The following is a 72,089-nucleotide window of genomic DNA, read 5'->3' on the forward strand; positions in this document are numbered from 1 at the left end:
ATGAAGGTCAATGTTCTTAGAGATTTTACTCTAAACTGAAGTCTGTGTTTCTAATGTATTGTTTGGTCACAGCAATCATGGATGTCCATGTTGAAACCTTGGTGTATTTACTGAAATTTTTCTTAGTGAATAATGACATATTCATTAAAAAATGCAAATATCTGTAGTCATTATCTTCAAGGAGTCCCCGGGACTATATTGCTTACGGAAAGTCATGAGTTGCTATTAATCTTCATGTTTCTGTCACAGTGCCTGGCTCATGGTTGATGCTCAGTAAATACTGTTGCATGATGTGATATGCCTGGTTGTGGAAGGGAATGGTGGTGCAGCCATTATGAAATAATACCTGGGAATCAAGCACACTGAGTCCAAAATAATACTCAAAATGATCCTTTACCTTTAAGTTGAACTGAGATCCTAGGTAAAAGCAGGTTTTGAAATAGATCCCATTTTGTCTTCAGCTTTTGCAAACTCCCAAATCCTCAGAGCTCTTAGGTTTTTCAAGTCTTTTTGAGGGGGTATCCCTCACGTCCAGTCCCCACCCTTCCTCTTAGTGTGTGCCCTTTCTCTCTTCTTCCTTTCATACCTTCTCTGCCCACATTTTCTCTTCTTCCTAGGGAAATTGTCTATACTTTGTAGGAAAGATAGAGTGGCTCAGGCTTTTTTTTTTTAAAGATTTATTTATTTGTGCATACACAACTGAGGTACAGGCCAGAGGTACGGAGGGTGAAAGGATTCACCAGAGACAGAGTGGGGAACAGAACAGGCAGACTGGCTGAAATACACTGTTGAGGGGAGCAGTGGGTAAGACAGGAGAGGTCTGCTGTGCCAATTGGGTAGCTCCCTGGCAAGCCAGGAATAGAACTCATGCTGCAGAGGCTGCAGATAGCTTCACAGTGCTGTGGCTATCACCTGTGGCCTCGATCGTGTTAATGCAGAAGGTGCTCAGGAGTGTGGGTGTGGGGCACGTGTGTCTGATTGTGGACACCTGGAGTATGGGTGTGTGTGTAAGTGTAAGTGTGCATACCTGTGCCTAGAGGCAGGGATAAAGGTGGTGGCAGTGGCTGCAGTGAGAGGACGAGCAGTGTGACTGCAGAAGAGTCAAGACTACTAAATGACATGAAAGAAAGAATGCAGAAAGAGCCTAGAGAAAAGACGTAAAGATTTGTGGGGGCTTGGGGGACTTGGTTGCTGCCAGCCTACAAGCCCCTTGGCCTCCATGCCTTGACAGCTTGCTACTACAACCTGGTTCCCTGCTTCAGCATTAAAGGCCTGTCAAATCTATGGAGCATTCCAAGATTCCTTACACATCTGCTTAAATCCACAATGAACCTGCCTCGTCTGGAATGCTTGCCACTACAACTTCTTGGTGTCCGCAGAAACTTGCCAACTGTCTGGCTCTATGTGGTTCTACTCCAGGATAAGTGATGGTGGTGGTGGCAGCATTGACACTGTTTGATCCTCATGACTAGGCTTTTTTTTTTCTATTATTATTATTTTTTATTTATTTTTTAATTGTTTTTATATATTTTTTAAAATAAATTTTATTTTTATATTCCCCATACAATTGCAACCCCCTTATTTTGACCCCAATCCCTCCCCTCCCTGCCCCCTACCCCCCATAGAGTGTCTCTGGTTCATAGTTTTTTGTTGATTTTGATTTTCACTTTCTTATAGTTATTCATTTTCCTGGTTCCTTATTTAAGTTTTCTAGATTCCTGCTATGAGTGAGACCATCCGGTATTTTTCTTTATCTTTCTGGCTTATTTCGCTGAGCATGATCCCTTCCAGCACCATCCATGTTGCTGCAAATTGCATGTGTTTCTCTTTTTTGAATGCTGAGTAATATTCCATGGTGTATATGTACCACATCTTCTTGATCCAGTCATCTATTTTTGGGCATTTGGTTAGTTTCCAAAGCTTAGCTATTATAAACAGTGCTGCTATAAACATAGGGTGCAGGTGCTCTTTGGAATTGATGTTTCTGTGTCCTTTGAGTAAATACCTAGGAGTGGAATTGCTGGATCATATGGAAGCTCTATGTTTAGTAGGTCCAGAAATCTCCACACAGCTCTCCATAGTGGTTGGACCAGTTTGCACTCCCACCAACAGTGCAGGAGAGTTCCTTTTTCTCCACAACCTCGCCAACATTTGTTGTTGCTAGTTTTTTTAATATGTGCCATTCTCACTGGTGTAAGATGGTATCTCATGGTAGTTTTGATTTGCATTTCCCTGATTACAAGTGATGTTGAACATTTTTTCATATGCCTGTTGGCCATTTGCATTTCCTCTTCAGAGAAGTTTCTTTTTAGCTCTTCTGCCCATTTTTTCACTGGATTATTTTCTTTGTTGTTGCTGAGTCTCATCAGCTCTTTGCAAATTTTTGTGATCAGTCCTTTATCATTAGTGTTGTGTGCAAAAATGTTCTCCCAGTTGGTGGGGTTTCTCTTTGTTTTTGTTATTGTCTCTTTTGCTGTGCAGAAGCTCTTTAATTTGATGCAGTCCCAGCTGTTTATCTTTGCCTTCACTATCACTGCTTTGGGTGATGTGTCTGTAAAGATGTCTTTGATGTGCATATCATGTAGTGTTTCGCCTATATTTCCTTCTATATATTTTATGGTTTCAGGTCTTGTGTCTAGTTCTTTAATCCATTTTGAGTTGATTTTTGTGTATGGTGTGAGGTAGTGGTCAAGCTTCATTCTTTTGCATGTAGCGGCCCAGTTTTCCCAGCACCATTTATTGAACAAACTTTCTTTGCTCCAATGCATATTCTTTGCTCCTTTGTCAAAGGTTAGTTGACCATAACTAGGCTTTTTATATTGCCAACACTGACCTCTTCAAGGCACCACTTGAAGAGACACTGTTTGTCATGGTGCTTATAGAGTCTCTGACTTCTTCACATTAAGTCATTTCACCAAATTCCCTGTGGTACCTAGGCTGCATAATATGCCATGCCCTAGAAGAAAGGTGAGCTTGGATTGAGGCTGAGGAGAAGAAAGACCATTCTGTCACACATGAATGCACATGCCAACATTTCCACACAGAATATTCCATTAAGATCTAAATTTTTGTTCCCCCACATACCACACCAGAACTCTGATTATTCTCAGTGGAGGATGAAGTTGCCAGCACTATTGAGTTTGGAAATGGCATCTTTTCAGGCAGCTAAAAGTAAAGAATTAGCTGTAGCACCTGAGAATGAGTTGTGTATGAAAGCAGGCAGAGTCCCAGGCTCATTGGCAGGTAATTTAACGGTCAGAGAGCACTGCCCAATGGGAGAAACAAAACAAATAGCCAGTCCTGATGATTGGCAGCTGAATTCCTTGACAGGCTTCTTTCTCAAGAGCCTTCCAATGACTCAACACAAAAACCACCACTTCATGACTGTGGAATCTCGGGCAAGATGCTTGAGACTTGCTGATTTTGAATTTCACCATATAATGGTGTAACAATAATTGACAATATCTGCTCTGCCTATTTTATAGGATTGTTGCAAGTCTAAAAAAGAACAAAAGCAATTGACCCAAGGAATTAATCAAGTACTTATTTTAGATGGTCCACTAGAACCCACATAGAAATTATGTGCCCCAAAAAAGAATTACCACTCACTTGAAGGTCCCTGCATACACACACACACACACACACACACACACATACACACATACATATATATATTTACCTATATTTGATATGAAATCATTGTGTTTAAGTATAACACATTGCAAGTCCCTTCAAACTAGAATTGAGCCAATATATTTTATAATTTATATAGCTACAAAGCAAAATTGGATCTTCAAAACTTCAAATTGATTTATTGAATTGATACTGCTTTTAACTTGGATCTGAGACATTGGCTTGTGATGAAGCATCCTTTTTAGACACTTGCTGTCATCTTTGTCAGTCTTTTTAATAATCTCTTACAAGTGCAGCCAGGGACGCTCATCTCTCAAGATGCATGCAAGCACTGTTCAGCACGGGCCCTAGTCATTATGCTCAGGAAGGATGGATATGACGCAGTTATAGGCTCCCTTACCACTGCTGTCCTTGCCTGTCTACATTCTGACAGTGAGGGTTGTTCACTGTATGAGCTGGCTCCTTAACTTGACATTTAGCCTCTGTGGTTTATACTAGACTCCAGACGCCTAGAATTTGGCAAATTGGCAAGGTTTCTCTCCACACCTACCAGGAGCTTCCCCCCAAAGGCAACATGCTGGCCCCATTCACAGAAGTAACATTGTAAATTGTGGTTGGGAATGCTCAGGTATTTCATGGGATTAGGTGCTCAGGGAAAGCTTCTCTAAAGTGCTAACATTTAATTCATGATCTGAAAGAAAAGTTAAAAGTTAAAACCCACCTGTGTTTCCAGACAGAGGGTACAGAGATCATAGAGCCTATGCTGGGAATAAGCATGGCATATCTGAGGAATTGTCTGGTTGCTATGGTGGGAATACTTGGCCAGGGTTGGGGGAGGGAGAGGGTGTCAGATAATGGTCAAAGATGTAGGTAGGGCTCAGGTTATGGTGGGCAGGGCTTCTCAAATGTAATGTCCATAGGTTTCTTTCTGTTGTGCAACTATCCAGGTAGGTTCATTGTCGATTTTCACAGATGAAGAGAATTTTGGAGCCCTCGGTATCATTTTACATGACTTTAATGATGAATCGGGGCAGACCAGTTGATCAAGGAGAGAGAAACTGAGCCCTTGTAGGATAAGTGAAGATTGCTCAGGCTTTTGCGCCGTTGGCCTCTGTGGCTATTATCTGTGGTTTTGAATGCAGTAGGCGCTTGGGAGCGTGAGCTTGGGGTACACATGCCTGATGGTGGACACCTGGAGTATGGTGTGGGCATATGTAAGTGGGCACACCTGAGCTGAGACACTAAGCATATAAGGGCAGCATCACAGAGGGTGGGTTGCAGCAGAAGACAGTGCGACGGAGTGCAGTGGAGAGTGGCGGAGAACAGCTATGAGAGGAAAGAGTGTATAGTGATTTGCAGGGGGGCCCAGTCTCCTGGCTGGCTTATTTTCCCTGAATACTATTAAAAAAATCTGTGGGGATGATGTCAAGGGCTCCAGGTTTCTCTTTTAAGCTGCCTGAATCAACGATGAACCTACCTGGCATAGGATGATTACAGAACAGCCCACTAGATGTAGTGAAGCCACTGCCCATGCCAGAACTGTGGAGCCCCTTTTATTCCTCCCTTCTCAGCCCAACTGTCTGTATTTACATATGTGCATTGTCCTGTGTTCCCTACTCAACTTCTATCTCCATGGCCTTGGGACCATGTACTCTTACTTCTCTCCAAAGTCTTGGCTTCCTATTGTGATCCAAATTGTGCAGATAATGTTTAGGTTTGCTCTCTATCCATTATTTCCCTCCTGCATACCAAGATCTTGAGATCAGTTGAGGGATATTCTCTGTTATGGTCAGCACTTAGATCTGCAGATGAAGCCCTATTCCCCAAAACAATCCACCCAAATTATTTGGGATCCATTGTGGGAGTCTCATATTTTCTAGACTCCTCAAATATTCCTGCGAGGTCTGATGTGCTATGTTTCCCTTCTGACAATGAAGTGCCTCAGATTTTTGGTGTCATCAGGGTTGTCCTCCCAACCTGCTAAGTGGCCTTTCTGCTTGGCAGTCTCAGAAAATTCTTCCTGGGAGTTAGTTGTTGCTCCTCAGCTCTCTGCTGCCCTCTGCTGGTTTCCAGTAGCCAGAGGTCCTCATGCTTGCTCTGTTGTGGAGTTCCTTTGTTCTGAGTTCTTAGCACCCACCAAGATGTTTCACTTTTCCCACCTCAAAAATACTTATTAAGAATATTCTGTGTTCCAGGATATATAGAAGCCCTGGGGTACACAACTGGGAGAAAATTTTTGCACACAACACTAATGATAAAGGACTGATCACAAAAATCTACAAAGAGCTGAGGAGACTCAATAAAAACAAAGAAAATAATCCAGTCAAAAATGGGCAGAAGAGCTAAAAAGAAACTTCTCCAAAGAGGAAATGCAAATGGACAGGAGGCGTATGAAAAAATGTTCAACATCACTTGTAATCAGGGAAATGCAAATCAAAACTACAATGAGATGCTATCTTACACCAGTGAGAATGGCACATATTAAAAAAACTAGCAACAACAAATGTTGGCGAGGTTGTGGAGAAAAAGGAACTCTTCTGCACTGCTGGTGGGAGTGCAAACTGGTCCAACCACTATGGAGAGCTGTGTGGAGATTTCTTGACCTACTAAAGATAGCGCTTCCGTATGATCCAGCAATTCCACTCCTAGGTAACTACCCAGAGGACACAGAAACATCAATTCCAAAGGGCACCTGCACCCCTATATTTACAGCAGCACTATTTACAATAGCTAAGTTATGGAAACAACCCAAATGCCCAAAAATAGATGACTGGACCAAGAAGATGTGGTACATATACACCATGGAATATTACTCAGCAATCAAAAAAGATAAACACACACAGTTTGTTTGCAGCAACATGGATGGCGCTGGAAGGGATCATGCTCAGTGAAATAAGTCATAAAGAAAAAGAAAAATACTGGATGGTCTCACTCATAGCAGGAATTTAGAAAACCTAAATAAGGGACCAGGAAAAAGACTAATTAATACAAAGTAAAAGTCAAAATCAACAAGCAACTATAAACCAGAGGCACACTACCGGGGTGCGGGGGGGAGAGGAGGGACTAGGGTCAAAATAAAGGGGAGGGGCAATTGTATGGGGAATATAACCAAAATGAAAATGCATACATTGTGCAAAAATGAAAAATGATGTAAGAATTATATGAAATAAAATATTTTAAAAAAAGAAACCCTGGGGTACAAAGATGAAAAACTTAGTCTCCTAAGACACTGGCCTAGCAAGAGATGGAAGACAGAAAGGTGAACAATTAGAATCCTACTATGGAAGGTCCAGGTACTAGTAAGGCAGAGGGTGACTGGAGCTGAAAGAAAAGAGACGTTGGCACCGCTGGGTCGTGGGGAATGCTTCAGTGGGCTTTTGGCATTAAGTCATATCTTAAAACATGGTCAGGAGTAGGCAGGGTGTTGGGGTCTTAGATTTACAGACTAGGAGGGATGGAAAGGATACTAAAAAGTACATTTTGTTTCACTTACTAGGGAGCTATTTAGAATTTTAGAGGACAACATTATAGATCAAATTCATAACATCTTTGCCTTGAGGCTTAAGCACTGGGGTATTTTTATAGTCCTGTATTTAAATAAACAAACGCCCAAGAAAAATTAGACCAGGGTTTTCTGTTTAAAATCAGGTCCAAATATTCATAAAAAACAAAGTAGGGTTCCAAGAATTTCTCTATTTTTTTTGAAATCTGAGAGATTGCAGACTTTGCCTCCCCTAAAAGTTAAGGAATTTGATATTTTCACTCTTGGATTATTTGGGATTTCTGTTACATTCTAAATAAATATAGTAAATACATTATCCCCAGAAAAAAAAATTTTTTCTATTGCTAGTGAAAAAAGTTATCTCACTAAAACTCACCTCCTCTCCCCAACCCCCAATTATGTTGTTCTTTCACTGGTGTGCTGCTCATCAAGATAACTGACAGTTTCAATTGTTATTTGTAAAAAGTTGACTTCCAGACTGGGCATCTTGCCTGCAGGTTGGTTGGCATAGCCTGAGAATGAACGGAGCCTACCGACCTTTACTTCTTCATCCCCTTTCCCAACACAGTGTGAGATACAGTAAACAGCATCTGGCTGAATAATACAAATGGAGAGACATTCTTCCAGGGAAGAAGATAAAATAACTGGGGTTATTTTATAATAAAATAATAAAATCCCAGTTATTTTATCCCTACCTGAATAAAAAGTGAAACTGGCGAATTCTCAGCTTATTGGTAAAAGAGCATATGCCTCATCATAGAACATGGACCTCACGTTCCCCCTGCTTATTTCCTTGGGTCTTCTCATAGGATCTGGCCTGTTATAGGCACTTCCAAAATGTTAGAGTTGAATTTTATTGCCCTTTGGGTAGAAATTCCATATTTAGTCTTCCTAGTTGGTAGAGCTTCTAGAAAAGGGTTTGCTTAGATGAGTTTTCCCTGGCACATGTAGACTTACCACAGGAACTATGGAGGGGTCCTGTTTCTTTATATTTATCCATTGTGTTCCCTTTTCTGAATCTTCAGTTTGCCCTGGATTCTTGACATAATTTTTTTAGTGTGATTCAGAAAACCACTCAGAACCTTTGCCATATGATTCATTATTTTCCTGAAATAATTCGTTGATAACTGAGATGCAACATCAAAGAGACAGAGAGGAGATGTTATGACACACCATAGATGAAAGTCTTTCTACTGGAGTGTGAATGTCCACAGAGAGAAGTGTGGCAAAAAATCAAAGAGAAGATTTCCGTGGAAGCTCTATGACCCAAGGAGAAGGATGAAGCAAGTAGGTCTGAGAGACAGAGCTTACCACTCATAGCCTCTTAGATGTCTACAATTGCAAAATGTGGGAATGGAAGTCTTTATGACTCATGTATACAAAATTTGTTTTTTGAATCATGTATTTGTGTTTGGCTAGCCACAAGAAATAGACATCTTGACTTATAATGGTTAAAAGAGAAGAGGATTTTGTTTTTCTTACACAAATAAGTGGTCGTATTGGTTTAGTGATTTGAAAATATTAAGACCCATTGTCACTGAAACATTCTTGGTCTTTCTCTGGTCTCATGGTTGCAAAAAGGTTGCAATAGCTTTAGACCTTGTGGTTATATTCAAGGCAAGGAGAGGGTGCAGACATGGTTTTGTCCATCTATGTTCCATTTAATGAAAAGTAAAAAAATTACAGAAGTTCTCTAAAGGATCCCTCTTATATCTTTTTTTAGCCAAAACTGGATTCAGAGGGCCACACCTAAGAATAAAGGGAGTAGATTAAGTGGGGCTGAATCTAGTACTGCATGGACAACAGTAAAAGGGAGGTTAGTAAGAAAAAAGTGGAGGATGGAGAATGCAGGCAGTGAACAATGTTTACCACAGATGGAGAGTCATAGCAGTACTCAACACTAGTGAACAGAATATTTTTAACAATAGCTCAGTGTTCAAATGCTGCAAAGAAGTTAATGCTAGATTGTTAGGCCAGTTATTATGTCCAGTGCCCTAGCAGAATGTAAAAGAGAGGTGGGTTACCTGGTTTTGACCACTTGGTACACCTGTAACTGGCTCCCATAGTACAGTGAGGATACCCTAGTGAGATTTAGTTGTATTATGAGAGGTAATATATATTTTTGCATCTTTTAATTCTAAGCCTAATGGTATTGAGTTGTACAACAGACTCTAGGCATTTTCCAAGACTTTCAAGAACCTCCCAGATTCATGAAGAATATTAGTGAGCAACAAACTAACATCAAAATGCAGGTACTGGCTCATCCACCACCTAAAGACTAATTTCCCACACAACAGCTCACAGTGGGGTTGATTCAAATGAATGCCTAACAAAATTACGAATTATTACATGTCCTTGTCCTATTCCTGTAGGATCTCTCACAAATCATCAAAACCATGAATGTTAAATTTTCAAATGCAAAAATGCCTACTGTGCATTCTTCAAAATCCTTTCATCAGTGAAATATTGGAGCAAAATGTCAATGATAGTTTTCAGGATTTATTTAAGAAAATATTGAAATAGCCACATTTTTACTGTTTTATTTTATTAAGAAATGATGAGGCCATTGTATTCTACTTGTGTCCTCAAACATTGTTTTAACCTGGGAGATGATCAGACTGAGCTTCATTTGTCTCAAATATCTCTAACTAGGTTAGTTGGGAAGCAGAGTGCTGTATAAAATAAATGAGTAAATTAATAGAACGGTAGCTGGCTTCAGATCTCAGTGGAAGGATAGTGGCCTGGAGGTTAAAGAAAACCAGAGTAAGTAGGGTGACCTGAAGAAAGAATGTTCAACATCAAAGAGAGGGCTGGAATTGGGCCTTACCCTTTACCCATTTTCATACTTATACCCATGTCCTTGCCTATCCCTATATCTCTCAGTGTCTTTTGATATTAAGCCAACAAAATTACCAATATGCCTGTACCTACAAAAATGGAAAGGTCTGTCTAAGTAGATCAGTATTGCAATAGCAGGTTTTATTGTCTGATGTGAGATATACAACAATTTTAAAAAATATTTTATTTTATATAATTCTTACATCATTTTTCATTTTTGCACAATGTATGCATTTTTATTTTGGTTATATTCCCCATACAATTGCCCCCCCCCCTTATTTTGACCCTAGTCCCTCCTCTTCCCACTCCTCTCCCCCTCCCCATAGTGTGTCTCTGGTTTATAGTTGCTTGTTGATTTTGATTTTTACTTTGTATTAATTAGTCTTTTTCCTGGTCCCTTATTTATGTTTTCTAAATTCCTGCTATGAGTGAGACCATCCGGTATTTTTCTTTTTCTTTCTGACTTATTTCGCTGAGCATGATCCCTTCTAGCTCCATTCATGTTGCTGCAAACTGTGTGTGTTTATCTTTTTTGATTGCTGAGTAATATTCCATTGTGGAGATATACAACAATTTTATAAGAGTATGCATCAAATTAGGAATTTCCCTGATTTTGCACATAATGTCCTCTTGAAAACTTGTGAAAAAAATCAAACATATAAACCTTATACAAGATTACAGGTGGGTTGTGTTACCAGAGAGCTGAATAATGTTCTAGCACCCTAATTACATCTTGCCTTTTAGGCATTGTCCTTGATGAGTCATATATTTCATACATGTTCTTTCATTTTGTTCTTTCCCTTCAGAAGGCAGCACAAAGTTGACCAGCTTGAAGTCAATGAGCATTTGATTGAGGCTAATGACTTACCACTTTCCACAGGCCTAATGATTTCTTTGTCTCAATTGTATTGAGTTAATGAGAACTCTGCTTCTTAGCACAGTATCAGCACTTTCATTTTTCTTTTTTTCCACTCATTTTTATAGGCTAATAAGGAAAAATGCTGTAAAATATTGATACAATTACACAAACATTGCTTTACCTTTGAAGGTAGGGCTGTATCTGGCTAGCAGTACTACTCTAAAATAGCCAACAATGTAGAGATGTAAAAAAACTCTTATTTATGGAATTAAATCTATAAAGTGTTAATGTGTGGATTGCTCAGAAGGTGAATACATGGAAGCTGTTACAGGTGGCTCTTACTCATATACCAGGGATCAGTACTATTAACTCCTACAGCATTTTAATTCTTTCAACAAATATTTGTTGAACAACTACTCTTATGTGCAAGACGCTATCCTAGGTGGTATCATTTTGTTTTTTGTTTTTTTTTTTTTTCTTTTCACAAGTTTTATTGGTTTTTCATGTTTTTTATATAATTTATTTATTTATATGTATATACTACATCATTGTTCTGTTTTTTAATATTGACTTTTTTATTTATACAAGCACTGGGCACAGTCAGAAGCACGGGAGGGTGAGAGAATTCACCAGAGCCAGAGCGGGGAACAGAACAGGCAGATTGACGAAATACACTGCTGAGGGGAGCAGCGGGCGCTACAGGAGAGGTCTGTCGTGCCATGTGGGACACTCGCCAGCGGGCCAGGGATCGCAGCCCAGCGCTCAACTGCCTAGGTGGTATCATTTTGTTTTATGTAATCCTGCACTAGAGTCTCCAGGGGCAGCCCTCTGACGGATTCCACATTGACTTTCATACTTTAGGCCCTCTGATTATCACTGTGGCTTTGCTTTGTGTCTGCAGATTTCTGCAGTGGTATTGCTTTGGAAGTGGCTTTCTGACTGTACATATGCCCGCTTGGACTTCTCCTTTGTCTAGGGGTAGTAGCTGGGTCATTTCAGAGTCCAAGCATCTCTGTGAATGGGGCTGCACTACCTAGCTATGTAGACAAAGACTCTTGAGTGATAATAATAAATACCTACATATTCTTCAGCCAGGCATCAAAATTTAGCACTCTCAAGTGATGATCAAATGGCAAGATAAAGTCTTTCTTTTTGTTCTCTCTGTATTCCCAAAGGTTTTTTGTTTGTTTGCTTTTTTTGTGAATGACCCTGTGGTAGGAAAAACAAATCCAGCCTATCTTTCATGAAGTGGCTTGGAAACTGTGTTTGTTCATTTCATGTGGGGAGTCACAGGTTGCGTTCTTGGAAGTAGGCACACTTAAGAGTTGGGCGTACAGGATATTTATTAGAAATCAGAACTTATTGGAAGGGAGAAAGAAGTAGTAGTTGAACAGTGATGTAAGCTAGACAAAGCTTTGCCTGATTCCAAGGGAAATTCTGTTTAAAAAACAAATGTCACTCACTGGGTAATAATGGGTACCTCACTGGAGTGAAATGACTGGGGTATTTACACCACATTTCTATGGTCACTGAATGTGGGTTGCCCCAGGAAGAATGTGTCCTTGAGTAAGGTGGCCCTCAGGACCTGAGGCATACCCTGATGGGGCAACAAATCATCCCTTGAAGGCTGGTGCTACATCTCTGTTTCAACAAACTGGGATCGGAAGGAAACCACCTTAATTTGATAAAGAATATCTATAAAACCTTACAAATAGTTAGAAATTGAATATTTTCTCCATAAGTTTAGGAACAAGGCAAGGAAGCCTTTTCTCATTTTATTTTTCAGAGTTATCCAGAGAAATAGAACAAGTAGGAGATATATATATATATATATATATATATATATATATATATATCATATATTAGGAACTGTTATTTTAAGGAATTGCCATAGGGAATTGTTTCATGCTATTACTGAGGCTAAGACATACCGTGATCTGTTGTCTGCAGGCTGGATCCCCAAGAAGGCCAGTGGTATAATTCAGTCCAAAGGCCTGATACCAAGGGAAGTATGGTATAAATTGTGGTCTAAGAGTTGGGGAAGTTGAAATATATCCCAGAGCAACCGTGAGATAGGAAGAAAAGAGTGACTTCCTTCTTCCTTTGCCTTTTGTTTTATTTGGGCCCGGGTTGATTAGGTGATGTCCACCTACATTGGGGAAAGAATCTACTTTACTGAGCCCATCTACTCAAATGTTAATCTAATCTGGAAACAGCATCACAGAAATATCCAGAAATAATGTTTATTCTGGGCACTCTGGCACTCTGTGGCCAATGAAGATGACACATAAAGTTAACCATCACACTCACCACCTCTATTTAACATTACATTGAAAGTCCTTGATAACACAGTAAGATAAGAAAAGGAAACAAAAAGTATGTAGATTAAGGAGGAAGAAATGATACTATCCTTATTTTCAGATGACATAATTCTCTATCCAGAAAATCATCAATAATCTGCAAAAAGTTCCTTAACTAATAAGCAAGGTCACAGGATATAAGATAATATATAAAAATTAATTTCCTATATACAAGATATGAAGAATTGAAATTTGGAATAAAAAGTAATACTTAGAATAGAACGCCCAAAATGAAATACTTAGGCATAAATATGTGTACAATCTGTATGTGGAAAACCCCAAAACTCTGATTTAGGAAATCAAAGATCTAAATGAATGGATAGATAGTCCGTGTTCATAGATTAAAATACTCAATTTTTTTTTTTTGGTAAAGATTTATTTATGTATGCATACAGGAATTGGGGTACAGGCCAGAGGTGTGGGGGGTGAGAGGAGTCACCAGAGACAGAAAGTGGGGAACAGAACAGGCAGATCTACTGAAATACACTGCTGAGGAGAGCAGCGGGCGAGTCAGGAGAGGTCTGCTGTGCCATGTGGGTGGCTCCCTAGCCGGGGAGTGAACTTGTGCTGCAGTGGCTGTGGATAGCTTTGTAGGTTGAGTCTTAACCCCTTGCACCACCAGGGAGGCCCTAAAATACTCAATATTGTTGATGTCAATTATTCCTATTTGATCTATTGATTCAATGAAATCTCCAATCAAAATTTCAATTTTATGGATATTGACAACCTTGTGCTAAAGTTTACATGAAAAAGCAAAATACCCAGAATAGCTAATGTAATATTGAGAGAGAAGAACAAAGTTGGACTGTCACAACCCAACCTCAAGACATTCTATAAAGCTATAGTAATCAAGATAGTGTGGTAATGGAGGGTAAAAAAGACTAATTATCAATGGAACATAATAGACAGCCCAGAAACAGACCCATATAAATATAGTTAACTAATCATTGACAGAGGAGCAAAGACAACTTAATGGAAAAGAATAATCTTTCAATAAATGGTGCTGGAACATCCATTTCTCATTGGACATCCATGTGTAAAATGAAAAACACACAAAAAAACTAAGGATACACCTGAATGTAAACCACAAAACTATAAAGCTTCTAGTAGATAACATAGGAGAATATCCAGATGACCTTTGAATTGGCAATGATTTTTAGCTACAATAGCAAAGGCATAACCCCTGAAAGAAAAAAATATTATGTCAGATGTGACAAATTTGTTTAAATTAACAAAGTGTGCAAAAAGACTTAAGAAAATGAAAAGGTAAGCCACAGGATAACAGAAAAATTTATAAAACACTTATTTGATAAAGACTTGTATCCAAAATATATAGATCATTCTTAAAAACTCAACAATAAAAAAAAACAACCAAGTTAAAAGATGAGCAAAAGATCTGAACATTTACCTCACTAAAGAGGATAAGTTGGTGGCAGAGTGATGACACCAGGCATGCCTCCTTCATGTAGTCACAACTAAATTGTAACAGAACAAAGTTAATAACCCCTGAAAGACAAATAGAGGACTACAGTATATACTAGGAGCAATAGTCCAGTGGGAAGAACAGTAGGTAAGAGAAACTTTAATTGAACTGATTTTATAGTGATACTGTGGCAGTACAACTCATGGATGGGGAGAGATAATATAATCAAAGTTACTATCCTACTGAAAGTGATATATAAATTTAATGTAATTGCTATAAAAATACCAACTATATTATTTAAAGAAATGGAACAAAAATATTGAAGTTTATATGAAACCATAAAAGGCCTTGAATAACAAAAGCAATCCTGAGGAAAAAGGAGAGAAATGGAAGCATCATGTCACCTGACTTTAAACTATGCTGTAAAGAAGCAGCTGTACTAAAAACCATATGGTATAGGCATGAAAATAGACACATGGATCAATGGAATGGAACTGAAGCCTAGAAAATAAATCCATATACATGTCAAGTCTTAATTTATGGTAAAGCAGTCACAACCATAAAATGGGGAAAGGAGAATCTCTTTAATAAATGGTGCTGGGAAAACTGGATGACTCCTTGTAAAAGAATGAAATTGGATAACTCTTAGCTCCATTCACCCAGACAAATTGTAAACATATTAAAGATCTAGATATAAGACGTGACACAATAAAATACATAGAATAAAACATTGGCAATATGTTCCATGAGATCAATGATAAATACATCTCTGGAGATTCAACTCTTATGACAAGGAAAGTAAAAGCAAAAATAAACAATTGGAATTACTTCTTAACTAAATAGTATATATGTAGTGAAATAAAATATAAGTAGATTAAGAAACATCTACATAAATGGAAGAAAATATTTAAATGTTACATAACTGGCAAGACCTATAAAATAACCGAGACATAAAAAATACCCTCGGCATATAAAAAACTTTCAGGATTCAATAATAGAAAAAACAACACAATAAATGGGCAACAGATCTGAACAGATAATTCCCAATAGAGGTTATCCAAGAGCCAATAGATAACTTGGAAAAATGTTTATCACATTGCCAATTGGAGAGATTCAGATTGAAACCACAGTGAGATATCATCTCATACCTGTGAAAATGGCACACATTAAAAAGACCCCTAATTACAAGTTCTGGAAAGGGTGCAGAAAAGGAGGAATCTTATTACACTGTTGGTAGGAATGTAAACTGGTACAGCCATTGTGGAAGACAATCTGGATTTACCTTTAAAAATAAAAAATGGAAATACCGTATCATCCAGCAACCCCTCTCCTGAGAATCTATCCAAGGAATGTGAAACCATCAGTCAAAAAAAAAAATATGTTCTGCAATGTGTAATGCACATTATTTTGAATGGCTGGAACATGGTAAAAGCCTAAGTGCTCACTGACAGTGGATTGGATCAAGAAGATGTGGTATATCCACACTTTAGAATATCATTCAGCCATAGGGAAAGATGAAATGCTGCCATTTACAGTAAAATGAAAGGAGTTTGAAGGAATTATGTGTAGTGAGGCAAGCCAGAATGATATAGACAGCTATTGGACATTTACATAGCAGACAATTTGAAAATTAAAATACTTATAAAAGTGAGTGTACGTTAATAAATGAAGTGGAGTTTCTGAAGCTAAGGGGGGGGGGAGGCCAAGGGGATATTAGGGATGGTGGTGGGAAAAATTAAATTTAAAAAAGTTATAGTGATAAAAAGGAGATATAAAGATACCAAGTAAGCATAGGAGAAGCTACTCAATATCATTTGTCATTAGAGAATTACAAATTGAAACAACGATGAGATATCACTACACACATAGTAAGATGGTTAAAATAAAAAAAATTCTGATATTATCAATTGCTGGCAAGGATTCAGAGAAAGAGCAACAAGAACCCACATTCTTCGCCCCCCATAATGTATAAATTTTATTTAAATCCTGATTCAAACACTGTATAAAAATTATGACAAATGGAAAAAATATGAAACAGTGAATGAATAGTTAATAATTAAGGAATTATTGATATTTCTAAGATGAGACATAGTGGTAAATAAAATATTTTAAAATTTTAATTTCCCCCTCAATTATGTTTATTAAGGTAAATTTGGTCTATGTAATTGTATTTGTTTTAGGGCTTATAAGTTCAAACCTCTATAAATGTATGTTCTCACCACCATTCCCACCACCAGTGCCCCAATAATTCTCTACCATGCTCTATGGCCCCCCGCCTCCCCATTTTGTTGCCCCAATTTTTCAGTCAGATGTCAAGGATTTCTTATTGGTTTGGTTTTGTTTGACCCTTTGTTTTTGTTTGTCTGTATTCCACATATTAAGTGAAACCTTCCAGTATTTGTCTTTATTCTTCTGACTTATTTTGCTTAGCATTATCTTCTCCAGTTCCTTCTATGTTGTCACAAAAGGCAAGAGTTCATCTGTTTATAGCTGAGTAGTATTCTATTTTGTGTGTATGTGTACATACATACACATTTTTTTTTTATTCACTCCTCTGTACTTGGGTACATAGGTTGTTTCCACAGCTTGACTATTGTAAATAATGCTGCAATGAACATAGGAGTGTATATATCCTTTCAAATTAGTATTTTTGCATTCTTCAGATAGACACCTAGGAGTGGAATTTCTGGGTTGATCTATTTTTTTTAATATTTTGAGAAACTTCCATATTGTTTTCTATAGGAGCTGGACCCATCTACATTCACACCAAAGAGAATAAGGCTTCCTTTTCCACATTCTTGCCAACACTTAAGGTTTTTTAAATTTGGCCATTCTCATGGCCATTCTCATGGGTATTGTTTTGATTTGCAGTTCCCTGACGAGTGATGATGAACATTTTTTTCATGTGCCTGTTGGCCATCAATATGTCTTCCTTGGAGAAGTACCTGTTTTGTTCTGCCCATTTTTTTTTTAAAGATTTATTTATTTATACAAGCACTGGGTACAGTCAGAAGCACAGGAGGGTGAGAGAATTCACCAGAGCCAGAGCGGAGAGCAGACAGACTGATGAAGTGCTGAGAGGAGCAGCGTGTGCAGCAGGAGAGGTCTGCACACCATGTGGGACCCTCGCAGGCGGCCAGGGATGGAACCAGCGCTGCAGAAGCTGCGGGCAGCTTCGCAGCCCAGCGCTCAACTGCTGCACCACCAGGGAGGCCCTGTTCTGCCCATTTTTAGATTGGGTTAATTGTTTTCATTTTGTGAGCTTCATGAGTTCTTTATATATTTCAAATATCCTCCCTTTGTCAGATGTATCATATGCATTAATTTTCTCCCATTCAATAGGGGTTTTACTGATAGCTTTTTTTTGATGTACAGAAACTTTCTTGTTTTACTGATAGTTTCTTTTGATGTGCAAAAACTTTAGTTGGATGTTGTTCCATTTGTTTATATTTGCTTTTGCTTCTCTTGCTGTTGGAGATAAATCCCCAGAGACATCTCTGAAGTCAATGACTTTTATTTTTTTTTTTATTTTTTATTTTTCAATTATTTTTTTTATTTTTTTCTTTTATTTTTCAATATATTTTATAGTTTCGGATCTTACATCCATGTCTTTGGCCCATTTTGAAATACTTGACCAGCATTCCTTAAAACTCACAGTCATCAGAAGTGAGGAAATTCTGAGAAACTGTCATAGTCAAGAAGAGCCTACAGAGATATAATGGCTAATTGTAATGTACTCCTCCGAATGGGATCCTAGAATAGTAAAAGGACATTAGGTTAAAAACTAAGGTAATATGAATAAAGTATGACTTCAGTTAATAATAATGTATGTAGAGCGGTTCATTAATTGTGATTATGGTGCCATAGTAATGGAGGATGTTAATAGGAAAACTATTATTAGTGAGTTTGATGGGACCTATACCTCCTTTGCATTTTTTAAATAATCTAAAACTGTTCTAAAAAATGAACTTTATTATCAGTTTAAAATAAATGGATGTCATATATTGTGCCAAGTACTGGGGTAAGACATTACCCTATCCTCAAAGCGCTCAAGTTTGTGAGTCCATGTGCATGTATATATGAAGTCTAGCATTTGAGTCAGGTCATAGAGATATTGGCAGAGGAATTTGGAAACCTGAGATTTTAGATTAATTGTCTGAAGGCAGTTGCATTCCACATCCCATTTAAAAGTTCTCCCTAAAATTTGGATGGGGTTATCTTATTTGTAGATATAAGTTTCTGTTACTAATAAACTCATTTCCTTTCATCTCTCACCACTCTCCTCTTTGCTCATATGCTTTGATACTTAGCCTGTTTCCTTCTTTGTCCATCCATGTGCGTTGTCAGACTTTATTAAAGATTGAAGATATGGAAGGTGTTTCAAGTCTAAAGTACAAAACATTTTAAAGTATAGACTTGCCAGCCAGTTTTTAGAACTTCCTTGGCCATTCCACCACAGGAAACCCTTAGTATGTAGGCTCCAGCTTCCTGCCATGGTGTCTAGTGCCCTCTCTTTCCTCTCTGCATACTTCCAATATTCTGGATCATTTCTTTTGCAGAAATGTTTACCTCTCTTTATTTCTTGCTCTCTGTATAACACAGTTTGGAATCTACTTTATTTACCCCCAAATACACTCATAAGATATGTTTCTTAATGATGGTAATTTCTTCTAAAAAACAAACAAATAAAATAATAAATAAAACCTCAGGTGCCAACTGTTAAAACAGTAATTTGTTTATATTGCTATGACAGGTCAGAGAACAGAATGTTTCTAATAAAAAGGGAGGTTGTTAGGCAGATGTAAGAGGATATCATCTATCTCAATTGCATGACATAAATTGGGGCAGTTGTACCTGGACGCTGGAAACGGGAGTCCTTGTCTTCACTCTCTACAAGGAAGTGCCCATTTCATGCTTCTCTCCTCATAGTTCTTGGACAGCTCATCTGCTTTCATCTGCAACACCCCAGAATGGCAACTTCACACTCCAGTACTGCAGCGCACTCTTCCTTGCAATTTGACTCAGTTTAGTCAAACCTTTGCTCGTGTCTCATGAATCACCTTTGGCCAGGAGGATAGAGTCAACTTTGCTCTGACCCTGGAGAGTGGTGCTCAAAAATGCTAGTTGTTATTGTTATTATTTTACTGTTCCCTTGGTTAGTCTACAGTGATTACAGTTTGCCATTTCATGCATTTTTTTAAAGCTATTTATTTTCTTACATTGTTGTTTATTTTTTAGTTTCATGCAGTCTTCTTCCTTCTTTTCTCCTTTACTCTGAGAAGATTGAGAGGGGCCCCATTTCCTCAAGTGTTTATCTCAGTTGGCAGGAAAGTCAGGAAGTGTACTAATCCTGATTCTTTCTGTCATAAGCTGTAAAAACCCAACTTCAACTGGCTTCAACAAAGGGGTGACTGATAGTTGAGTAACTTGCAAAATCGAGGGAAATACTAAAGGAATCAGAGCACCTTGGTAATAAGATTTGTATATAGCGTCTCAATTTTTTCTGTAATCTTCTTTTTCCTTGTTTGGATTCTCTCTAGAAGACTTACATTCATTCCCAGATTTCCATTCTCCTAGTTCTACCACCCCACAGAAAAAAAAACCCTGTTTTTATTGTAATATCTCTATCATGATAGTGTCAAGGAAGAGCTGTAGGCAGCCCACCTATGGTCATAGGCTCTCTCCTTAGATCATGATTAGTATGGTTTGGGACACTTTCCACCTTGAAGGACAGCGGTTTAGGGGGAAATGACTGACAGCATCAGAATGACAAAGGATGGATGGAAACAGGACAGATAAATTAATATGTGTGGTCTGCCAAAATTATTCTATTTTTTCATGATAGCATAATGGCTGCAACATACTGGGAAATATACTGGGAAATATACTGCAATATACTGGAAATATACTGGGGACAGTGTGTGGTAAGTGGATCTTACAGATAGAACTCTTCTCTCCGTGGGACAACTTAGCCTTTACCCCTTTCCTAGAAGGAGGAGACTGAAACTCACCTGAAAATGATGGATCATGTGATTTGGAAAGCATGAGTTTTAGATCAGCTGATTTGTCAACACTTTTCAGGCTCATCAGAGGCCCTCCCTGAGGTTTGGAGTCTTGGCTGGACCTGGAACCTCAGTAGGGAGTATGGTATTTTCTTTGTACCTCTACTTTTACCCAGTGAAGCCTCTGTGCAGTAGGCTTCTCTGTCTGAATGGGTTTGGACTCTTGCTGCTGAATGTGAATGGTAGTACTCTCACTCTGGGCTTCCACAGACCTCAAAAAAAAAAAAAAAAAAAAAAAAAGGTTTGTAAAGGTCTTTATTTTCTCTTGCCTGAGAGGTTGGAGGCCCCATCTCCTGGGGGTCACTTCTAGTTCTGAATAAAAAAGTGGTTAAAGTGGTAGTATATGAGAATTTTTTTCTTATTAATGGCTGCAGAGGATTATAAAATGGAACCCAGCAGGCATGGAAGGACTTGCACATATTTCAAAAGTACCAGTACATTCAGAGGCCAGAAAAAATCTTTTGAGAGTGCACTGTGAAGCGTGTTGTCAGTAGTTTTTGTCCTCTAAGACCTGGTGAGGATTCTGGAGCAAATGGCTGCCATTTCATTTTTAGTTCCAATCACAGTGTAGTCAAGTGCCCACCTAGTCTCTTTTTAGCTACTCATTCAGAGTAGCTAAAACATTTGTGGGGACTTTCTCCTTGTGTGCAGTATGACTCCTGTCTTCACCTCCCTGCCTTCAGGGCACCTACAGTGAAAACAATAGACACACAATCACATACATGCGACTGAACAGGTACAGAACCCTGAGGGAGGGAAAAACCAATATTTTGTCTTGGAGTTAACAGATATTTTCTTTGACTAGATAAGGATGAAGGGCAGATAGTAGAATGGGGAGTAGAGAGGGGGGTATCTCATAACTCCAAGGAGTCCTAAGAGAAATAGCAGAAAGAGGTATCAGGGATCTGGTTTGCCAAACCTTAGAACATTTTAGTTATTTCATGATATCCCCTGAACAGAAAAAGAAATATCAACATTGACATAAAGGAAAGAATTTTGAAATAGTTGTTTGCAAATTTCTCCTTTTTGTAGTATTCCGTAACCTCCTCCAAACCTAGACTTCGTTCTCCCTTCTTCATAAGTCTCATTTACTCTAGAAATGAGAGAAGAAGTGAAAAGGTGAACCTGCCAATAAAATCCCTACCCCCCGTTAGGAGGTAGCAAGCAGAGATCTCGTCCAATAAACTTACCTTCGTGTAACATATAGAGCCCACTCATAAGAACTGAAAAGTTTCCAGATACAATCAGTCTACAGTTATCAGACAAAAATACAGGACATCCAGTTAGATTTGAATTTCAGATAAACAGATGAACAGTGAGTAATTTGTTTGCATAAATATGTCCTAACATCCTTAATCCAGACTTGCTTGGCACTAAGTGGATAGATTGGTTTCTTCCCCATGTCTAGCTCAAATTATTATTAATGCCATGTGCCGGGCAAAACAAGCCCACTGCCCCTTTCCTATCCTAGCTCCCCATAGTAAAAAAGGAAAACTCAGGGCAAACGAGAGGAAGGATTACAAGGTAACCCCAATAGGAAATGGGGTGATCTGGGTGTTAGTCCTCACCTGTGAGCTTAGGAACTCAAGACAAGAGAAGAGCAGGCACACACAAAAAAAGTTAATATGAGGTTTATTTACAAGGGAAATGAGAAGAGGGAGAACACAGAGAGAAAGATTAATTGGTCAATATGTCCTGCCAGTAAGGCCTTCTGAGCGGGGGCACCAGGTGCATGCTGAAGGCAAAGCCAAGAGAGCACAAGCCTACACGTGTTCAGTTTATACCAACATGGCTGCTTAATTCCATCCTTAGCTCCTAGAAACCCTCCTTTCAGGAAGTTGAGAATCATGGCAGATTCATGACATGATGGGAGTTGTACTCCTTGGTGCTTGAGATCTCTTTGGCATGGAGGTAGGCGTGGAGTTCATAAAATATCAGTGTGTGAAGTTCATTCATGACATATTGTTCCTCCAAAAGAAGGACACTGACTGAGGATATATACTAATAAGTTAACTTTGTAAAGGTAAAATGAGGCTAAAGGTCTCATAGCCTTTTTAACATCCATCCTGAGCAAAAAGCTTCATCAGGGCCACACACCCTGCACTCTTTCACCATCCTCAGGTTTTAAAGAATACCCTATACCTATACCTATACCTATGCAACTGGGGATAGCAGAATGATTGAGTGAACTCATGATGGAGAGGCAGGGCACAAAGCAGTGAATCTTCTCAGTTAGTTGTGAGTAGTTGGCTCTATAGGGGTGCCCTGAAATTCTAGAATTAGACTGTAAGGAACATGGAGTAAAGGAAAGAAGCACTGGAAGAAGGTTTCTAGTTTCTGCACTCTAAATCCTGTAGTCTTCTCTTTCCACATCTCCCTTTGACCCACAAGGAAGAAAACCATTGGCTTTCATTTAAAAAAATTCACACTGAGATTTTAAATAGAGAATTTAGAAATGCCATGATTAAAAATCATAGACTCCGAAAAGGAAAAGAATGATGTGATAAATATAATTAATGAAAATGAGTCTTTAAAAAGGAAATGAAGGAAATGCAGGATATTAAAAGATTAATGGAGGAGCTAAAGAACTCTGGGAAAAGTAACAAATACATAATTGAACAAATGGAAGAATGAATCCGTACTCTTGAAGATACAGAAAAGAAAAAGGAAAAAGAATGAAGAAACACTCTGAGAACTATCTGACACCATGAGGAAAGGAAATATGAGTTATAGGAATCTCAGAAGGTAAGGAGAGAGACAAAGGAACCAAGTAACTATTCAAGGAGATAATTGAAAAGAACTTCCTAAGCATGAAGAAGGAGATGAAAATAGACTTAACAGGAAGCTAGAACACCAAATTGCCACAAAGAAAGGAGAACTACAGCAAGACACTTAATAGTAAAGCTTCTAAGAGTCCAAGGCAAGGAAAAAATAATGAAGCCTGCCAGGGGGAAGAAACAGTTTCCTATAAAGGAAAACCAATCAGGCTGACATCAGACTTCTCTGAAGAAACACTAAAGGCAAGAAGAGAATGGAGGGCCTCCCCGGTGGAGCAGCAGGTTGAGTGCAGCACTGTGAAGCTGTCTGCAGCCTCTGCAGTGCCGGTTCGATCCTGGCCAGCTGGCGAGAATCCCACATGGTGTGCAGACCTCTCCTGTCATGCCACTATTCCCTCAGCGGTGTATTTCTGTCCATCTGCCTGTTCTGCTCCCTACTCTGTCTCTGGTGAGTCCTCTCACACTCCCATGCCTCTGGCCTGTACCCCAGCTTTTGTGTAGAAATGGATGAATCTTTAAAAAAAAAAAAAAGAAGAGAATGGAGTGACATTTTCAACAAACTCCAATTCAACAAATGCCTGACAAGTATACCTTACCCCACAAAGCTCTCCTTCCTCTATGAAGGAAAAGTAAGGACCTTCTCAGACAAACAGAATCTCCAGAAATTCATCACTACTAAACCCCCACTCCAAAATTTACTATAAGAATTCCTAAAGCCAAAACCAACAGAGGAATGAATAGGAAGAACAGAATAAGGTAAGGAATAAAATGACAAAAAGACAAACAAAATGGCAAATACAGACTCCAAAGTATCAATATTAACCCTAAATGAAATGGACTAAACTCATCAATAAAAAGACACAGAGTAGCAGGCTGGATTAAAAACAAAATCCAGGAAAATACAGCTCTCTCCAGGAAACACATTTAACTACAAAAGATAAGCATATACTGAAAGTAAAAGATTGGAAAACAATCCTATAAACAAATGGACCAAAAAAGAAGGCAGGAACAACTATATTTATATCAGATGAAATAGACTTCAAACTGAAAAAGGTAAAAAGAGACATAGATGGAAACCACATTATGATTAAGGGGACAATACATCAGGAAGATATAACACTCATCAACATATGCTCACCAAATGAAGGAGCGACAAAATATATCAGACAATTATTATCAGCTCTGAAAACAGACATTAGAGAGAATACATATATAGTGGAGACTTCAACACCCCACTCTCACCAATGGACAAATCAACAAGACAAAAAATAAACAAGGACACTAGACCCTAAATATAGACCTAGACTTCATGGGCTTAACAGACATTTATAGAACACCCAAAAAAAACCCCCGAGTACACATTTTTCTTAAGTGAGCGTGGATCATTCTCCAGGATTGGTCACATGTTGGGCCACAAGACAAACATTAGCAGATACATTAAGATCAAAATCATACCAACTCTCTTATCTGATCATAAAGGCATCAAACCGGAAATAAAACATGAAAAGAAAGCAAGAAATCCTCCCACTTCATGGATATTGAAACCCACACTACCGGAAGATCATTGGATTAAAGAGGAGATCGAAGAAGAAATTAAAAATACTTTGAGATGAATGACAAGGAGGATACAACTTTCCAGAATGTATGGGACATAACAAAAGCAGTAATAAGAGGAAAGTATATAGCAATACAGGCTCACATTAAGAAACAAGAAGGAACTCAAAAAAAACCTAATCTCCCATCTCAAACAATAGCCAAAAAAACCCAAAAACCAGTAGAAGAAAGGAAATAATAAAAATCAAAGCAGAAATAAATGAAATAGAAATAAAAAATTCAGTTGTGAGGCAGCCCGCAGCCTCTGCAGTGCCGGTTCGCTCCTGGCCGCTGGGCGAGGGTCCCACATAGAGTGCAAACCTCTCCTGCTGCCTGCTGCTCCCCTCAGCAGTTCTGTTCCCCACTCTGGCTCTGGTGAATCCTGTCACCCTCCCACACTTCTGACTGTACCCAGTGCTTATATAACTAAATAAATAAATCTTAAAAAAAAGAAATAAAAAAATCCAAAAGAGCAACAAAATCAAAAGTTTGTTCTTTGAAAAAATAAACAAAATAGACAAACCTCTAGTCAGGCTCACAAAGGGAAAAAAAAAAAAAACAGGAAAAAGCACAAATAAATAGGGTCATAAACAAAAGAGGAGAAATTACAAACAGGCTCAGTAGAAATTGAATAATCAGAGACTACTGTGAATATTTATATGCAAACATTCAACAATGTAGAAGAAATGGACAAATTCCTACAGCAATATGATCATCCAAAACCAGATAAAAAAGCAATAGAACATATAACAGACCAATTACAAGCAGTGAAATTGAAATAATAATCAAAACTCTCCCCCAAAATAAAAGCCCAGGACCAGATGGTTTCACAAATGAATTCTACCAAAAGTTCAGAAATGACCTAGTGCCTATCCTACACAAACTCTTTCAAAAAAATTGAGAAAGAAGGAATATTACCAAATACATTTTATGAAGCCAGCATTACACTAATACCAAAACCAAACAAAGACAACATAAAAAAGAAAACTACAGGCCAATCTCCCTAATGAACACTGATGCAAAAATCCTCAATAAAATCCTTGCCAACAGAATCCAACAATGCACCAAAAGGATAGTATACCATGACCAAATGGGATTTATTCCAGGGACACAAGGATGGTTCAACATCTACAAATCAATTAATGTAATCCAACATATCAACAAAAAGAAAAATAAAAACTATATGATCATACCAATAGATGTTGAGAAAGCATTTGACAAAGTTAAGTATTCCTTTATGATGAAGACCCTTGAAATTCTCAGGATTGAAGGAGCATACCTTAACATGATAAAAGCCATATATGAAAAACCCACAGTCAGTATTATTCTCAATGGTGAAAAGCTGAAAGCCTTTCCTTTAAGATCAGGAACAAGACAAAGATGTCCACTTTCACCACTGCTTTTCAATATAACACTGGAAGTCTTAGCCAGAACAAAAATATAAGAGATAGACATAAAAGGAATTCAAATAGGGAAAGAAGTGAAACTATCACTATTTGCAGAAGCTATGATAATATACATGGAGACCCTAAAAACTCCACAGAAAAATGATTTAAAATAATAAACCAGTTTAGTAAAGTAGCAGGACACAAAACCAACACAAAATTAGTAGCTTTCCTATATGTAAACAATCAGTCTGAAGAAGAAGAAATTAAGAAAACTATCCCCTTTATAATTGAAACAAAAAAAAAAAATCAAATACCTGGGAATAAACTTAACCAAGGAGGTGAAGGACCTATACACAGAAAATTATAAAACATTTTAAAAAGAAATAGAAGACACAAGGAAATGGAAGACATCCCTGCTCATGGATTGGAAGAATTAACATTAATAAAGTGGCCATCCTACTGAAAGCAATTTACAGATTCAATGTAATCCTGATAAAAATCTCAATGACATTCTTCAAAGAAATAGAACAAATAATGATGAAATTCATATGGAGCCATAACAAACCTTGAATAGCCAAAGCTTTTCTGACAAAAAGAAGGTGAATGGAGCTATCACACTCCCAGACTTCAAACTGTACTACAAAGCCATAATAATTAAAACTGTATGGAACAGTATGGAATAAAAAAAAACACACAGTCCAATGGAATTGAATAGAAAACCCAAAAATAAAGTCACATGTATATGGACAACTAATCTTTGACAAAGGAGCAAAAAATATGCAATGGAACAAGACCAGTTTGTTCAAACTAGAAATAAACCATGAAAAGAAGGCAAGGAACTCTCCTGCCTCATGGAGATTGAAAACCACACAACTGGAAGAGCACTGGACTAACGAGGAAAACAAAGAAGAAATTAAAAAATTCCTTGAATTGAATGACAAGGAGGACACCAATTTCCTAAATGTATGGGATGCAGCAAAAGCAGTAATAAGAGGAAAATATATAGCAATAGAGGCTCACATCAAGAAACAAGAAAGAACTCAAAGAAAAAAACCTAATCTCGAAGCTCGAAGATCTAGAAAAAGAACAACAAAAAACCCCAAAACCAGTAGAAGAAAAGAAATAATAAAAGCCAAAGCAGAAATAAATGAAATAGAAACTAAAGAAAAAAACAAAACAAACAAACAAAAAAACAATCCAAAAGATCAATGAAACCAAGAGCTGGTTCTTTGAAAAAATAAATAAAATAGACAAAACCCTAGCCAGGCTCACAAAGGAAAAAAGGGAGAAAGCACAAATAAACAGAATCATAAATGAAAGAGGAGAAATCACAACAGACACAGCAGAAATCAAAAGAATAATCAGTAACTACTATGAACAGTTATATGGAAACAAGTTCAACAATCTAGAGGAGATGGACAAATTCCTGCAACTCTACAATCACCCAAAGCTAGATAAAGAAGAAATAGAACACCTAAACAGACCAATTACAAGCAGTAAAATTGAAGTGGTAATCAAAAACCTCGGCAAAAACAAAAGCCCAGGACCTGATGGATTTACAAATGAATTCTACCAAACATTCAGAAACAAATTAACACCTATCCTTCACAAACTCTTCCAAAAAATTGAGAAGGAAGGGATAATACCAAGCACATTCTATGAAGCCAACATTACAGTAATACCAAAACCGAACAAGGATAACACCAAAAAAGAAAACTACAGGCCAATCTCCCTAATGAACACTGATGCAAAAATCCTCAATAAAATTCTAGCTATCAGAATCCAACAATGTATCCATAAGATAATTCACCACGACCAAGTAGGATTCATTCCAGGGACACAAGAATGGTTCAACATCTGAAAATCAATCAATGTTATCCAACACATCAACAAAAAGAAATATAAAAACCATATGATAATATCAATAGATGCCGAGAAAGCTTTCAACAAAGTGCAACACCCATTTATGATAAAAGCCCTTGAAATTCTCGGGATACAAGGAACATACCTCAACATCATAAAGGCCATCTATGACAAGCCAACAGCCAGTATCATTCTCAATGGCGAAAAGCTGAAAGCATTTCCATTAAGATCTGGAACAAGACAAGGATGTCCACTCTCACCACTGCTTTTCAATATAATACTGGAAGTCCTAGCCAGAGCAATAAGACAAGAGAAAGACATCCAAGGAATCCAAATAGGAAAAGAAGAAGTCAAACTATCACTATTTGCAGATGATATGATAATATGTATAGAACCACAAAAACACATAAAAACTAATTCAACTAATCAATCAGTTCAGTAAAGTGGTAGGATACAAAGTCAACATGTAAAAGTCAGTAGCCTTCCACACAAACAATAAATCTGAAGAAGAAAAAAATTTAAAAAAATCCCTTTTATTATTGAAACAAAAATATCAAATACTTGGGAATAAATCTAACAAAAGAGGTAAAGGACCTATACAAAGAAAACTATAAAATACTGTTAAAAGAAATAGAAGAAGACACAAAGAAATGGAAAGACATCCCCTGCTCATGGATTGGAAGAATAAACATTATTAAAATGGCCATCCTACCAAAAGCAATATACAGATTCAATGCTATTCCAATCAAAATCTCAATGGCATTCTTCAAAGAAATAGAACAATTATTGATGAAATTCATATGGAATCACCAAAAACCCCGAATAGCCAAAGCTCTACTGAAAAAAAAAGAAGGAAATGGAGGCATCACACTCCCAGACTTCAAACTATACTACAAAGCCATAATCATCAAAACTGCATGGTATTGGAACAAGAACAGACATACAGACCAATGGAATCGAATAGAAAATCCAGAAATAAACCCACAGATTTATGGTCAACTAATCTTTGACAAAGGAGCAAAGACTATGCATTGGAGCAAAGAAAGTCTGTTTAATAAATGGTGCTGGGAAAACTGGGTCGCTACATGCAAAAGAATGAAGCTTGACCACTACCTCACACCATACACAAAAATCAACTCAAAATGGATTAAAGAACTAGACATAAGACCTGAAACCATAAAATACATAGAAGGAAATATAGGCGAAACACTACGGGATTTGCACATCAAAGACATCTTTACAGACACATCACCCAAAGCAGTGATAGTGAAGAGAAAGATAAACAGCTGGGACTACATCAAATTAAAGAGCTTCTGCACAGCAAAAGAGACAATAACAAAAACAAAGAGAAACCCCACCAACTGGGAGAACATTTTTGCACCCAACACTAATGATAAAGGACTGATCACAAAAATCTGCAAAGAGCTGATGAGACTCAGCAACAACAAAGAAAATAATCCAGTCAAAAAATGGGCAGAAGAGCTAAAAAGAAACTTCTCTGAAGAGGAAATGCAAATGGCCAACAGACATATGAAAAAATGTTCAACATCACTTGTCATCAGGGAAATGCAAATCAAAACTACCATGAGATACCATCTCACACCAGTGAGAATGGCACATATTAAAAAAACTAGCAACAACAAATGTTGGCGAGGATGTGGAGAAAAAGGAACTCTTGTGCACTGTTGGTGGGAGTGCAAACTGGTCCAACCACTATGGAGAGCTGTGTGGAGATTTCTGGACCTACTAAACATAGAGCTTCCATATGATCCAGCAATTCCACTCCTAGGTATTTACCCAAAGGACACAGAAACATCAATTCCAAAGAGCACCTGCACTCCTATGTTTATAGCAGCACTGTTTACAATAGCTAAGCTTTGGAAACAACCCAAATGCCCAAAATAGATGACTGGATCAAGAAGATGTGGTACATATATACCATGGAATATTACTCAGCATTCAAAAAAGATAAACACATGCAATTTGCAGCAACATGGATGGCAGTGGAAGGGATCATGCTCAGCGAAATAAGCCAAAAAGAAAAAGAAAAATACCGGATGGTCTCACTCATAGCAGGAATCTAGAAAACTTAAATAAGGGACCAGGAAAATGAATATAAGAAAGTGAAAATCAAAATCAACAAAAAAACTATGAACCAGAGACACTTTTTGGGGGGTGGGGGGCGGGAGGGGAAGGATTGGGGTCAGAATGGGGCGTTTGCAATTGTATGGGGAATATAAAAATAAAATTTAATATTTAAAAAAAAAAAAAAAAAAAAAAAACAAAAATCAACTCAAAGTGGTTAAAAGAATTGAACATAAGAACTGAAACCATAAAATATATAGAAAAAAATAGGTAAAACACTACATGACATAAACTTCAGTAACGTCTTTAAAGACTCATCTCCCAAAGCAAATAAAGTGAAGGTAAAGATGAATAGCTGGGCTTAAATCAAACTATAAAGCTTCTGTACAGCAAAAGAGACATTAACCAAAAGAAAAAGACACACTACTGATTGGGAGAAAATTTTTGCACTCGATACAATTGATAAGGGACGGATCACAAAGATCTACAAAGAACTCACACATCTCAACAAAAAGAAACAATCCAGTCAAAAAATGGGCAGAAAAGCTGAAAAGACACTTCTCCAAAGAGGCAATGCAAATGGCCAACAGGTAACATGTATATGAAAAAAATGCTCAACATAACTTATAATCAGAGAAATGCAAATCAAAACCACAATGAGATATACCACCTTACACCAGTGAGAATGGCTCATATTAAAAAAACAAAAAAACAAAAAAACAAAAAACAGGAAACAACAAATGTTGGCAAGGATGTGAAGAAAAAGGATCTCTCCTGCACTGCTGGTGGGAATGCAAACTGGTCCAACCACTGTGGAAGGCTGTTGGAGGTCCCTCGAACTACTAAAAATGGAGCTACCATATGACCCTGCAATTCTACTCCTAGGAATCTACCCAAAGGACACAAAAACATTAATTCAACCCCTATGTTTATTGCAGCACTATTTACAATAGGTAAGCTATGGAAACAACCCAAATGCCGAAAAAAAGATGGCTGAATCAAGAAGATGTGGTACATATACACAATGGAATACTATTCAGCAATCAAAAAGATAAACTCATGTCATTTGCAGCAACATGGATGGAGCTAGAAGAGATTATGCTCAGTGAAATAAGTCAGAAGGAAAATGAAAAATATTGGATTGTTTGACTTATAGGAGGAATATAGGGGAATGAAATAAGGAATCAGGGAAAATAAAAACAATAAATAAAAAAATTAACAAGCATCTATAAATCAGAAACATTCTGCAGGGGTGGGGGAGGGAGAGGTATCAAAACAGAGGAGGGAAAAGCACCAGGGACTATGGTGATGTGCACAGGTGAACTGGTGATGGGAATTCTGTAGGGACTATACCTGATAGGAGAATGTAAACATTGTACAAAAATGAACAATGATGAACAAATGAACAAAATATATATAAACAAACAAATTATATATATATAAATGCAGATTAGTAAAGGTTACAGTGAAAACAGTAACCTTACAGTGTCTCCTTACCACCATCAACCTCTTTTCAGAATAGTACCTACTTTTAACCAGGTTCTTATGTTTTCTTCCAAAATCTATTCTCTGCAAATATAAGTATATAAGTACATATATCTTTATTTGTATACATTTGTTTGTAAATGTTTATTTTTACACAAATGGTAATCTATTTCTCCATCTTTCTCTCTGTTGTTAACTGCATACTTAGCAATTATTTCATATTGGCAACATTGAATCTTCATTCTCTGTCACAGCTATACAATATTCTGTTGCACATCATTGCATACTAACTATAATTTGTCAAACCTTTCCTCTATGATGGATATTTAGTTTATTTCCAGAGACTGGTTTCTTCAAGTTATTCTTGGAGTAAACTCCTTGTGCATCCTTGTATCTGTGCAAATATATATCATGAAATCTTAGAAGCGGGGTGTCTGGGTCCAACCATATGGACCTTTACATTTTAGTATAAATCATCAAATTGCCCCCTGGGGAAATGTCAACAATTTACATTTGCACTAATAGAGCTTTTCAATGTACCTCCACTGATACTCTGTATGGATATCTATAACTAATTTGAATGTGTAATGCTATCACATTGACAGTTTGGTTTTGTATTGCTGTCATTTTGAGTGAGCTTGAAGCAGTTATTTCTTTAAATGTTTAAAAACCACATATCTGTGGATAGCTTGCACATGCTCTTTTTCCATCTGAAAAAGCACGTATTAAGTGGGTTGGCCCAAATTGGCCCAGCTCAGCAGAGTCACTGTCCCCAGGGCTTATTTGGGGCTCCCTCTCTGCTCTCTCAGCTCCTGTCTTTCTGTTTTTGGTGTGTGGGTGCTGCTCTGGCAGTCATAGAAGCCCTTGGCCATGTATCTGTGCCAGTTTACCCATCCATTTGCCTCATAAGTGAAAGCTGATTGCAACAGCTACAGGAAATATTTTACTCCTCCAATCCCTGAGAGCTAATGTAAAACGAATATATCTTCTTGATTTTATAGTATAGCAAATGGAGTGCAAGGACATCTAACTGGCTGGTTGAACATCTAGCAAGACACTCAGAGTCTATGTGTGTGATATGTGTGACTGTGCCATTGAGTGGAGCACTGTATTAGGAGCTACATGCATTCTACTTCCTGCTTTAGTATGTATCTGCTGAGATTGGGCAGGGACACTAATATTCAGATGCATTTTTCACATACCTCATTTCTTTCTAACTGTGTATGCATACCTCTGAAGTAGATGCTTACCACTATTATTCCCACTTCACAGAAGAAACTGGAGATCAGAAAATTTAGTAAACCAGAGCCCACTTCACTTTTTTCTCTCCTGAACAATCAACACAACCCACGAAGGCACCATCCTCTGGCCTCCTCCCAAAGCAGGTCTGGAGACATAATTGCTCTAGGATAAAGGAACGTTGTACTCCTTTCCTTTTGAAATATCTTCATTTAGTAAGTAATTAAAATTGTTTACTGTAAATAAACAATTGTGGAGTATTAAAAATATATTTCCTCTATCATGTATGGAATCTTTATAATTGGGTATTCATGAGGGAGGGGCCAGCTACCGAAACAACCTTGATAAATCCCTTGTTCTTAGGTATATATGGGAAGTAGGCACAAGAAGCCCAGATATCATGAGGTGATACAGGCATGTGGCAACTCTTCTTCTTCAAGTTTTCCCAGGACAGGACCCCAAAGGCCCACAAAACAGACACTTTTGGTGCCCCATATCTCATGTCCACTTTCAGGTTCAGCCATAGTTGTGAAGGACAGTTCTATGGAAGCTCAGATTCACCTGGAAGCATCCTTCCTGAAGCACAAAGGTTAAGAGTTCCTTTTTACCCTTAGGCCTTATCTGGGATGCCAGAGTCTATGTGTCTCCTCTCCTGCAAAGGCTCTCTGGAAATATCAGGTTGTTGATGTGTCTGAGGTCAGTCTCAAACAACAGAGGGTGAAGGTCTGTGGACTAACACCACAGCCCCTCATCCTTCAAGTGGGCAGGAGGCACTCTACTCATCTCTGGAGCTCTGAGTCAAATAGAGCCCTTTTGGCCATTAGCTGGAGCCCCAGATATGTAACCTTATTTTATCCGTTCTTTCCTGTCTATCATACTTTTCCTGTTTCTTCACTTCCTCAATTACTTTGTCCCAAAACAAATACCTGTGCCCATCTTGTCTCAAGCTTTGTTTTCAAGGAAACTAAAACAGGGTTCACATGTCACAAACCCCTAAAAAGTAATCTTAATGACTTAGGTGACTATGAAGACCTGTCCATGAACTATTAGTGAAGAGGTGGGGGACTTCCCTCCTCTCTGCTAATGCATTCTCCAGATCTGTTAAATAATATGTAGGTTCCTTGTTGGAATGTGGCCAAAATCACCAACCTTCGGGTTGTTGGAACAAAAAAACAAAGAGAAATTTTGACAAAAACCTGTAATTCTCAGATGATCACTACCTTTTGGGTGATACTGTTGTTTCCCTATAGCTAAACTAGTATTCTTTCCACTTAGGTTTTGTTTAGCAAGAACCAGCCTGGGGCCATTTCCTCCTCAAAGGATTTCACATAAGCCATGGAGTCTGAACCAGGTTATGCTGTTCCTAATAATTCTTTGGGAACCCTAAGATCTCCTTGTTTATACTTGTGATTATTCTTAATTTAGGCTTTTACTATATTTCCCCAATTTTATCTTCAACAAGTCCAATTAAGGCTTAATCTAATAAAATTTTAAATTAAATATGTGTGATAAAATATATATTACTTAAAGTTTACCTTTTTAACCATTTTTAAGTGTACAAAGCTCTTTTCATCTTGTCCAACTGTATCTCTGTCCCCATTGAACAACAGCTCCTCATTTGTCCCTCCCACCAGTCCCCAACACCATTTTACTTTTTGTCTCTTTGAATTTGATTCCTCTATAAGTGGAATCAAACAGTATTTGTCTTTTTGTGATATTGCTGTCTTGACTTAGCCATGCGATGTGACTGGTTCCCTTAGAAGTAGATGCATTTTCAAGCTGAATTAATGGAAATTCAGTGTTTGGAGCAAGTGGGATAATAGTCCATTGAATTCTGGAATATTATATGCCATCATGGGCTCTCAGTTTTAAGAGGGATATTCATAACTTGAACTGTGAACAGAGAGCAATCAGAGGGTGGATGCCCTGAGTTCCTTGCCCCTTGAGGGCTAACGAAAGAAACCAGGGTTGCATTTAGCTCAAACAAGTAAGATGGAGGCAGCGACTTGCTAACATTTGAAAGGTTTTCACTGCTGCCCCACCAGGGCTGAACTCCGTTCAGTACTAATGTATCCCTAGTACTCAAAAGATACATCAACATCAGTACAAATTTGATGTTAAATAAATGAAGGGCTAGATCGTGTAAAGGTTGTTGTGGTTGATTCCTTGGATTGCAGGAACTTGAGGCTCTTACAATGCACTTACATTGTGCAAGGCAAGGGAGCTTGACTGTAAAGATGAGGGCAGTGATAGGAATAGTTTCCATCTGCATTGTCCAGTATGGAGGCCATTAGTCACATACACCTACTGAAAACTTGAAATGTGGCTAGCGCACCTCTAAATTTTTAATTCTAATTAATGTAAATTTACATTTAAATAGTTAATGGCTACCATATGAACAGTGCACATATAGATTTGAAGGACAAAACCTGAAGGTTTTTAGGTGTCTGGAATTTAGGTGTCACTAAGAGAAAGCTCCTCTCAGACTTACTTTCTTTGCCTTGCCTCTCTTCATCTGTTTCTCTCTGTGTCTGTGTGCCCTCCCTTCTCTCAGCTTCTCCATAACTTCAGCTTGTCCTTAGTCATCTTGAACACTCCAGTTCAGAGCACTTCTGTTCTGCTCACCCCAGAATTCTTCTTTACATAATATTCTTTGCACACTATCCACCATCAATTGCAGTTTTCTTCTGTATATCTTCTTTTTTTAAGATTTATTTATTTATACAAGAACTGGGGTACAGGTCAGAGGCGTGGGAGGGTGAGAGAATTCACCAGAGACAGAGTGGGGAGCAGAACAGTCAGATGGACCAAAGACGCTGCTCAAGGGAGCAGCAGGCGAGTTGGGGAGGTCTGCCGCACCATGTGGGTTTCTCCCTGGCTGGCTGGGAATTGAACCCACGCTGCTCTATATATATATATATATATATAGAGAGAGAGAGAGAGAGAGAGAGTATATGTATATATGTATATATGTGTGTATATATATATATATATATTCTCCAAAGGGAGACAATAGGAATTAACTAACATGGATATGGAGGTTGATAAAACTCATGATCTACAATCTGTAAACTGGAGAACTAGGAAACTGGTGGTATAATTAAGACCTAGTCTAAAGGTCTGAGAATCAGTAGACTCATTGTGAATCTGAAAGTAAGAAAACCAGGAGAACAGATGTTGGAGGGCAGGTGAAGATGGATGTCCCAGCTCCATCAAGAAAGAGATCAAATTCATCCCCCCCCCCCGTTCTCTCTCTCTCTCCCCATCTCTCGGTTCTATTGGGGTTGATACTCACCCACATGATGAGGGCCATTTGCTTTACTCAGTTGACCATTTCAAATGCTAATCTCTTCCGGAAATACCTTCATACACATACCCAGAAAAAGTATTTTAAGAGTGATCTGGGAATCCCTTAGCCCAGTCAAGTTTAGACATAAAATTAATCATCACAATTACCTAATTCATGAATTATCAAGAAAAGCAGAAGTAAAGTAGGTGACAAGAATAAAGAATGTCAGATGCCCTGGTAATGGCTTAGTGGATGTCTAGTGAAGATAGAGCCAGGGATCCTAAGGCAATTTGGAGAGTCTAGGAAAGACTTCAAGAAAACATGACATAAGAGTTTGACAGATAAAAGGAAGGAGGGGAAAGAATAGGCGGAGGCCTAGAAGGGAGAAAATACAGGTTTTATAAAAAAGAACTAAGTTCTGTGATGTCACATAACATGTTATGAGAGTATGTGGTTCCTGATTCTGGAATTAGTAAGCATTTCAACATATTGCATCCTCTTAAAGATTCTCAGTAGTAGAAGTTTTGAATAAACAAAGTTAAAAAACCTTACTGCTGTTTTATTAAGCATTTGCAAAACCCATTTACTCATGGAATTGACTCCTCTCTATCCAATCTTCTGTTAGCATCTGGCAGAGTCAGTGTTCCATGGAATACAAATGGAGAAATAATGATCTGGACATTTCAGTTGTGTCCAGTAGAAAGAAATAGTATTCAAGGTATATCTTGCAGTTCAATCAGATTGTTCTGCACCTAAGAACAATTGGGGATCTTTCTGTCTGCATGCTTCTTGGCACACCCAGAGCCAGATTCATTAGTCTGTGCAGCTGGCAAAGATGGTGATTTCCTTGCAAAGTGTTTCTCTGGTCTTCACACACATCCTGAATGGACTTCACTTTCTCTGCTGCTGTTTGTCCAGTGCCTAGAGATACAGGAACTCAGTTCCTCTTTCCAAGTGTCCAGTTGTCTGGAAATTCCCATCCCTTTCTAGTTTTTCATGGTCTTTTCTCAGGAAACTATGAGGACATCAAGTGTCCTGGCCACTGTCTTGGTCTTCAGATTATGCTCATCATTTCATTTGGGTGCATCTTGCCTTCCCACTGAGCACTGGACTTTGGGGTCAGGCTTGCCTTCTACCACTGACCAGCCGTGATAATGTGTTTTCATCTGTAAAACAAAAATTATATTACTTACTGCATAGGATCCTGGAGGGAAGCTTATGTGATATAAAATGATATTTTATCATTTTGCTAAATGCTTTTCTGCACATTTAGGGCAGTAGCACCACATAGTAAACACTTACCACCTTTATAGAAGATGGAAACTCTAGTGGATTTACAGTTTTCTCCTATAACTCTTGTGTATTGTTGACACATGGTTTTCATCTCTAACAGGAAAACATCTTTGTCTAGAGTATATAATAACCTGATTTTGAGTTTGTGATCCCTTCACCCATTGTTTCCTCCCTCTATCCTTTCTTCCTTTGTTATCCAAATTTAAAACATTTTTATCACCCCCAAAGAAGCTGTGTACCTATCAGCTGTGTACTGCTAATATTATGGACTGAATGTGACCCTGCCCTTCCCAAATTTACATACTGAAACATCAACATCAAAGTGTTGGTGTCTGGAATTGGGGCCTTTGAGAGGTTATTAGGTTTAGGGTTTAGATAAGGTCTTAAGGATAAAATCTCCAGGATGGGATAAATGTATTTATAGAAAGAGAGACTAAAACTTGCTCTCTCACTCTTCTTCCTTATATCCTGTCTCTGCCATCTCCATCTCTGTCATCCTTATCTCTGCCATCTCCTCTCTCCTTGCATGAACCAAGAAAGACCAAGTGAGTATATAATCAGGAAGAGATCCTCACTATGAAGCAGGCCATGCTACTAGCACTCTGATCTTGGACCTCCAGGCTCCAGACATATAATAAACAAACAAACAAACAAACAAACAAACAAACAAATAAATAAATAAATAAATAAATATGTGCTTCTTAACTCCCAGGTCTGTGATATCATTATTATAGCAGCCTGAACTGACATCCCACTTTACCCACCACTTATCCTGAATACATGCTATTCATTAATCCTCTTTCTGGCTCTATGGAGTTGCTCACTTTGAACCTTTAAACAGAATCACACATTGTGTGGATTCTGTGTGTGACTTTTTAGCATGATGTTTTCAAGTGTCATACATGTTGTAGCATGTATCAGTCTTTCATTCCTCTTTATTGTTAAGTATTCCATTTATGAATGTAACACATGTTATTTATCCACTCATCAGTTGAAGGACTTTGAGTTGTTTCCACCTTTTTGCTCTTGTGAGTAACGCAGCTGTGAATATTTGTGTGCGAGGATTTGTTTGAACATCTATTTCTAATTTCTCTGGGTCTTTGCCTAGAAGTGCTATTGCTGGGCCACATGGTAACTCTCTATGTTTAACATTTTGAGGAACAGTGAAGTTGTTTTCCACAGTGACAGCACATTTTACATTCCCACTGCAGTGACCCTGTTGTTTCTTTGATGTGTCATTATCTATACCTTCTGGCTCACTTAGGAATAGGGACCTAGTGGTCTAAAATTGATGCATATCTTAAAAAACAAAGTAAGAAAGACCTAGTTTCGTTTTAAGAGCTACTGGTTTATGTTGAGATAATTCTGCTTTACAAAAATCTAAAAACAAAACTTAAAAAGATTTGGTGGGGAGGCAGCAATTGTTATCAATTATTGTTAGTTCTAAACCCCTTGAAGTGAAGGACTTAATCTTATTTACTTATGTTTCCTCCAGGGGGTTTAAGAAGAGGTTGGGGCAAATATGCATTTATCATTCTTCCATTTGTTCATTTGACACTCCATCTAGAGTTATGGTATATGCCCCTATAATGGTATGCAATGAAAGAAAAAGAAAAATCATTTAAATGCCATTCCACTCCATGAAGGTGGCCCCACAGGCAGTAGATGCACTCAAGCCTGAAATAGTGAAAGTAGACTTGAAACCTGTGGAAATTATTTACAAATAATTTTAAGGGCTTGTTACTTTTTGACCAAGAAGGGAGACACATGATTCAGGTAGTCAGCTAAATGAGCAATGATGCTTCTTTTGACAAAGAAGTGGAGGTATTAATTGAGGACCAAGGGAAGCTTTGAGCAAGGGGACATGAGAGGAACTAGAGATTTCCCTTAAAAGATAATTTGTGGGATATTTAATGATTTTACACAGAGCAAGTTGGTTCTTTGTCATTTTGTCCTAACTTTGCTGACAGCCCTGTGTTCCTTTCAAGGAGTTGCCAGAATTTGGCTGATGGCAGAAGATGGAGTCCCCACTTTCCAGGGTCCCAGGGTCTAGCATGGAAGGTAGCACAGTCACATAGCAATTGCAAAATCACATGAAAAACATGAAAAATACAAAGATAGGTATGTGCACAGGATTGGAATGATGCAGAACAGGGGAGAACCTCGAATGGAGATCAGGGGGATTAGCTTCCAACAGCTTCTGTAACCACTACCAGAAACTGGGGGACTTAAAGCAACAGACATTTATTGTCTCTCAGCTCTGGAGGTCAGAAGTCTGAAATCAAGGTGCATGCAGAGTCACAATCCCTTTATAGGCTCTAGAGGAGGATTCTTGCTTTTCTCCTCCAGTTCTGGTGTCTCTAGGCTTCCTTAGCTTGTGCCTCTGCTGCTCAATCTCTGCCTCCCTCTTCACATGTTCCTATCTCCCTCCTCCCAGTTTTCTTCTCTGTATGTCCTTTACTAGGGCACTTATCCCTGGTTTTAGGTCCACCTAGACAAGGCAGGATGATGTCATCTTGACATCTTTCATTATGTTATGCATTTATACAAAGACCCTTTACCCAAATAAGGTCCCCTTAGCAGTTCTGGGGTTAGGAGGTGAACATACCACTTTGGGAGGCACCATTCTACCTGAATGCATTAAAGCCAGCTGAGCTAAATCTTGAAGAAATTAGGTAAGTGAAAGGACAGAGAAAGTGATCAGAAAGAGGAAATAGGGATCAGGGTGTGCAAAGTTCACACTGGAAGAGATTCTGTGTCATTTGTGTGCACTGTGGTATGATTGGAGTGCAGTGTGTGTGTGTGCATGCATGCGTGTGCTCATGTGCGTGTGTGTTGCAGTGTGGAGTAAGGAGAACAGAGCAGTTTGGATTAGAGAACTAGGCAAGGCCCAGATCCCAGAGGTTCTGGGAAGACATGACAAAGAGAGGGTTCTGAGACTATTAAGGAATTTTAAACAGGGAAGTGATGTGAGCTGATTGACATTTTGGAAAGACCACAAGGATGCTGTGTGGAGGATGGGATGCAACAAGGCTGGTGGTAGAGAAACTATTAGTTAGTGGTACTTCTGAGTAAATATGCAGACTTGGGTCTACCCTTTTCTTACTTGTATTTTCCTACACTAGCCTGATGATTTTTCTGGGCTCTTGGATACAATTTAACACTCTAAGCCAATCTATTTACTTGTAATGCTCATCACTAATAGGAAACAAGATGCTGGCCTCACAAGGGATGCTGGCCCTGCTCAGTGACAAAGTCCCTTGCGTTGATGATGAAAGATTGAAAACAGATCAAGCAGGTTCATGGTGTCAGTTCCAATTTGTTGAACCACTGAATCACATTGTCAGCAATTAGCATCTGCAAAATATGAACACACACATCACCCTTTCAGTAAAGACTGATGAATTCTGGCTAGCATTCTAGAGCTGACAAAAAGCTCTGTTTCATTGCTGCTTTGTAGGTGCTGCTGAAATTAAGGCTTAAATGATTAAAAAAAAGTATTGAGCCCTTCAAGGTAGCAAGCACTGTGTGAGAGGTCCAGGATTAAGCAGGGACTAGATAAACAGTTGTACCTACAAAGATTTCACAGTTTAGAGAAGAACAGAAAAGCTCACAATGGGGTTTCAGGAATTACCTTTCCTTACTGAGGAAAGTTAGGTGCTACAATCTCCTAAATATGTCAAAACAGGAACAAAAAAGGGGGGAAGGTTGTTGAGGCCCTCTTTGTTTCAGCCCATGCTATAGTCCTGACTTCAGTAGGGGGAGTTATACCAGTTTTTCAGTGACCTCCCTGGATACAGAGCGCCTTCCTTCTGAGTGGATGCTATACGTGTCACAGGTATTGTCACTGTGCTCTACCCCTTCATCTTTTCTTTATTATCTACTCCCTACAACAGCATTAGCTCCTTCCTCCAACCTCAGAGTCTCTTACAGAGAGAACATGTGTTCTTAAGGTCCATTTATTTATTCATGTGTTCATTCAGTAAAACTATGCTGGCCATTGATGCTTGCAAAGCCCTGTACCAACCAGCATGGTTACTACAGATACAAATTAGTTGTGAATCTTGCCTTAAGATGCTTATGCTCATGTCAACTGCTCAAAGCTCAAAGTAAGGATATTGATAGGCAGGGGCATGTTTCATGTGCAAGAGGCACTGTTGTCACTTGGAGGGAGTTAGATGGATGTGGCACTGTGGGGAAAAGCAGGAGAAAATGGTTTGACTAGGAAAGGACGGTTCATGCTCACCGTCCAACCTGATACCTGAGTTTAGACTCTAGCCCCAAACCTATGCTAGCCATGAACCTTAGTTAAGCAAAGGCCCTCCCTTCCCCCATATCTGGCTAAGTCCCAGTTTCCTCATCTTTGAAATAGGATATGACTAGCTCTGCCTCCTTGGTGATGCCGTGGAGCTTCAGCCATCTGCATGTGATGCGCTGGGCACAGTGCCCAGAAGAGAGTAAGCACTCTATCAATATCAGCTGCTATTGCCATTATCCAATCCTTGTGAGAGCAGGGCCTTTCTTTCAAAGCATTCTTTCAAAGCACTGTGTGCTTTGAAAAGGCACCTAGGACCGTCTATCAAGGAGGACTTGGTTGGCAAGGAGAGGTTGAAAGGTGAGCTGGTCCCACCTCCAAAGCCCCAGTAAAGGTCTACATTTCTTCCTGGCTCTGGGACTGGGTTTTCTACCTGTTATGAAAACATGGCCTGGAATATCTCTAGTTGAGTGGTCTAGAGCCTGTGAGAACTGTCAAAACTGGGATTGGAACATAAATATAAAATGACAGGCAGCCTCATGCGCTGTTATTAAACTTCACAGCTAGAATTTTTAAAAGCAAATTATCATGTAAAAATATTCTTGTTATGTTAAACTAGAAATGAAAATGACTTATTTATTTGCTTAGATCAAATCGTTGGAAGCAAAGTTAGGCTGTATTTTTCTCCCCTGCCAAATGCTTTGATGCATTCCTTTAACCAAATGGTTTAAATATGAATATTAGTTAAGATGCATCAATCACAGAGGGGTTGGGTCAATGAATAGAGATTTAAAATAGGAGTCAGAGGCTTTAATGGTTTTGGCAGTCAACCAAGAGAATAATTTGCATCAAGATAGTATGGGTAAACCATAGGTGATTGAGAAATGGGCTTAATATAAGGGAACTAGGTACCACACACCACTCCCCCGTCCATCCCCGTCCATCCCTGTCCATCCCCGTCCATCCCCGTGTATGTACCATAGTCTTCAGGAGTTTGTGCAGGTGTTACAGGACCTGGGACTCGCTTTAATGGCCACCAGATGTCACTGTTGAGTCATAAAAGCAGAGCCTGAGGGGCTGAGACTCCATCCAGGGTAGGACTTTTAGGGAAACTTTGCCTGGACAAACAGCTCATTCTTTATTTTAAATATCTGCCAAGCTCAGGAGCCCAGGGCAAGCTTAATTGAAGTCAGGAGAGTACTTTAGAGTATGAAAGAAAATTAGAGCAGTGGGGAAGAAAATGCGATATCTGCTCTTTCCTGATTCTGGAGATTCTCCTTGTCATTCAGTCACCTCTGCATGCCTGGTCTCCCTCCATTCCCAGTACAGAAGTTGGCAGTAAGTGCACTGAACTGGTTAAATTTGCAAAGTCACAGAATGTCAGAGCAGGAAGGGCTGGTAGGGTCATCTAGCACAGGGCCTCAACTCAAGGGCATAGTCACTTGGAGGGGATGGATTACTCGAGGTCACAATTATCACTAGGCCAGAGAATGTCTTATGAGTTGTTAATTGAAGGTATAGGAGAATGGTTCTCAAAGTGTGGTCCTGGGACTAGCAGCATTATCATCACCTGGGAACCTGTTAGTAAAGTAAATTTTTGCATTCTACCTGAATGAGAACGGCTGGGCTAGGGCTCAGCAATCTGCGCTTTAACAAGTCCTCCAGGGGATTCTGATTTGAGTGAAGCACAAGATATACTGTTATAGGAGTAGGAGGGCTATAGTTACTACTTCTTTGTGCTTTGAGCATCTCTCTAGGCTCTGGGGAGCATGGTCGACTCTCAGCTTCTCATTAGAGCTTGACCTCATTTACACTTCCCCTGGAAGAGTGTCTCCCAAGTAGACAACCCACCTGTGTCAGGTTGGGTAAAAAGATACTTGTCCTCTATGCCCCCCATTTTTCTGTGTCTCAGTTTCCAGTCATTGGAATGATAAGCTCTAGCCTTAGTCTACTTTCCCTCTCCCTTTCTCCCTGATCCTCATTAAATTTATTTTCTCTTGTCATGTAGTGTCACTGTGCATCTCCTATGTGCCAGATGCTTCTTATTCTTGGGATTCTCACAACAACCCCCTTAATTCCCCCCCTTTTTTTTACAGGTGAGAAGTGCCCAAGGTCACACTAGTGAGGAAGTGTATGCACAGGGAAGATTTTAGTGGCCCTGTTTCAAGTTAATAGAGCTTTATTTCCTTCCCAGTCTCTCTTTGCATTTTATATGGATCTTCAAGTCCTAAGAGGAAGTCAAGAAATAACTACAGGTTCCTCTGCCAGAATCCTAGGACAGACATTTCTAAGGGGTAGGAAACATAAATGAAGGAACCTCCCTATAATGCCCCACAAACTGCCTTTCAAAAGACAGCCTATCTTTTGTGCTTAGAAAGAGGTGAGACCCTGGGCCTCCCCTGGTGGTGCAGCGGTTGAGGGTCCCACATGGTGTGACAGACCTCTTCTGCCGCCCGCTGCTCCCCTCAGCAGTATATTTCATCAGTCTGCTTGTTCTGTTCCCCGCTCTGGCTCTGGTGAATTCTCTCACCCTCCTGCACTTCTGACTGTACCCAGTGCTTGTATAAATAAATAAATATTTTTTTTTTTTTTTAAAAAAGAGGTTAGATCCTGAGGAGGGTCTTACAAGCAAAGAATGCTCTTCAGCCTCAGCCATCACTTTGTGGTGTCATTCTCCAGATATGCTCAGGACTGCTTGCTCATCTTTATCATGAGTTCTTCCTGGGTTTAACCTCAAACTTGGTTAACCAAATGTGAGGATAGTTGGGCTTCTTTGCAATTTCTATTGTTCCATTTTCCTTTGTTTGTGTATGGGGAGAAAAATATCTATTTCATTTTGCTGCTATGTTTTTTGTGGGGAGGAAGCCACGAGGATTTTATTTATTAATTCTTTTTCTTACATCAATGTAGTCCCCATAGGTTTCTCTCCACCATATCACCCTTGAACCATCACCATGTTCCCATTTTGCTACTCTAGTTCTTAGGAAAAGCCTGATCCACAGAATACTATCTAACCCATTTCTTTCCTTTTCAAGTTCTACTATTCATTTTTTCACATCAAACAATACAAAGGAATGATGAAGTCATGAAGATAAGGGTAAGCACACACTGATGACTTCCAGCATCTTCTGTCATTAGCTTTTCCTCCCTAGCAGTCACATCTTTAGAGTTTTAGAACATTTATGTTGTTTTATGCTTCATCTCATTTTTAGGCTTTCTTCCTTCTTTTCAGGCTATTTCTTTGTGATGTAAGACTTAATTCTGCTTTTTCATTTTTCAATGAGATTTTCATTTCCCTTTATGTTTAGGCATTCACTCACCCTAACTTATCAGTGTGGGTTATTCTGCTGCGAGAACTGAGTGTTCATAAGAACACTGTTCTTTCATTTTTCTAGTTAATTGTTCTTTAAGCATAGGCTTTGGAATCAGGCATGCCTGGCTTCAATCTTCATTTTGCTTCTTACTGGATTGTATGAACTTGGGGGAGTAACCTCTAACTTCAGAGGCTCAGGAACATAGAGGTTCCAGGCTTAGGACATAGAGATTCAGATTCCTGGATTACCAGGTCCTGGTGATGCCTCAGAGTTGCTGCTAAGCTATTTTGTGGGTGACACAAGGAGGGTGCTTTCAGTTCTTACCCTGGGAAACCGCCATCTGAGGTGCTGAGGGTGGTTTCCCTGGGAAACCAACCACCAAGGAAAATGGTATGTGTAAGGGTTCACCCTTCTACTCCTATACAGTCTTTGCAGTTCTGTTTTGGACGGCTTACCCCACATCAATAGAAACCAATTGGGTGGAGAGCTGGAAATATCTAGGAATTCATATTCCCCCTTCCCACCCAGTCCCTAGTCAATGATGGGTGTACAGGAATATGAACGACCTAGCCCTCTTGCCTCACCTGGGGCAAGGGAAGTGCATGGTAAGCAGTGGGGTAACCACATGCTAGAATGCTGCCTCCCCCAGAGAGACTCTTCCTGGGTCCAGCCACTTCCTCTCTAGTTGTCCATGGAGATTCTATTGAGAAATGAACCTCCTTCCCTACTCCTCTCCATCTATTTCTCTTCCCAGCGGTTGCTTGATCTTGGGACCCCCATGAGCAGAGAAAGCAGTGGTAGGCTTGAGCTACCTCAAATGCTGTGTTGTGCTCAACCAAAGCACTTGCTTGTTTTGATTACCTTCGAGTGAAGCGATGACAAAAATCAATCTAAAAACCTGTAAAGTATACCCTTTTATTCCAAAATCCTTTCAATTGGAAAGCATTGTCAGTGAGAAATGCCACGTTGGGCCTTTCTTTCTTAGCAGCATTGTGTTTGAATGAAGTAGGCACCTTAGTTTACATGTCTCTCTATTCCCTGCTCTGAACATAGTGATAAGTACTTAATCAATATGGACCGAATGATTGATTAATGAGAAGATCTGGGTTATGTGATCTTGGGCAAGTCACTCAATTCTCTGGGCCATTTTGAAAAAGGTTGATAATTATCCCTATGTTTTAGGTCCAGCTCTCCATGATCCAAACTCCAGTTACTGACTTATTAAGGAAGTGTGCACAGTGGTGGGAGGAGGGGAAGCAGAACAAGGAGAGATGACAAAGTCCTGAAGGAAAACTGTCAAGTATGGGTTAAGGCTCCTAGTGGTTCCATCTGAGGCAAAGGGGCTAGGCCTTTCATATGCCTCTACTTATGTCACTGGCTAGAGACTGAACGGGAAGGGGGAATGTGAATTCCCAGATACTTCCAGCTCTCTACCCAATTGGTTTCCATTTGGGGAAGCCCTCTAAAACAGAACTGCAAACACTGTGTAGGAGTAGAAGGGTGGGCCATGAAATTACAGCTACATCCTTTCTCACCTACATTTCTGATACATTGATATCAGATGAGAACATATGTGGAAATGCTTGAAAATTGCACTGTTCCATTCCAAAGTAAATGGTAGTTTTCATGTTCCATTGTTAAAAAATAAAAGAGCCTCATGCATCTGGAAAGACACCCCCTCCCTCAGGAATATTCACTTAATCACACTTTCTGGTTCATAAAGAGTCACCCTTAGATAAATTTCATGTCCTTTGAGAACTGGTAATCCAGTGCCAGTTTTCAAAGAATTGTAATTTAAATTAACACTACAACACAGGCAAGACAATTTAATCTCTGTTTGATGCTTCAGAAGGCATTTCCCAGTCTTGTAAGGCCTCAGGGTCGTGATTATCATTGCACATTCGACATGTACAACCGCAGTTAACAGACTGGGTGAGGGGAGTGCAGAAAATGGCATCTCTTCTCTCCTGTAACAAATGGAGAAGAGAGGCCAGGCATTGGCTGTTGCTGTATTTACAAATGGTTAAACCTTGGAGCGCTGACAACTTTTTGGGCCCAAAGCTTTGATTTTTCTTTAATTATTTGGCTGTGATGGGCCAATTCTGGGACTCTTACCTGACTTAATTAGATAATCTTGACTATAAAGACACACACTCTGTGACACAGGTAAATAGAATTTTCCTTAACAGTTTCTCACCATGTTCCAAACAAAAGCCTCAGGGTAGCTATGCCCTCACACACATACTAGCTCCCATGTTACACAATTGTTATGCTTGAATTGCCATTTTGATTCTCATTTTTCATTATCTAGACCACCCCAGGCTAGGGTGGTCAAGGTGGGGTTTTTCTACTCTCCTATGAGCTTATCCAAAGGCCAACTCTGACCAAGGTTGTTCAAAATACCCTCTCCTTCCCACTACCACCCATTTAAAAATCACATTATTGATACATTTTTGGGATCCTGTCTTGTAATAGGCATATATAGGGATGCAAGAAAAACATAAGACCCCAAAGGTGGGAAAATGATGAAGAGGAACATAATAAAAAATATTATCCAGGGCCATTTATGAATGGGTGGCAGAGAAGGCACATGAAGGGTCCTGATCTTGGGCCCATTTATGTTTCATGAAGTCCTGGGACACTCTGTGGAACATTCAAAGACTTTATTAGCTTTTGTAATAGTCCCATCTTTTTTTGTTCTCATTTCCTTCCCCTTTCTTTTCCTTGTCATGAGCGGCTGGCAATTCATACATAGTCATTGAATTGTTCATGTGGTAACATTTGTCAGATGCTTTCTATGTGTTGGGTACTGTGCTAGGCTCTGAGGTTGTGATGATAACTCAGACATGGCCATGTTTTCACTGACCTAAAGGAGTCAGAGTTTAGTGGGAGGCGTTAACATCAACACTCATGGACAGCAGGCCTTGCCCATCAGATGGAGGAGTCATAAGAGCACAGAGGGACAGAGTGGAAGAGTGAGAGATGATGGATAGCAGCCTGGTGAGCACAATGCCCCAGCTTTGGAAACAGGGAACCACTGGGAATAAGAGCAGGGCCAGCTGACTCCTACAGGCACCTAGAAATGTTCCCTAGACAATAACATATGTCTGGCTTGTTCCAGGGCAGAACAAAATCACTTCCTTGTAAAAATCTCTGGTAGGACCCTGTGATTTAAAGAGGTAGTGCCTTTATAGCAAGAGACTGAATGTATAAAAGGACAACAGTGGCCAGAAGGCCTGTGAAAATAAAACCCTTACCCACAATCTCTGTAGCCATGGGCTCCAGACAGCCAGGACTTGATGGGTGATTGTCAGCTTCCCTAATTTTGCCAAGTTAGGACCAACCAGAGAAAGTCAAATAGGCTCCCCTAACCAACTATGTACCCTGCTTTATAGTCCACCCAGTTTCCCCGGGCCTACAGCCTCTGTGAAGAGCAAGTGTTCCCATTTTTTTCACCGTAAAGCCTTTCCACTCCCCTTCTGCCAACCACAAATGATGGTGGTTGACTTCCCTTTTATAGAAAACCTGGCTAGAATCTTATTTGAGTGGTTTTCTTTTATTTCCACAGTTTTTTAATAAAGGTTATATGGGAATATGAACACAAGTGCTTAACCCATCGGTAAATGGTTGTTCTTATTGGAGCACCCCTAAATTTCAGCAATAAGGCTAGAGAACCTTCTTCTCTCCCAGGTTGCCAACCGCCCTGATGGAAGGTGGAATGAGCCTCTATAAAATCTGTTATATTTGGGTTAGGAAAGAACATCAGCAACTGTGAGGGGCTGGAGAGTTGGATAGGATAGCAGGTGAGCTGAGGCAGCTGGAGCAGGGCCAAGCTCCAGTCCCAAGCACAACAGCTCAAAGACAATTTAGAAGGCTGGGCAGAGACCATGAAGTAAAATGGCTGCCTTTTAAAGGCAGGAATCTGGTTCCAAGTCAACAGGGTTTCTTCCCCTTCCAAACACGCTTCATGATAATAAGGTTCCTGATAAACTGTGCACAAATCACATTTCTGTAAATCGAGTCCTGCTTCTCCCATGATTTACACTTTAAGTGCTGATTTATCATCATTTCTTCCCCTGGCAACCATCCTTACGACTTGCCTCTTAGTTCTAGCCTCCCTGGCAGATAATTAATGAGCTCTTAATACGGCTTATGGGCACCAAAGGGAACACACTATTTAAAGATGCCTTTCAGGGGATTTTTTTTCTTGGTGAAGTGAAGAATTCCTTTGTCAAGCAAAAAAACAACAACAACAATAACACACACACACTTGGAAAATGTTGCCCTTTTCAACTTATAGAGTGTTCAAAGGCAGATCAAGTAGTTTGTTTGGTTGGTCTAAAGATTTAGCTACCTAGCAGCCCCTAGAAGAATTTGGGATGGGAAAGAGGGACTTATTAAAACTATTTTTGTGAATTAATTGATAGTGTTTTGTTTGCCCACTACTTTTACAAATACTTACTGAACACTTAAGTAGACCCCAGGCTAACCAACAGGGATCTAAAGTGAGTAAGACAGGCCATCGTGCTGGCGGCAGTGCTCATAGCCTGTTGTGGGAGACATAATGAATACATAATTATGCAGATAATTAGTTCACTACGCTTTTGATAAATATACCAGGGGACCAAGGACGAAGGCTAATGAGGCCTTAGTTAGGTTGAGAGAGAGATAGGTTAGGGAATTTACTGTTAAGTTGAGCTCCAAGGGTGAACTATTATTAACTAAGGAAGGGTCACTCTAGTCGGCACAGAATGTGCAAAGGCCCTGAGGAGAGAAACAGCTCAACCTTTTAGAGGAACAGAGAGGTCTTTGGGTAGAGCCCAATGATGAAGACAAGAGAGTAGGAAAAGATAAGCCAGTGAGATAAATGTAACCCCTTGTAGGCCTCCCTGGTGGCACAGGGGTTAAAGACAGTGCTATCAAACTATCAGCAGCCACTGCAAAATGAGTTCGATCCTGGCCAGCCAGGGAGCAACCCACATGGCACAGGAGACCTCTCCTGCCTCGCCCGCTGCTCCCCTCAGCAGTGTATTTCACTAGATCTGCCTGTTCTACTCCCCACTCTCTCTGGTGAATGCTCTCACACCCCCTCCCCTCAGACCTCTGGCTTACATCCTAGTTCTTGTATACATAAGTAAATAAATCTTTTAAAAAAGGCGACCCCTTGTGACAGTTCTTATGGACTGTTTTGAATTGTATCCTTAGAACAGTGAGTAAATCACTCACATGTTCCAGGCATCAACATGCTCAGATGTACCCCCCTTTTTTGTGGGACCCTCGCCAGTGGCCGGGGATTGGATGTACCTTTTTGAGACAAAATTTTGTGCAAACTGTGGGGAGTGAGTTGGGGGGTGGGGTAAAGAACGGATGGCAGGGGCTGGAGAGGGGTTCATAGAAACCCATAGGCTTTGCCCAGAATGAGAGAGGGGATGTTCAGTGGTGGTTTTCACCAGGTACAATATGTAGGAGAAGTGGGTAGTGAGTGTTAGAATTTGACTCAGTTCATTTTATAGAAAAGAGAGGCACAGGAGAGGATAGACTCCTCCTGGGAATAGGCCGGTATCCCTGTGCTCCTGACAGTGCAGCACCTTACTCCAGCCTTAGCCTCGTCTAGGTAGGTCCCTCAGGGGGGATGCAGATCTAGGTACCACTGTGAGCTTGCTCTGAAGTTCCCTTAGACTTTGAAGAGAGGCTTTCTTTAAGAGCTGTGACTCGGAGTTGGATCAGATATGATAGTCTCTGTAAGTAGACTTGAGAAGGAGAATCATCTAGATAAAGACCCTGGTACCTAAGTATTTAAAATTCTCAAAACTGGTCTAGACAGCCTCTCCAACTGATAGCAGCCAGGTGTCCTCAAATGTCAGTGGGCAAAGGAGTCCATGGAGGAGGAGCATCTTCAGCAGGTGGATTCTTGGACCCAATTTCCAGGGACTCTATTTGTCTGGTTTGCTGCTTGGAAGTCTGTATTTTGTAATAAGCATACATATGCCCTCTTCCCCTTGTTTCTAATATACTTGGTCTTAAAAACTCTGGAAACTGTTGGCCTACCAATTGAGGGAGTTTCTAGTGTCTTTTCCTGAGGTTAGCAAAACATGACTTTACATTCCAGGTTGTCTTTAATGCTTCAGTGACTAGTCAAGACTGGGTGGGATTTTTGAATTGGAAGGACAAATTGTGAGCCAAGACTGAAAATTCCTGCCACTCCACCCCTTGATTGCATAATTCTGAGGATCATCCATAGAATTTATAAACACATGTGTTAGCCCCCAGAGATTCAGGTTAAGTTGTGGTCAGAGCACCAGTGAACTTGTGTCTTTAGCAGGTGATCATTGTAATTGGGCAGGCTGGGTCCTTCATCCTGGAGTCTTCAAGGATAGCACTAGCTCAGCATCTGCAAGGAGCCCTGGCTAACCTCAGGTTCTTTGGTTCTAAGAATTCTGCTCGACCCTGAGTGGGGTCTGACATGTCTGCTCAGCTTCGGGTTCTTCCTCATTATTTATAGTTCCAAAGATTGGTTAATCTTGGTATGATTTCCTATGGTGCAGGGATGGAAAGTCCAATCTTAATGTCCTGTTTTTGGTTTTGGCATAGAGTGATTATAATAAAGATGAAAAGGAAGAATGTTGACATGTTACCTTGTATTTGCATATGGATCTCTCTGAAAAACCCAGATACCAAAAGGGCAGATAAACTGAAAAAGTGACAAAGGATTCAAAAACACATTTATTGGCCTCCCCGGTGGCGCAAGTGGTTAAGACAAACCTATGAGGCTGTCCTGCAGCCACTGCAGCACGAGTTTGATCCCCTGCCAGGGAACCACCGCATGGTGGAGCAGACCTCTCCTGACTCACCCACTGCTCCCCTCAGCAGTGTGTTTTGGTCAGTCTGCCTCTTCTGTTCCCCACTCTGTCTCTGGTGAATCCTCTCATCCCCCCACACCTCTGGCCTGTCCCCCAGTTCTTGTATTCATAAATAAATAAATCTTAAAACAAAAAACCATTTATCCCCCAACTCCAAAGACGGGCCCTGAGCTTAAAGAATCATGCTGGCTGCTGAGTGTTTGGTACCTGCTAGGCACTGGAACTCTGCAAAACATTTTGCTTACATTTTTTAATTTAATACTCACAACAATCTCCCTGATGTAGATGTGATAATTTCTCTCATTTATAGAAGGGAAAATCGAAGTTCTGAGAAGTTCTAGGTTAATATGTGCCTGATCTGAGACACAAACTTGTGTCAGTCTGACTCTGGAGCCTGTGTGTCTATCTATCTCCAGTCATCTAAAATCCAGAAGAGCCAAAATTTGAGGAACATATAAAAGACAACCAAAAAAAGCTGTCACTTTCATTTGGGGGAAAAAATGGACAAACAAGGAAAGGACTGCTTGAGGGAGTTTTTAACAGATGAGAAAGAAAGCAGAACGACGTGATTGCTATTCGAATTCTGACTTGTCTACCGTGGAGAATGATCTTGCTATGGGAAAGGGTAGAGAAAAGGGAGAGAGTCAGGGCTCAGTGTAGGTGTGAAGGCAGAAAGCCAGCATGGCTCATAGAAATGAGTTTAGGTCTCCAGGCTTAGATGAAATTCATCTTGTGAGCCTTTTGCAACTTTCAGGCATAAAATCTATAGCGCTGGTTGCTGCATAGGCTGCAGAGATGATACTTTTGAATCTTCTTCCCCGTTAGATGGTCGCTTCTCCTCGAGATATTTATGATGCTCAGGTGGGCAGATTTTTTTTTCCTAGTCCCCATCTATTTCTTGAGAATCCTTTGGTATAAGAAGCATATGTCAAACAGGAAGTGTATATACCACATGTATAGCAAGTGTCTTAACAAGCTAAGCATTAAAATGTCTCCCTCGTCCTTTTCTTCATCCTGACATTGGAGCACTACCACTCAAAGGGTAGTGTGTGGCAAAAATAACGCTATGTAACAAGGAATGAAAAATAAGCTTTTATTGCACATGGTAAACCAGGTAGCTCTGGTTATCTTGGCTGGGCTTGCTTGCACATCTGTGGCTTACTTGGCAGGGATTGTTGGGGAGGACTGATGTAGTCTAGTTCAGACAGAGAAACCAAGGTTACATGACTCTTCTCTTTTGATTTCCTGCCCCTGCATGCTAGTCCAGGTGTGTTCTCATGGCACTGGCAGAGGCCAAGTGCATAAACAGGAACAAGACCTGGTGGGCTGTACTCAAAACTAGTACTCAGAGTTTATATTGGCCAAAGGCACAGCCCATACTTAAAAGAGGACTGAAAAATCATGTGGCAATCGGTCCATGAATGCATTTGATCTCCAATAAGTACCTGCTATATGCCAGCATTGCTTTTGGAGTATGAGGGTGCAAGGTAAATGTGAGTTGTCAGTTTTTCCACCTGCCTTCCCTCTATTAGCATCAATGATCCACACCTGTGGTCTTACACGCATGTCTAATGGCAGCACCTGGCATGTGGTGTGGCTGAGCGTAAGTGGGCACAGCTAAGCCGAGACACTGACGATATAAGGGCAGCAGCAGAGGATGACGTGGTGACTCTCTGCTCTCTCAGCAGAGAGCAGAGCGCGGTGACTGTGCAGCAGTAGAGACCAGAGTAGAGACCACAAGAGAATGCCTGAGAGCCCAAGAAGAGTGAAGATTCGCCAGTGCTAGGAGGCCTGCCAGCCTCCTGGCCCTCTGGCCTCCCCTGTACTTGGTTGCTTCACTACAAATGGTGTAGAAAGTTCATTAAATGCCTGAAAAAGCCATTGATTGCTCCAGGACTCCTCCTTTACCCTTCTGGTTGGGCCCATAGAGAACCTGTTCTGTGCGTGCTGGCACTATGGAGAGTAAACAGTTATGTCCCTGCCCTCCAGTTTTTGAGTTTAGTGAGATGTTCTATACCCTGGGCTTGAAAGTGAAGATTTGTCTGAGGTATGATTTTCTAGCGTGTTCTTGATCTATGCTGGACACATCCTTTTTACCCCGTGCTGCTCATTTATATCCCTGTGACTGACTGTAGCTAATAGTGATCTGAAGTAGAGAGAAAACCCTCTGAGATTTTTCCCCAGTAAATTTTGTAACTAGTAGTTACTGACCATTGTCTCATCATTTTTCTTAGAGCTGCCAGAGGAGAGGGTGAAATTCCTTGCTGTGTAGGAGCAGGGTGGAGGGAGTGAAGGTAAGACAGGAAGAATACCAGGAAGCTGCTGCCAGTCAGTAACTTATTCTCTATTTCCCCCAAAGATAGACCTGGTGAACCACTGATTCTTCTGTGTTATATGCTTGATTTATTGAAATGCAATTGCCAGCAATCTTTATTCAAACTCCACAAGAATACCTCCACCCGTCTGCTTACTCCTCCCCTTATGCCAAATGCCTTACATTGAGCCACATGGAAGGCATTTTAAAATATTTATTTGTTGAGTAGGAAAAGGAGGGACAACTGGGGACTGCCTATAGACAGATTTTGAAGTTTTTGAAAGAGGAAGTGGTTGTTTTAGATGCTAACAGCCAGTGAATTTGACAGTAGGAAATGTGATCCCAGATTGAATTATTAAACAGATGGCTTGTGAAGTGGGGGAAAGCTGGATTGCTGGGAGCCAGAATGGGTTCACCAAGAGCTAGTCATGTTGAACCAACTCTAATTGCTTTCATGATCAGATGATTGCACTACTGTAACAGGCTAGAGGCATGAAGTGTGTGATGTCCAGCAGGGTAGCAGGCAAAATATTTTATAAAACTCCCATAGTCAATAGGGTGAAACATGGGTTGGATGAGTTAACAGGTTGATTTATAACCAAACCTTTGACTATATATGAGGATTTTCTAGTAAGGTCAATTTTTTGGAGGTGGGGTGGAGGGGCAGTTTCTCCACCATTACACTGATTCTATATTTTTGTTCCTTTTTTTTTTTTTTGTATATGTCAATGGCTAGGATATAGAGTTAGTAAGTAAACCTGCTAAATTTCCAGATGATTCAAAGCTGGAAGGAAGGAACACGATGGAGTCAGGAGTCAGGATTCCATATCATGTGGACAGAGATGATGAGCTGAAACTAAAAGATGAATTTGAATAGGAATAAATTTACAGCTGAGAATGGACCTTGAGGAGTAATTTGCAGAGTATGGGATAGCAGAGCCCCAGCTTAACAGCACACAGTCAATTAAAGCCAATACTGTGACATGGTGGATAAGAAGCTTTGTGCCTAAGCTGAATTAATAGGAACAGAGTGTTAAGATCAAGGGAGATGATAGTCCCCTTGTTTCCTGAATTTATCAAACCACAACCATTCAATAAACCATTTATTAAGTAACTCTTTGTATCAAAGTCTTAGTCAAACACTTGTTAAGTAAATTGGTGTGAGCTTCCCTGGCAAAAGGTATCTAAGCCACCCACCTGCCCCTGCCCTTAGAGCTGAGAACTCTGCAGGTGCTGTGTAAACCCCTGATTTCAGAGTATGGCTCAAGCCCTTATTTATAGCCTGTGCGGCCAACATGTTCATAATATTTCTCCCTTCCTAACTCCAAACAAGCAAGTGGGCTTATTTGTTTTGACTTTCTTCTTTTATTAACCAGCCATTCCTGTATTGGCTTATTTGATAACATCAGGGTTGTGTCTATTCCTGTTTATCCTTTTTATCTCTTTTTGGATGTTGGTGTCATTCTCTCCTCTTGCAGAGAACTTCTTACATATTTCTGTGGGTAATGGCCAGAAGAACCATATTATCCTTGTGGCTTACAGTCTCAGAACGGGAAAGAGACCTTGGCTTGCTGTCGGCTTATCAGAAGAAAACTGATTGTCCTAACTTGGATCAGATGGTCACTTTGGACTCAGTCACTTCTGAGAAATGGTGTTCATTCTTATAGTGGCAGTAAAATATCTGTGCATGTGTGCATGTGTGTGTTGAGGGGAGTCTAGAAAAGTAATTTAGCCACATGTAAATTTCATGGAATGGACTTCCCATAGATTTTAAACCCAGAGAAATAGGGAATGTTTGCTAGGGAGATATATCTATAAACGCTTCTTTTTCTGAAGAAATGAATAGTGCATGGGAAGGAAGAGGAGGACGAGAGATGCCTGAAGGGCCCCTTCATCTTCAATTATGTTAACCAGCTCCTGGATTAAGGGAGGAAAAGTGGCTGTTATTCTTTTTGATCAAGTGTTATTTTTAGACTAAAGCAGGGGATAGCTTTGGACTAAAGCAGGGGATAGCTTTGGCTGAGATTGGCTGCTGCCTTTTCTAGACTTGGGTTTGGGGTTTATACTTTCCACTTCTTTTTTTTTTCCTGCTGTTTGGATATGTGAAAGAACATCCTTGGGAAGCCTAAAGTCCTCAGGTGAAAAATCTTAATTATGAACACAGTGATGACACCCTGGTAATTTGTGAAGAAGTCCTATATCTGTTCTGCAGATGGTCCAGAGAGAGGTAGGAAAAGGCACTTATTTTCAGCTCAGTTCCACTTCTCTCTCTGCTTGCCATAGCGGATCATTTCAAAGGCTCCCACAGAGTTGAGATGGGGGCAGGTAGGGGCCTCCAGCATCACTTCCTGACTGATGGAGCTCCAGGAGGACCTGCTATATGGGTTATATACTCCTGTGAATGGCCTAGATGATGAATTTCTGGCTCTAGAGACTGATGCTCAGACTAATTTGCACACTAGGGCCCCTGAGGTCTTTTCAAATCAGTACATACTCTGCCTCTTGATTACCTGGGCTGACAAGGGACCATTGGCATGGGCACCCAGCAAAGTCGTTAATCTTGATGTCACTTGTTTTGACTGGTGACTTCACTCTAGGGTTCAAGAGTTGTTTTGCAGAAAATATTCAATCCTAATGATGTTTATTGTGACTGATATTAGAATGGGTGAGTTCTGTGAATGCCATCAAGCCAGCTGGCCTGTGGTCAGAAGTTATTTGGTATCAAATAATTGGCCTTCAATGAAAAGGTCATTGCAGATTATACACAAAATAAGTGAGCCATGGGGAGGTTTGGAGTGATTATTTGTACTCAAGCTTAAGTCCACAAATGCCATGTTTTTATTTATTTTTCCCTGCCACCTTGAAAAGCTGTACATCATTTGTCTTTCCGTTTATCTATGAGATGTTAAGAGTGGAAATCGACTGCAGTCTACTATAAATTCTAAGAACCCATCATGCCTCATTGCCCTCAACCCTGAGAAGAAAGGTTTGGGGTCAAGTTTTTCCTATTTTTTACCTTAATATGGTTTTCATGCTACTATTGCTAGTACATGGTTTTCATATACTATTTGTGGATTCATATAAGTACATAAAATATACTAAGTGGGTATAAATATTAATATATACATTTAAATATAATTCATATGCATAGTATACATTTTAAATATGTGGCATATCTTGTATTTTATCTCTTTACAAACTGAGATACATGTCATTATCCTTATTTTTATAGATGAAGAAACAGAAAAAATTAGGTAACTTTCTCACGATCACTGGATCAGTCAAGATTCTGAGATGCAAATAATAGAAACCTACCCTGACTAATTTCAGCAGAAAATAAATTTATCAAAATGGTATTAGGCAGTTCACAACATCTCCAGGAGAGCTGGGGATATCGGTGTAGAGACCACACAGCCAGAAATAACACTGCTAAAGACAGACCCTCCTCCTGCCGCCAACCCCCAGACATGTCTTTGCTCACAGCACACCAGATCAAATGAGCCTCAGTCACAGCAGCCTTGGGAAGATAGATGAAGCTGAGTTGTGTCTTTGTTAAAGCAGCTGCCTCCAGCTCTTCTTCTTTGGCAGAACTGCCTCCATTTCCAAAGGTGGGCATGTTAGTCTAACAGGAGAATTTTTGTTTTGAAAGGAAAATACATTTATAAATGGGAAAAAAATGGCTTTCAGAATGGGGAAATTTCAAAGTTATAATGTATCGAATGGTTAGAATCACTGTAGTATAAACAACAACAACAAAAAAAAAACCCGGACAAATAGGGCCTCCTTGGTGGCGCAAGGGGTTGAGCACTGCACTCTGAAGCTGTCTGCAGCCTCTGTAGTGCAAGTTTGATCCCCCAGCCAGCCACTCAGCTATCCACATGGCGCAGCAGACCTCTCCTGCCTTGCCCGCTCCTCCCCTTAGCAGTGTATTTCAGTCAGTCTGCCTGTTCTGTTCCCCACTCTGTCTCTTGTGAATCCTCTCTCCCCCCACCCCCCGCCTCCCACACACCTCTGGCCTATACCTCAGTTCTTGTGTACATAAATAAATAAATCTTTTAAAAAATGGGCAAATAATGTTGAATGGGGGAGAACTCTGAGCTTATGCCAAAGTGAAACATCACAGATGTCCTTACTGAAAACAGATCCACAGAATAACTGCTTAAATGTTTTTAATGTTTTCAACCACACAGCTAATGCAAGTTGCCTTGAAGATCATCAACAATCATAGGGGATTCCTTCATGTGAGAAGCTACCACTCTTATTAGAGTAGATCCTTTAAGGAATCTACTTTTCTATGTATTTTCTATGTATTTTCACCCATAGATTTGTAATATAGAAAATGTGTAGTATTGTATGTTTGTTTGTGTGTGTGTGTGTCCTTCTGCACGAGGTTCAGTCTTTTTTATGTTGGATAAAGAAATCTACCTCATTACTTGGTGCCTGCATACAGCAATTTGCTCCAATTCTCCTGTTGTTACATGTCTAGGACATTTGCAGGTTTTGTTTTGTTTTTGCTGTTACTAACAATGATCCAGTAAACAACCTTGAATATATCGTTTTGTGACACTGTCCCCTCAGAGTGAGGAGGCTGTGGTTATGGAGAAGTGTAATGGTAAGTTATAAAGGGATATGCATTTATTTATTTATTTATTTATTCATTTATTTATTTATTTATTTATTTATTTAGTGGCAAACATAGGTGTTTTATTCTTAGTATTATTTTTTGGGGGATATGCATTTAAACATAATTAAGTATTAGCAAATTAGCTTTAAAAGTGGTTGCACTAAATTATGTTCTCTCTTGCAGTTCTGAGAATAGACATTTCCTCACATAAATGCTATCAGCAAATATCTTAATTTTTGCCCATGTGAAATGTTTCTTAATTGTCTAGTCCAAGAACACTGGCCATGATGAACATCTTTTTGTATATTTATAATCTATGTATTTTCTTTTTTGGACGTGCACCATTCCTGTGTTCTTTTCTAGTCTATCCTGAGGATAGGGATGGGCCTGTCTGGTCTCATGCCCTACAGTGCTTATCATGAAATAACCACCCCAAACTCTTTGAAATGATTCAAGTCATCCTAACCTCTAACCTAAGCACAACTTTGCCTTGGTTTTCAAAGACATAATCTGAATTCTCCTTCTCAGGAATGAGCATTAAAGCAAAGAATTAGACTTATTATAGAAAAATCAGAGCTCAATCACTTTAACTAACAGATGATCATCTTAGCACATGAGGTCAAAGGCCTCAGGCACCATAGAATTTACCCAAGCTTGTGTTCCAGTGATAAAGGGCTAAGATGCGTCCCCTCCCCCAGGTAGTCACTCTGAGGCTGCCTTTGTCAGATCAAGACCAGTCATGAGGTCAACGAAATGTGTTTCCTTACTATATCCTTGGGGGGAAGTTACTATCATTTGAAAATAAAATATTTCAAATACATATACAGATTTCTGGCTTTCCTTGAAGAAAGGGAGACCCAGTGACACTGGATCACTTAAAAGAGATGAGTTCCTAACCATAATACCTGTTTAATGGGCTCCTGAAGACATTTGCAATTGCCTCCTCTGGTTTATAATATAGTTAGAGGTATATATAGTAAGCCCATTAAAAAAAACAAAGGAAACAAAAATTACAAGGCAGTGTGGGATCACTATCACTATCAAGTGGATAGTGTCATATGACTTTCAAAGAATTCTAGAAAAGGAAAGGCCAGAGGTAGCAATGCACCTGCAGGTTCAGGTAATACTGAGGAGGCTGTTGTGGAGAGTGTGTGTATTTCCTTAACAAAAATTCATGACAACCAGGAGTATTCCTACTGTTCAGAATGGCTTGAAACCTGCAAAGTTGAATAGAAAAATCCTATCAGACAAATTTCATGTTCTGATAATAAAGGAATGAGGGCGAAGATTAGCGTGATGCTGTGGGAGCCCAGAAAAGCATTTCCATCAGTCCAGCAAGTAGATAAAGCTTACAAAAATGAACAGTGATGTAAGAAAATTAAAAAAAAAATAATCATTTAAACCAAAACAAAACAAATGCTTCCTGAGCCTCTCAGTTGATTTTAAACAAAGACTAGGAATTATCACATTTGACCAAGTCTTAGAAAGGACTAGGAATTATTATGGTGAAAAAGTTGGTAAAGGGCAACCATTTGATGAGGAGCAATAGAATTAACTGATCACTCCAGTCATCCCAAGAATCTGCAAGGAGCTCAGAGTGAAGGGGTGGGAGATGGCCTAGTCAGGCGATCCCTCTCAAGGTGTACTAAGGAAAGGGAAGAACTCTCTCCATAAGAGCATGTATGAAAATGAGCTCTGTGGGCATAGCCCAAACCCACAGAGCACTCAGCAATTGTCCCTCAGGTTGCTATAGAATAATAACTCTGTTTAGAACACTGCTTTTCTCTCCTCCATTCCAGGTGGCCCCTTCTAGGCAACTTCTTTTCCAGTTTCTTCGTCTACCCCCTGGTCAAATTCCTTAGGCCTCACTCTCCCGTGTCTTCATTCTCTCTGTGACCTCTTATTTATTCTTCTAGGTTCATGTTTTTCTAGCTATAAAGGACCATTGAAAGTGCTTTGAATAAGAAAGTGCATTACTGCATTAAGGTCTTTACTGTTGTTGATTCCTGTTCATGGGATATTTGTTCCTGATAACCACATAACTTACTCCATCATCATTTCTCTTCTGAAACATCTTTTTCTGGTGTCCTTGTTCAAAATTAGAATCTCTTCCTTCTCTCCCTGCCCAAACATTTCTATCTCACTCTTTTGCTTTATATTTTTCTTCATAATGTATATCACAGTGTGACAAACTATAGAGTATAAATTACCTTTTTGTCACTGATAAATATGCGACAATTCCTGGAAATGTTGGACAAATGAGTGAATGAGTCAAATGAGTGAAATTGCAATGAAGTAAAAAATAGAGGAGTATATACATTTAAATATAGTATAGACACTCATTAAAAATTATACAATGAAAAGAATTGAAAGGACATATGGAAGGAATGTTGCCAGTATTCAAGAAGGTCTGTGGCTTTGAGGGGGGGACTACCTGACAAATACTGTGGTCCACTACAGAGACACACAACCACTATTCACCTCTGTCCTATTGGCAGTGACTCAGGATCTCACTCCCTTTGTCCTTCCCTCCAACCTCCTTGTATCAGTTTCCATTGGCCAAACCCAGTGAGAAGTCAGAGGGTAAGAAAACTCACTGATAGGTCTTGAGGAGCAAATGGAAGATGCCTACCAGAAAACTGGCTAGACATCAAGACACATACACAAAAATATAAGTCAGGAGCATTCCAGGAGCTCTTATTTATCTGAAATAGACAAAAGATATCAACACACAACCTCTTGTGTGTTTTTAAAACTTATTTGGAAATAAAATTTTGTGCTGTTAACATATTCAGTGCCTGGGGTGCTCCTCCCCCCTCCCTCCCTAGTAGGTGAATTAAAAAATGCCACACTAGAAAAAGATAGGAGCATTTGGGGTATAGCTGGACCCTTTAGTATCCCTCTATTGTAGCAAATGAAACAGAGGTTTTGCTGCCTAACCCCACAGCAATGCTGACACTTTCTAGCAATCATGTATCTCACAGGATCAATTTCACTCTCTGCACTTACCACATCTGGTCTCAGTTGTGATGAACCCAGCAGAGACTTGGCTTCCACCTTCATTTCTCAGTCACTCTGGGGCCATGTTTCAGAAAGGGCTATCTTTGAGCAATTTAACATGTCCATAGTTAATGAATAGCAACCCTGATGAACAGCATTTATTCTGGGTTCTCCCTGACAAGTGGCAGGAACGGCCAGTGTGGAATGAAAACTCAGGCATTTGTGCAACTTCCCACTCAGTGGGCTTCTTGAGAGTTCTGCTATCACTGAAATCACCAGTCCCTCAGGGACAAAGGGCTTAGAGGTACCTAGAGACTGAAGGGATGGCCACAGGGTCAGGGAAAGGGAAAGGCATGGAGAGTAAGTGTTTTGCTCCTTCCAGGTGGCAGTGATATCAGTGATATCCAGGTGCCCATGGAGACTGTTCATTTTCCCTTTGAAGGTAAAATTCTCATTTGCTTTAACAGGTAATAGGTGATTTTGTAGCTTTGCCACTGGGTGCCATTCCTGCCACAAGAATACTTTCAATTAACAGTTCTCTGATCAAGGAAATGAATTCATTTCATGCTACATGGGGGAGGGTGGGGTTTCATGCCCCATGGGGACTACAGGAAAGGCAAGGTAGCATGGTGTTTTAAGGGCTTGTGTTCTGGAACTAGCCAGTCCCGAGTTTAAGTCCCAACCCTAGCACTCATTAGCTATACAACCATTTAATTTCTATAGGCCTTAAATTCCTTACCAATAATTTCTTATGTGTAAAAGGTAAGTACAGTTCTTCCTCACTGAGTTAGTGAGAAGATTAAGGAAGAGAATAGAATACAGCTCAGCACAGTCTCCAAAAATTAAGTGTAAAATTGCCATATAAACCAGCAATTCTACTCCTATGCAAAAGAATTGAAAACAAATACTCAGATAGTCTTGCATAGAATATTCATAGCAGCACTATTCACAGTAACCAAACAGTGAAAGCAGTCAAAATCACCACCACTGGATGAATGGATAAACAATGTGAACTATCCATACAATGTAATATCCATACAATCACAAATCATCATTTGAGTTTTAAATACATAAGTTTTAAATAAAAAATGAACTCTACAGTGGACAATTCTTATAGCAAATAAAAAGGAATGAAATGCTGATGGATATCACAATATGGATGAATGTCAAAAACATTATGCTGAGTAAAAGAAGTCAGGTACAAAAAGTGGAATATTTCATGTATATGATATATTCAGAAGAGAGAACTCTGTGGTAACAAAATGCAGACTAATGGAGCTGGGGAGCAGAGGGAAGGGTGAGTGACTGCTTAATGATTATGGGGTCTCCTTTTGGGATGATGTAAACATTTTGGAAATAGAGGAGGTAGATGCACAACATTGTGAATGCACTAATTGCCACAGAATTAAAACTTTAAAAAGGTTAATTTTATGCTATGTGAATTTCCCCTCAATTTAAAAAAAAAAAGCCTAGCTTAGTATTAGGAACATAAAAGGAATACAATAAATGGTAGCTGTTATGACATCTTGTGTGTAACTTAAATCACCTTCTGGGTTGCATTCAAAGACTCCCCATCACCTGTAGGACCAGGACTCCTTGCTGGGAAGCCAGGGCCTCTGCAACCTCTCCCCAGATCACATCTCTAGTAGTGCATCTCTGTCTCTCCTATCTCAGTCATTCTTACCACTTAGAGGTCATGAATTCTTTTAAGAATCTGGGGGGCGGGGATGGGCGGAGCAACATGGCGGCGAGGAGACGCTGCGAGTAAGATCTCCCATTAAAAAAAGTTAATAGGGAGGAAAAGCGGCAGGTCCCAGTGAGAACTGAGACAGGGAAGATAAACGGACGACTCCAGCAAACTGCCCGAAGAAGAAAGTTGCCATAAAAGAGGACGAGAAGGGAGGGAAGCGCAGAACCCTGCTCCCCTCCCCCGCCCACAGAGGCGGCACTCTCCGACCGGCAGAGACGAGGGAAACAACAAACCAAAATGCCCAACAAGAAAAACGGATGCAGCAAGTGGGACTGTGAGTGGAAAGGAACTATTTCAGCCACCACACCCCGTGAACGGGAGCTGAGGCGAACCCTGCAGGATCCGCCGCAGAGGTGAGCTCCAGGCGCCAGTAAAGAGAGCCCCGCCCACCAGGAGGAGCCCAGCACCAGCACACAGCCCCAGCCGCCCGGTAAGCTTGCGCGAAAGCGGCGCTCGGATTGCAGCTGCCCAGGGCCCTGCGCCTGCGACCTAGGCTTGCGGGGAGACGGCGGAGGCCCTCCCTGAGTGAGCAGAAACAAGGTGCCCAGGCAGGGGAGCGGGATTCAAAAGGCGCCATTCCCGCGCCACTGATCTGGGCTATAGCCCGCGTCCTGGAACTGAGGGCTTTGGAACTGAGACCCGGGCGGAGGCCCTCCCTGAGTGAGCAGGAACAAGGCGCCCAGGCAGGGGAGCGGGATTCAAAAGGCGCCATTCCCGCGCCACTGATCTGGGCTACAGTCCGCGTCCTGGAACTGAGGGCTTTGGAACTGAGACCCGGGGCACGAAATTAGGGGCGTGGGTTCCCCACGACGGTGGGGCACAAGGCAGACACAGCACCCCAAAGCCGTTGAGGTGTACCCTACCATCCCCGCTCTGCTCCCTGTCCCACGGGGTGGAAAATCAGCTCCCCAAGGGCTCTAGGAGAGATCTCTGGTGCCACCTAGCGACTTGACCCCAGCACAGGCTACTGAAGGAGCTAGTGGCCAGCTGGGGAGTTAGCCCACACCGGGCCCCTTCTGAACAAGTAGTCTGAGCCCACAGGGAGAGCGAGCACCCACAGCCGGGGCAGACCAGGCGCGCAGAATAGTGTGCCTGAGACCAGAAGCGCAGGGAGTGTGTCCCACATCACCATTTTAGAACAGGGACATTTCTTCAGTAAAGACTACCTGCAGAAGGCTTCCTCAGGAGCCAGAGGTGAGCGGGGGAAGTTCGCCCACGCCAGACCCCCTCTGGCCTGCAGTCCAAGCCCAGAGGGGAGCAGGAACCCACCGCCGGGGCAGACCAGGCGCACAGGGGAGTGTGTCCCCACATCGGCATTTTAGAACAGGGACCTTTCTCCAGTAAAGGCTGCTTGAAACTGACAGATGACTCCTGGAAGAACCAGAGGGGAACAGAGAAGCCCACCCAAGATGCCGGCAAGTCCCAACAACACAGTGTCCCAACGCATACGGCAAATTAGAAAACAGACAGTAGGGAGGAGAAGAACCACACGCAACCTAGCAACTCTCCAGAGAAAAAGCACACCACAAAAAGAAAGCCAGCCCCCAGATTGCAACGACAATAACTTGGAAGAATTTCTGAGCCTTCCAGAAAGAGAATTTAAAATTGCCGTGATTAAAAAACTGACAGAAGTCATAAAGGAAAACAATGATAAGGGAAAAATAATCAACGATCAGAAGAATGCAATTGAGTCCCTAGAGAGGGAAAACAATGGTCAGAAGAAAGAAATTGAGTCCCTAAAGAGGGAAGTAAAAGAAATGCAGGAGATCAAAGAATTAATGGAAGAACTAAAGAATTCTGGGAAAAGCAATGAAAGCAGAATAGATGAAATGGAAGAACGAATAAGTAATCTTGAAGACACAGAAATAAAAAGAACCAAAACAGAGAAGGAAAGAGAAGTACGAAGGAAAAAGAACAAAGAAAGACTTCGGGAACTATCGGACTCCATGAGGAAAGGAAATATAAGAGTTATAGGAATACCAGAAGGAGAGGAGAGAGATGTAGGAACAGAGAAAATATTCAAAGAGATAATTGAAGAGAACTTCCCAAATGTGAAGAAGGAGCTGAAAATTGATATACAAGAAGCAAGAAGAACACCAAACTTCCACGACGAAAAGAAAAATACAGCAAGACACATAATAGTAAAGCTCCCAAGAATCCAGGACAAGGAAAAAATAATGAAGCTGGCAAGAGGGAAGAAACAGATAACATTCAAAGGAAAACCAATCAGGCTGACATCAGACTTCTCCGAAGAAACACTACGGGCAAGGAGAGAGTGGAGGGACATAGTCAACAGACTCCAAGAAAACAGATGCCAACCAAGAATACTCTATCCCGCAAAGCTCTCCTTCCTCTTTGAAGAAAGAATATGGACCTTCCCAGACAAACAGAAACTCCGGAATTTCATTGCAACTAAACCCCCACTCCAAAAAATACTACAAGGAGTTCTAAAGCCAGAACCTCAGAGCGACGAATAACAATGAAAGAAGGCCAAAAAAAAAAAAAAAAGTTATTAAAAGAATAAATAAATAAAATCAAAGGAAAGACAAACACAATGGCAAATACAGATGTTAACATATCAATATTAACTCTAAATGTAAATGGACTAAACTCTTCAATAAAAAGACACAGAGTTGCAGCCTGGATTAAGAAACAAAACCCAACCTTTTGCTGTCTCCAGGAAACACATTTAGCTACAAAAGATAAAAATAGGCTCAAAGTTAAAGGATGGAAAACAATCCTACAAGCAAATGGACCAAAAAAGAAAGCAGGAACAGCTATACTTATATCAGATAAAACAGATTTCAAACTCAAAAAGATAAAAAGAGACCCCAATGGTCACTACATTATGATCAAGGGGACAATACTTCAAGAAGAAATAACACTCATTAACATATACTCACCAAACGAAGGAGCACCAAAATATATCAGACAACTGTTGTCCTCTCTGAAAACAGACATCAGAGAAAACACATACGTAGTGGGAGACTTCAACACACCACTATCAACAATGGATAGATCAACAAGACAAAAAATAAGTAAAGAAACCAAAGCTCTAAATAAAGACCTAGAGCAATTGGGCTTAACAGACATCTATAGAACACTAAACCCCAAAAAAACGGAGTACACATTTTTCTCAAGCGCACACGGATCATTCTCCAGGATCGATCACATACTGGGGCACAAGACAAACATCAACAGATACACCAAGATTGAAATCATATCAACCATCTTTTCTGACCATGAAGGCATCAAACTAGAAATAAACCATAAAAAGAAGGCAAGGAACTTTCCTACCTCATGGAGATTAAAAACCACACTACTGGAAGACCATTGGACTAATGAGGAGATCAAAGAAGAAATTAAAAAATTTTTTGAATTGAACGACAAGGAGGACACCAATATCCTAAATGTATGGGATGCAGCAAAAGCAGTAATAAGAGGAAAATATATAGCAATAGAAGCTCACATCAAGAAACAAGAAAGAACGCAAAGAAACAACCTAATCTCGAAGCTCAAAGATCTAGAAAAAGAACAACAAAAAAACCCCAAAACCAGTAGAAGAAAAGAAATAATAAAAACCAAAGCAGAAATAAATGAAATTGAAACTAAAAAAACAATCCAAAAGATCAATGAAACCAAGAGCTGGTTCTTTGAAAAAATCAATAAAATAGACAAACCCCTAGCCAGGCTCACAAAGGAAAAAAGGGAGAAAGCACAAATAAACAGGATCATCAATGAAAGAGGAGAAATCACAACGGACACAGCAGAAATCAAAAGAATAATCAGTAACTACTATGAACAGTTATATGGAAACAAGTTTAACAATCTAGAGGAGATGGACAAATTCCTACAACTCTACAATCACCCAAAGCTAGATAAAGAAGAAATAGAACACCTAAACAGACCAATTACAATTAGCGAAATTGAAATGGTAATCAAAAGCCTCCCCAAAAACAAAAGCCCAGGACCTGATGGATTTACAAATGAATTCTACCAAACATTCAGAGACGAATTAGTGCCTATCCTTCACAAACTCTTCCAAAAAATTGAGAAGGAAGGGACAATACCAAACACGTTCTATGAAGCCAACATTACACTAATACCAAAACCGAACAAGGACAACACAAAAAAGGAAAACTACAGGCCAATCTCCCTAATGAACACTGATGCAAAAATCCTCAATAAAATTTTAGCTATCAGAATCCAACAATGTATCCATAAGATAATTCACCACGACCAAGTTGGATTCATTCCAGGGGCACAAGGATGGTTTAACATCCGAAAATCAATCAACGTTATCCAACACATCAACAAAAAGAAATATAAAATCCATATGATAATATCAATAGATGCTGAGAAAGCTTTCGACAAAGTGCAACACCCATTCATGATAAAAGCCCTTGAAGTTCTTGGGATACAAGGAACATACCTCAACATCATAAAGGCCATCTATGACAAGCCAACAGCCAGTATCATTCTCAATGGTGAAAAGCTGAAAGCAATTCCATTAAGATCTGGAACAAGACAAGGATGTCCACTCTCACCATTGCTTTTCAATATAATACTGGAAGTCCTAGCCAGGGCAATAAGACAAGAGAAAGACATCCAAGGAATCCAAATAGGAAAAGAAGAAGTCAAACTATCACTATTTGCAGACGATATGATATTATACATAGAGAACCCCAAAAACTCCACAGAAAAGCTAATTCAACTCATCAATCAGTTCAGTAAAGTGGCAGGATACAAAATCAACACGCAAAAGTCAGTAGCCTTCCTATACACAAACAATAAATCTGAAGAAGAAGAAATCGAAAAGACCATCCCTTTTGTTATTGAAACAAAAAAAATCAAATATTTGGGAATAAATCTAACAAAAGAGGTAAAGGACCTATACAAAGAAAACTATAAAACACTGTTAAAAGAAATAGAAGAAGACACAAAGAAATGGAGAGACATCCCCTGCTCATGGATTGGAAGAATAAACATTATTAAAATGGCCATCCTTCCAAAAGCAATATACAGATTCAATGCTATTCCAATCAAAATTTCAATGTCATTCTTCAAAGAAATAGAAAAATTATTGATGAAATTCATATGGAATCACAAAAAACCCCGAATAGCCAAAGCTCTCCTGAAAAAAAAAGAAGGGAATGGAGGCATCAGACTCCCAGACTTCAAACTATACTACAAAGCCATAATCATCAAAACTGCATGGTATTGGAACAAGAACAGACATACAGACCAATGGAATCGAATAGAAAATCCAGAAATAAACCCACAGATTTATGGTCAACTAATCTTTGACAAAGGAGCAAAGACTATGCATTGGAGCAAAGAAAGTTTGTTCAATAAATGGTGCTGGGAAAACTGGGTCGCTACATGCAAAAGAATGAAGCTTGACCACCACCTCACACCATACACAAAAATCAACTCAAAATGGATTAAAGAACTAGACATAAGACCTGAAACCATAAAATATATAGAAGGAAATATAGGCGAAACACTACGTGATTTGCACATCAAAGACATCTTTACAGACACATCACCCAAAGCAGTGATAGTGAAGGCAAAGATAAACAGCTGGGACTATATCAAATTAAAGAGCTTTTGCACAGCAAAAGAGACAATAACAAAAACAAAGAGAAACCCCACCAACTGGGAGAACATTTTGCACCCAACACCAATGATAAAGGACTGATCACAAAAATCTGCAAAGAGCTGATGAGACTCAACAACAACAAAGAAAATAATCCAGTCAAAAAATGGGCAGAAGAGCTTAAAAGAAACTTCTCTGAAGAGGAAATGCAAATGGCCAACAGGCATATGAAAAAATGTTCAACATCACTTGTCATCAGGGAAATGCAAATCAAAACTACCATGAGATACCATCTTACACCAGTGAGAATGGCACATATTAAAAAAACTAGCAACAACAAATGTTGGCGAGGGTGTGGAGAAAAAGGAACTCTTCTGCACTGTTGGTGGGAGTGCAAACTGGTCCAACCACTGTGGAAAGCTGTGTGGAGATTTCTGGACCTACTAAACATAGAGCTTCCATATGACCCAGCAATTCCACTCCTAGGTATTTACCCAAAGGACACAGAAACATCAATTCCAAAGAACACCTGCACCCCTATGTTTATAGCAGCACTGTTTACAATAGCTAAGCTTTGGAAACAACCCAAATGCCCAAAATAGATGACTGGATCAAGAAGATGTGGTACATATATACCATGGAATATTACTCAGCATTCAAAAAAGATAAACACATGCAATTTGCTGCAACATGGATGGCGCTGGAAGGGATCATGCTCAGCGAAATAAGCCAAAAAGAAAAAGAAAAATACCGGATGGTCTCACTCATAGCAGGAATCTAGAAAACTTAAATAATGGACCAGGAAAATGAAAAACTATAAGAAAGTGAAAATCAAAATCAACAAAAAACTATGAACCAGAGACACTTTTAGGGGGGGGGGCGGGAGGGGAGGGATTGGGGTCAGAATGGGGGGCGGCAATTGTATGGGGAATATAACAATAAAATTTATTAAAAAAAAAAAAAAAGAATCTGGGGGGCGCGCGTGGGGGTAGGGAGCACAAACACAATTTTCTTCTCAACTTTGCTGGTTTCAAGGCCATTTGGACTAGTAAGACTACACATAGTTTTTTGTGAATTTTTGTTATGAAAATAAACATGCTCTCTGCAATAGCCTCCTTGGTACTGCCTAAATCTGCATATACATTGCTAGCCTTCCTTCACGCTTACCCCCTTTCACCCAATTGTGTCTATATACCCTCCAAGCCCAGCTAACTCACAGCATAGCTGTTGTGGCCACCCCAATCTTCAAGACCTTTCCCTTTTCCAGAATTCTCTGGAAGTTCATTTGACTTCATCCACTTGGTACTGATACCACAATGCCTTCTAGTTTTGTTTTCTTTAAAAAAAATGCATTTATTTTTATCTCCAATTATATTGTAAACCAGGGGGGCAATTTCAAATGTCTTTAGGAGCCCAGTAGTCCAGGGTTATTGCTGTGGTGAAGTGAAGAGAACACATTTCTTCTAAGGGGCCCAGTGTCACAGGATCCACTGTTATTCAGGAAAAGCCGGAAATATGGACACGTGTCTAAAATATCTCATTCTGTTAGTGGGAAGAATGGGGGCACCCCAGGACCCCCAAACCTGCCCACTCTAAATAGGTTTTGCCATTCAGTGCATCAAGACAAAATATACTCTAGTGTGTAAAATGTTCAATAGAAAAGAACTTTAATAAAATTAGTATGCAATAATTAGTGTGCAATAATTAGAGTGCAATAGAGAGAAGAGAAAGAGAAAGAATATAGTTAGAAGTTCTCCCATGGGACACCCAGAGATACCCATCTCTTTGTGGGAAAATGCCTAGCCAAATGGAGTTGGCCCAAAGCAGGGCAGCTGAAACACAAAAGTTTGCCACAAATCTAGAGCACCTTAGCACCTTCAGGTGGGAATCCATAGGAAAGGGGCAGAAGGGGCCAAGCAAGTCTGAAAGGAAAAGAGCAAAATCAAAATCAAGATAAAGGCTGCCATTCTCAACTTACTCATGTTCTGTTACTCACATGTGTTTCAAGATTCTCCTTCCATACTCCCCAAATCCCTGGTACCACCCCAACGCTGAGAACCAAGTGAGGTTTCTTTACATGTTTCTCTGCTCCATGTGCCTCCTCCAGTCTTCTTTTTTTATCTTCATCTCTCTCCACTTCCTTCTTCTCAGCCTTTTCTAGCTTTACCTCCTGCCCAGCTCCACCCTTCCTTAGGGTAGGCCAAGGAACCTAGAACCTCTCCTTTCCCTGGGTGTTATCCTGTTACAATGGGAGGCTTTCTTTCTTTTCAAGGGAAGGGGCTTACCTTCCAACACGAGAGAGAGGGACAGTTCTGTAATTATAGAGGGTTCAGAAGGCTCTTGAGGTTGAAAATACTCAAGTGCGTCTTCCCTTATATTCTTACCCTAAAGCTCAGAGTTCTACTCCTTTCCAACAGGGTTCTGACTTCTGACTTGGCATAGGACTTATGCCTTGACTGAGCACCCAGCCTTTGCTGAAGGTCTGTGCTCTTCCAGTTAAGTCCTGTTTGTTCTTCAGCTCTAATGTCATGCTAGAGAAGGGTGGGTTTCTTTAAATACTGCTGAGGAGGCTGTCATAATTGTGAGGTGATTGCCCTATGGCTGTCTTTTCTTTTTAATGCATTCATGGAATTCAGCAAGAGCCCCTCAATTTCACAGTTCTGATAATTACTATATTTTTCATT

At 39.9% G+C, this 72,089-nt stretch overlaps 1 long non-coding RNA gene across 2 annotated transcripts; it reads right to left on the reverse strand.

Moving 5' to 3' along the window:
* Positions 1-18,211: 18,211 nt before the first annotated feature.
* Positions 18,212-36,776, reverse strand: LOC119249129 (uncharacterized). 2 transcript variants are annotated; one of them, XR_005126075.2, is made up of 4 exons: positions 36,403-36,776; positions 20,627-20,889; positions 19,470-19,570; positions 18,212-18,368 (listed from the first exon to the last, which is right to left on the reverse strand). It is a non-coding gene; the product is annotated as an uncharacterized LOC119249129 (long non-coding RNA). The 2 variants fall into 2 exon arrangements; XR_008552440.1 differs by having other exon boundaries at positions 19,470-19,675.
* Between the last annotated feature and the right edge of the window lie 35,313 nt (positions 36,777-72,089).

The sequence above is a fragment of the Talpa occidentalis genome, unplaced genomic scaffold (genome assembly GCF_014898055.3).
Source record: "Talpa occidentalis isolate TD23 unplaced genomic scaffold, MPIMG_talOcc4v2.1 talOcc4.17, whole genome shotgun sequence".
Taxonomy (NCBI): Eukaryota; Metazoa; Chordata; class Mammalia; order Eulipotyphla; family Talpidae; genus Talpa; species Talpa occidentalis.